This window comes from Lactuca sativa, chromosome 4 (assembly GCF_002870075.4).
Source record: "Lactuca sativa cultivar Salinas chromosome 4, Lsat_Salinas_v11, whole genome shotgun sequence".
Taxonomy (NCBI): Eukaryota; Viridiplantae; Streptophyta; class Magnoliopsida; order Asterales; family Asteraceae; genus Lactuca; species Lactuca sativa.
This window is the reverse complement of record NC_056626.2, coordinates 325,436,701-325,508,789: the sequence shown is the minus strand read 5'-3', so window position 1 is coordinate 325,508,789 and position 72,089 is coordinate 325,436,701. Positions and strand designations below refer to the sequence as shown.

The 72,089-nt window shown below is 36.5% G+C and overlaps 3 protein-coding genes across 3 annotated transcripts; 2 read left to right on the top strand and 1 right to left on the bottom strand.

The window, feature by feature from the left end:
- Positions 1-30,382: 30,382 nt before the first annotated feature.
- On the top strand, positions 30,383-31,720 carry LOC111909164 (GATA transcription factor 19). Its single transcript, XM_023904954.3, has 2 exons — positions 30,383-31,117; positions 31,203-31,720. The coding sequence occupies exons 1-2, from the start codon at positions 30,767-30,769 to the stop codon at positions 31,503-31,505; spliced, it is 654 nt and encodes a 217-aa protein (XP_023760722.1). The 5' UTR covers positions 30,383-30,766; the 3' UTR covers positions 31,506-31,720.
- A 375-nt stretch (positions 31,721-32,095) lies between these two features.
- Positions 32,096-35,642, bottom strand: LOC111909165 (sugar transporter ERD6-like 4). The gene is made up of 17 exons (XM_023904955.3): positions 35,268-35,642; positions 35,117-35,179; positions 34,931-35,020; positions 34,770-34,829; positions 34,605-34,670; positions 34,444-34,509; positions 34,222-34,362; positions 34,046-34,138; positions 33,882-33,962; positions 33,680-33,764; positions 33,520-33,566; positions 33,368-33,430; positions 33,219-33,278; positions 32,829-32,894; positions 32,523-32,582; positions 32,313-32,427; positions 32,096-32,213 (listed from the first exon to the last, which is right to left on the bottom strand). Exons 1-17 carry the CDS (start codon positions 35,490-35,492, stop codon positions 32,101-32,103), a joined length of 1,494 nt encoding a protein of 497 aa, XP_023760723.1. The 5' UTR covers positions 35,493-35,642; the 3' UTR covers positions 32,096-32,100.
- Positions 35,643-41,447: 5,805 nt separating this feature from the next.
- On the top strand, positions 41,448-43,286 carry LOC111909166 (DNA-3-methyladenine glycosylase 1). Its single transcript, XM_023904956.3, has 2 exons — positions 41,448-42,803; positions 43,053-43,286. Exons 1-2 carry the CDS (start codon positions 41,689-41,691, stop codon positions 43,072-43,074), a joined length of 1,137 nt encoding a protein of 378 aa, XP_023760724.1. The 5' UTR covers positions 41,448-41,688; the 3' UTR covers positions 43,075-43,286.
- Positions 43,287-72,089: the final 28,803 nt, after the last annotated feature.

The following is a 72,089-nucleotide window of genomic DNA, read 5'->3' as shown; positions in this document are numbered from 1 at the left end:
GATTATTTTAGATTCTATTTTATGTACCTTGTTTCTATTTTGATATAGTTCTAGTTAAGATTTCATCTTTTGTTGGCAACATTAATAGCGCCCATTACTCATCACGTGTTCGATTCTTCGCTCTACATGGATCTCATTTTGGTTGGAGAACTTATACTTCAAGATGATTGTAGTTTTCCAACCTTTGTAGATACCTCTTTCCTTTCCATTTTTGGCCCGAGTTATCTTTTTATAGGTTTTCTTCCTTAGCATGAGGTGGAAATCATGGGGAGTAAGGAACATTATAACGCCCCATTCCTGGTATGTTGCTTCCGTGGCATTTATTTAGAAGTTTCGAGAGGGACTCGGCGAGTCTATGGCCCGAATCGTCGAGTAGGGACGAGATTTCGAGCACGAGTTAGTCGGCGACTCGGCGAGTCCATATTCGGGACTCGGCGAGTCTGCCTGCCAGGTAGAAACCCTAAATCCCCGGGTTTGCACCCTATTTAAACCACCTTATGAGCCCCAAACTCGTTCCCTTCACCCTAAGAGCATCATTTAGCAAACCCTAATCATTCCCTTGAGTAATTGAGCATTTCTTGCGTGAATCTTGAAGTTTTGAAGAGAAGAAGGAGGCTAGATCCAAAGGAGAAGCAGAAGATCCAAGGTCTTGCACCCATTTCAGAGTTTATTGAGGTATCAGCCGATTCCCTTCTGTTTCTATGATTTATTTCTCTTTCACAAGCATATTTAGCCTCTTTTAGCCATTTCTTAGCTTGTTCTTAGTAGAGAGATCACATTAGATTGATTAGCCTTCGGATCTAGCCATGCTTCAGTTCCAAAATCGTAGATCTATCACCTTTATAGAGCCATTTTGCATGATAGCCCTAGATCTACTCTTCTAAGTGCCTTTTTAGCCTTTATATCCCTTTTCATGCGTATGTACACGTAAAGTTGGAAACTTTACGTGGTAAATCAGCCTTAGAAACTCAGATCTATAATTGTATGCGGTGGTTTTGATTAGAATCGAGTTTTTAGGATCTGCATGCATGTGACTCGGCGAGTCGTTCTTCGAACTCGGCGAGTCAGGTCGCGAGTCCCCGATCTTTACCCTTTGAGTGATTCTGAGTGGAGGCCAGTGAGCAGTAGGATGGACTCAGTGAGTGGGAGGTTAGACTCAGTAATGGAGGGACTCGACGAGTTGTTCATACAACTCGGCGAGTCCAAGACAATCTTCTTAGATCGAAGAACAACTCGTCGAGTTGTTCATATGAATCGACGAGTCGGATGCAGATTGCCTGAGCTTTTGAATCAAGAGGGTACTCGTCGAGTCGATGCCATGCTCGACGAGTAGCCACGAGTAGGGTTGAGAAGTGAGACTAGGGACTCGGCGAGTTGGCAGCCCAACTCGGCGAGTCAGGTCAACTGTAGGTTGACTTTGACTGGGAGAGTTGACTTTGACCAGGGGTAAAAGAGTCATTTAACCAATGCAGTGATTAGCATATGATTGAGTGTGTTTATGGATTTATAGTCGGGGAGATACCGGAGCTACAGCAGTTAGCTTCCAGAGCCATACACATAGCAGCCAGTTCACGAGGTGAGTTTCCTTCCTGTAGGAACGGGTCTAAGGCCACAACACCGGGCCGTTCAGTCAGCAGTAGTCTCTGGACTTCGGTCCAATGCAGTAGTTAGTATGTTTGACGCCTCCGTGGCTCAGACAGGATTTATGTGTTTATGCTAGTTGATATGTTATGCTATGTTGTGTTCAGTTAGTCCGGACTTCGGTCCGATGCAGGGGACGGGGTCCCAGTCAGTTTCGGACTTCGGTCCGATGTAGGGGACGGGGTCCCAGTCAGTTTCGGACTTCGGTCCGATGTAGGGGACGGGGTCCCAGTCAGTTTTCGTACTTCGGTTCGATGCAGGGGACGGGGTCCCAGATAGTTAGTCCGGACTTCGGTCCAATGCAGGGGACGGGGTCCCAGTCAGTGGGCAAGGCCCAGTATGTGCTTTATATGTATTGTATGGTATGTGGTAGTTTGGGGGAGCTCACTAAGCTTCGTGCTTACAGTTTCAGTTTTGGTTTCAGGTACTTCCGCAAGCAAAGGGAAGAGCTCGGGATGATGGCATCGCACACACCACAGCTTCAGTTTTTGTCCTGGGAGTTGATTCAGTTTCTTGATATGTTTGGATACAAATGTGACACAGTTCTTCTCACAGTATTTTATTATGGTTTTCGAAACACGCAACGTATGGTTTTATTATGCAATACTCAGTTTCATGGTTTTTGTTATAATAAAAATTGAAATTTTTGGGTCGTATTTTTGGGTTGTTTCAAACATTCCAACCGAGGAACACTTTCTTATGGCTTTTGGGATATATCGGACCGCGAAAAGATGTCACATAACCCATATTAGTGAAATATGCATGCTCATTTTGTATCTCGTGCAACATGTATCTCTTGCTAGAAGTGTAACAAAGGCTTGTCCCTTGAAGCGATTCTTATCTCTAGAAATGGATTATATGTTTTTTATTTTAAGGGTGTTGTCATGAATGTCTTCCTAGGATGTTCATTCTTTTTTTTTCATTTTAGGTTTGTTCATCCCGAGTTCATTTTAGTCTTGTCTTACTTGAGGACAAGTAATGTTTAATCTTGGGTTGATTTGATAGTTTCATTTTATTTACTTCTTTTTTTAGTTTATTTTAGAATATTTTATTTTATTTTATTAGTTAATCTTCATGATTTTTTCCTTTTCGTTATTTTATATCTATATAAGGTACTTTAGAGTTTTTGAGCTTTATTGCAGATATTTGGATAAATGTAGCAGAGCATGGAAGAAGATTCGGAAGACTAACAAAGTTCGAGCGAGTAATCGGGATTGTTGAAGGTTATCAAATAGAGTTGGATTGAAGATTGATGTCATTGGAGCTTACTTTGAAGATTTTGTAGAAGATACTTGAGCTTGGTGGATTGGAAGATGGAGTCAAATGGGTTTGATCAAGAATAGATGGAAGAAGTTTGGACTTGATTAATTGGGCTAAATGATATGATATTTGGGCTATGGAGTCTTTGGACCTATATTCATTAATTTTAGGTTAAATTATGTGGTATTTGGACTATTATAATCAGTCAAAGCTAGAAGACAAAATTCGACCAAAGAGGAAAAGGGGACAACAAACTTTCCTTGATTAGAATTTCTCACTAGGTTGCATGAGATTTTACTCTGTAGGTCACGAGACCAAGTGGCTCCTGCATGGGTAATTCTGGGTATTTAACTTTATGGCTATTTGAAGGTAGTTTGGTAGGGGCTTTTCATACAACTTTTAGATCTGGTTTTTCTCACTTTCTGTAGAGTTTGGAGCTTGAAGAACACCAAGAGCATTGTGAAGAACATCATCTTTTCACTCTAAAATCTTGCTACATGTTTGGTACAATCTATTTTTATTTTAGTTTCTTGAGTTTAGCTATGCTAGGCTAAACTTCTTTTGGTTGACGTGGATGTAATTTCTTGAATGATTTGGTTATTTTGAAGAACTCCATGAACTTGTGTTGAATATCTATGATTATATTTTCCATGAAAACTTCTTTCATGTTTATATATCTATAGTCATGAATATTGATATGTGAATGTTATTTTTGTTGGTTGAATTCTTGGATAAGTAATGAGTCTTCAATTTAACAAGCAACAATCAGATTAAATTTTTGTTTTCATTTCACTTGAAACGTAATGCTAATTGATTTACACAAAATTACATGCTTCATTAGTTTTGTGACTTTGACTTAGAAAATATGTTATGTGCTTCTCTAGTCATTTTAATAAAAAAGAAGAGTTAAGACAAGTTATGCTTATAAATTACTATAGTCAAGTTAGATTATAAACACAAATATTGCACCTTGGTATTCTAATGATTATTTAACCAACTGTTCAAGTAATGAACGTCCAAAGTCAACCATTTTTCTCTTATTGATTTTACATAAAACTTTGCTTTTGTTGAATTGTGTTTTTTTAAATCTTAGAGTAATTCTAGTTTTCTTTTAAACATCTCAAAAGATCAAAAATCCTCCAATTTTATTTTATTTTAGTTTTACAGGTATTTATATAACAAGATTTTCATAGAAGTAACAAATTGAACCAATCTTCGTGTATACGATCCCTTTACCATTATATACTATTCTAGTATGTAATATTAAGGGTATTTATTACTTCTATGAATAGTGTATAATGGTAAATCATGGATCCTTATCATATGTATGTTATGGTGTGGCTGTTAGCACTTGTATATGGTGTGGCAACGGAAGACCATGACTTGGCTCATGGTTAATAGTGACAATAAGACTATGGTTCATCCAATAGAATTCCCTATCATATGTATGTTATGTTGTATTTTGGGAACTCACTAAACTTTTTGCTTACAGTTTTTTGCTTTAAATATTTTTCAGGTACTTCCAGTTCCAAAAGGAAGGGCCCGACTTGACTACACAACATCCCCTTGTGGCTTTTTCCGCATTGAATATTATTGTTTTACTCTGATGTTTGAAAGATACATTTTACTCTGATCGGTTTGGGAACAAATGTTTTATGGATTTGATGGTTTAAAAATGAAAGTTTTATTGTTGTTTTTGGGATGTTACACTAATAGTTTAGATAAGAACACGCTTATGGCATAATCACCTTGGCCACAATAAGTAAGAATCGCATCACCAAGCTCCAATTGGACCATAATTAGAATTATTTGACTTTGGTTTGGATGATGTATGCAAGTCTTGTTTGTTGGCAAGACGACTTAATCACTATTCACATGAACATGTGAAGAAGATGAAGGATTGTTAGATCTTGTACACATTAATGTGTGTGGATCATCCAGATCCGCCACAAGGGAAGACAAACACTACTATATCTTATTTACTGATAGTTTCAATATATATGATTATGTTTATATGATTAAGCATAAGTCTGACATTTTTCATAGCTCAAGATTATCAAAACAAGTAAGGAATAAATTAGACAAGAAAATAAAAGGTATTCCTATCAAAAAGAAAGAAGAATACCTTAGTATCGATTTCTACGATTATATCTGAGATTGTAGAAGTTTCCATAATTGGCTTCTCTAAGGAGAATATAATGTAACAGTGTTGGCAAAAAGGAGAAACAAATGTTATATGGTTCGATCTATAACGAGTCATGCATTGCTACCAATTACATTTTTGGCGAATATACACTTGAAATAGTAGAGTGTTTTTGAACCTTGTATCTGACTAAGTACGTTTGCAAACACCTCATGAAATGTGGACTTTGAAAGCTCTCTCACATATAGGTATGGTTTTGTGAGGTCTTTCATTAGACAAGAAACCAATAATCAACTCAAATCAAGATCTAAGAAGTGAAGTGTTACGTTGTTGGGTATTCACTATAGACTTTTGATACTTGTTTTAAAGACCCATGAGAATGTGGTGCTTATAGCTCAAAAAGAATGTTCCTTGAGCGAAGAATAGATACATATCAAGAAGTCAATAGGAGTCATATTGACTTTGAAGAAATTCAAGAAATGACCAACAATGAGCTTATAGTCGGCACTAACTCTAAACTTGGAGTTGAAATATCAGCTGAGTCAAATAACATTGTCTTTATGGCCTTTTGTTTGATCATAACCAAACCTATATGTATATATGTACGTGCCATTTCTAAAGATATATGACGTGTTCAACATTAAGTTTTTAATAGCTTTTAAGAAATTTTAGGTAAAACCTCAAATAATAAGACGAACAAAATTCAGTTATAGAAACTTTTAGTTTTTATTTTAAACAAAAACATTTATAATCTAAAAGTTTCTTTAATTAATGTTATATATACACACACACACACACACATATATATATATATATATATATATAGTCAAGATCAAATAAGAAGGAAAATTTTGGTAGGAATGTAAGCAATTTTTTATATGCATATTTTCTTAGCAAAAAAATGAAACGAATCATTAGATGATTTAAAAGTAAAATGATTCACAAGAAAAAATTCCGAAAAAAACACATTTATGATTCATTTTTAGGTAAATCAAGAAAAAAATCACTTTTTTTGAAAATTTTAGTGAATATCAACAAAATCATCATAAAAATTAATCATCGAAATGTTTTTTCGAGATTTTTTTTGGTGAATCATGTTATTATTGATTCATTTAGTGATTCATTTTTTTGTTCGCAAAAAAAATAAGTCGAAAAAAATATTTCTTACCTTCCTACCAAAAACAATTTCTTACCGGATTTATATATATATATATATATATATATATATATATATATATATATATATATATATATATATATATATATATATATATATATATATATATATATATATATATAACGAGTCATGTGAGACCATCATATTTTGTGAGACATGGAGACGCAATTCTAGCCATTCATTTTGGAGATACGAAAATATTTTTAAAATACAAAATAAATAAAAGTATTCGAATTTTTTTAAATATTATTTTCGTCATTTTTTTTATCCAAAAAAAATTACTGCTACTTCAAAAAAAAAATACATGAAAAATTCTAATAAAAAATATTCAAATCGAAATTTTAGAATGTCAGAATATTCTACTAGAATATTAAACTATAAATATTCAAAAAGTTTTAATAGAATATTAGAATATTCTAACAAATCTAAAAATTCAAATAGAATATTATAATATTTTAACATATCCATCAATTTTAGTAGAATAATAGAATAATATTATATTCTAAAATTTTGATTTGATTATTTACAATGTAATATTCTATTAGAATATTTCACTCATATTTCGAAAAAATCATGATTTTTTTATTATTTTATTTATTTATTTTAATTCTTTTTGGATAAACTAAATAATGAAAAAAATATTTTTTAAAAAAAAAGAATTTTTGGATTTTTCCTATTATTTTGCATTTTATAACTTTTTTTATCGTTAGGATCACGTCTCATGTCTCATAAAATTAGTTTGGTCTAAAATCATATATATATATATATATATATATATATATATATATATATATATATATATATATATATATATGTATATATATATATATGTATATATATATATATATATATATATATATATATATATATATATATATATATATATATATATATATATATATATATATATATATATAAGGAAAGGATCAAATGAGAACGCCTAAAAGGTTGAGAACGCGAGAACAAATCTTGTACATTAAATATTTGTAATCTAAGGATGTCATTAATCATTAATTTAAACAAAATATTAAATGAATTTAATTTTTTTTAATTAAAATATATATATAAAAGGGTATTCAAGTAATTTTATGATGGCATCCATTTTGAATATATCAGGTAAGTTTTGAAAATTAAAAGAAACCGTTCCTATGTTTTAGTAATCACAGCTAACTTCTAATCTTTTGGATGATTCGATCGTATCTTGAATGCAAAATATCGTCACAGGTAAACCTTATTACGAGACTCAATTAATATTGTTCATCCGTAAAGTCATATTTTGCATTCAGAAGTCGGTGAAGGGTTGAAGGTGGAGGAATGTCGTCACTGATCAACCGAAGTGGAAGAAGTAAGCTTTCTAATCTTTCTTGAATGTCGATTGACTGGAAAACGAGTGTAGTTGTGTGTGTATTTTTTGATAATGTGTACATTTTAACGATTCTTAAAACCCTAGAAGTTGGGTTTTTCGTTTTTGCTTTATATCATCGATTATGAACTGTTTTGACTCTTCATTGTTGATGATCGTTGATTTAAAAGGTTGTATTTTACAAATAACACGTTGGTGTATGTGAATGTTTAAATGAAATAGGTAATTGTAGATGACTTTCGAAGTTACGGTATTCTGTGATTGAATGTGTTTAAAAATTAATCGTTGATGATTGTCTTTGAAAGTTCTAAGACGCAAATAAATGTGTAGTCGTAGTCGACTACGTTGAACTGAAGTAAGGTTAGGAAAACCCAAAAATTAGGGCTTTTTTTTACTTTTGTTTTAACAGTCGTATTGTTGATCAATGGCAAAAGAAGTACATTATCAGTAGGACAAGATGAGTAATCGATGTTAGTATTCAATTGTGAATGGTGTTTAGTACGAAGATAATAACGAAGGGTATAAATGTCATTCATTACTATTGATTACTTGTAAAATCCGATTGTTTGTGCGATAAAAGTACTTTTCTAGTATTAATCCTTGTTGTTGGTTGTATATTATGTATATTGTTAAAGTCATATTCAGTTGTGAATGGGTACTTTATTGAGTATGTATGTGGTTTTGATCATGTACATGATGTACTAAGTAAAGAATAATGGTGTAGGAGTCCCTACTGTTTTTTGTGAGTAAGTTAATTACACTGTTTGTTTAGTGATGATTATTGTAAACATTACTCTGTTTATGGGTATGTGTTTAATTGTGTTTGTGTTTAGTAGGTATAATTTATGATTATTTGAGTTGTTAATGATTCAATTCTGAGTTATAAATGATTAAGGTATTTTAATTCTAATATCAGGTAGAAAGAAAAGCGAGAGGATAGTACTAAAGACGGCATTCAGCAAATTCACTAACGAAGAATTCAATCCATTGCTTATTGATATTGAAGATGAAGACAATGAAGGAAACAAAATAGTACAACCTCGGATTAGAAGAGAATGACAAAAGAAGGGTTCAACACCTAATAAGAAAACTAAAAAACAAACTAGTGGTGATGATGATTATATTAAATTTAAAATGTTAAATATCAATTGGAATCTATAGTGATTATGGGTCTTATTTTTTGGACAGGTGTGGAGGAACGTGGTAATCGCACACCAGCTCATTCAATGTGAAGGGATCTTAAAGTTGTAGTTTTGAGCTCAGATTCAAGTAATGTACTTATTTAAAAATAAATTTATTTAGAGTTTGATGTTGTAGTTAGTTTTAATAACGTGTGTTTTTTTGTATTTATTAATAGAAAAGAACATGAAACCCAAAGTCAAAGTGAAGAAGTTTGATGGAGGAAATTCAAGGTTTTCAAAATCTAAAAAAAATATATAGAAACAAAGAGGTATCAATGATGATTTCATGTAATGTAAGTTGTATATTAAAGTGTCTTCAGTTATGAATATGTTGTCTTCTTATTGGCAGGTTTGATTGAAAGTTATGACATGACAGAAGATAGTGGAATACATAGGGAAAATGAATTGAGAACAAAAAGACGGTTTGATAGATGTAAAATAAAAGGTGATGAAGTTGTTGTTATAAACTCATGTTCAGGTAGTGGTTTTTTTTAATAAATTTAGTATAGTATTATTTTGGTAATTTATTTATAATCATTTATTGTGTTAAATGTGTCTTAACAGGAAAAGATAATGCTACTGTCAAGAAGCTTGATGAAGATGAAGACTCTGATTTTGAAGATGACAAACCTGTGGTAACAAGGAAAAAGAGAAGGCATTATAATTCATTCAAAAATGATGACAAAGAAAATGTTAAGAAATTTAAAAGACAAAAGAATAAAGAGGGAAATGTAGTGAAGGCAAGAAAACTGCCTAAAGTTGTAGCAAGTGATGCAGAACAAGCAAGGAGAATACAAGTATGGACATCTCCAAATGTTTTGTACAGTTGTATGCATAACCTTAGCAAGGAACAGGAAGCTTATATTTATTCTATTGGTCTGGGGCATTTGTTGAATATGAAAGTGGATGGGTGTGCATCAATTATGGGGCATTATATTGTAAGGAATTTTGATGCAGATAGGATGGTACTCAAACTTCATCATGGAGATATACCAATCAATCGGTAAGTTATTCACGAAATGTTGGGTCTGCCTCTGGGACATGTTACAATAAAGTCCATGCCTTATAGAGAAGTCACAGACGACACGATAACTGTTTGGAGGAAACAGTTCGAAGATGAAGATAATATTAAACCAAGGGCAGTTCAACAAGTTATTATGCAATCAACACGTGCAGATTTAATCTTTAAAGTAAACATCATTGTCCTGCTGTGTAATACACTAGGTCAGTCGATGAGCATGGGAACATGTGACCTGTCCATGTTATCAAAAGTCACGAAAGACCTGGATCTAAATGACATTGATTGGTGTGGATATGTTTTTGATTGCCTTAAGGAGACAAAAAGTGCATGGAATCCAAACAGCAAAAAAGGATTTTATGTTGGGCCAATTATATTACTGCTGGTAAGATTTGTTTTAAATTCAGTTGTCATTCAATATTGGTAGACTTATGTGTGCAGATTCATTAAAGTGTATTAAAGTAATACATTTTTTATTTGTCTTTGTTGTAGTTGCTATACGTAGAAAGTGTTCGATGCGATTCAGTGAAGATTGTACGATGCAGACCAGCAATCTGTTGTCGGAATGTTGATAAACTACGTGAGCGAGAAAGAGTAGAGTGTAGGACAATTGGTGTGGGTATGGGTGAATTGCAAGATCCATTTCAAGTCATCAATGAAGCATCGGGGAATAGTAATGTAGGGCAAGAAAAAGTTCAGGTAATATTTTATTGTATTGAATAATGCATATGAAATTTATTATTTGTTATTTTGGTATAATCTAAATTAATTATATTCATACGTTATTTACAGGGAAATGATGCAGTAGGTGTTAAAAGTAATGGTAGAAGGTGTAAGGTATTAATATAATATAATCATTACTAAATAATAAGTTATTAGTACAACAACTAATATTGTATTAATTTTCGTAGGGAAATCAGGGAGAGGAGATTTTTAGTGGAAGTGTGGAAAGTGTTGAGGTAGTTTACTACCTATTCACATTTGAATAATTAGTTACTATAGTATTAATTAATACTAACTGACATTTTAATGTTTTTATTTGGTTTGTAACGTAATTCTATTGTGGTGACCTAATTAGACAACTATTTCAACAATAAAGGAGATGTACGACATGATATTGCAGCAAAAGAAAGTGTTGGAAGACAAAATAGATGATGTTGTCAAGAAATATCCTGATAACCAGTTGGTCAATGAATGGAAAAACAAAGTAATTGATTTGTTTACAAGATGTTGACAGGCCTTATTCATCATATACAAAAATTCAATAATTATTGTAATACACGATCTGTATTTACAAGATGTTGATATTGTTTTCATTTTTTACCTTCACTCGCATAATCAGATAATTGATTTATTCCGCTGTATTGATCATCCGAATGATAGAAATCGTCGTCTTTTGTATTTACAAGATGTTGATATTCGTTACAGTTGAATGCTTCGTCGCCATATTGATCATCATCTTCTGTATCATCGCTACTGTAATCAAAATAGTCCGACATCGATCTTGATTGGAATCACGAATGGTAAACTGCGTTGTTATCTTCAACCGTAAATGATGAACCATATACAAAAGTCGATTGAATGAAATCCCGAACTGGAAATCGTATCTTCAATTCCATATCTCCTTGAACGATAACTATGGAATATCCCTTAATTATAGGTAAATATTAATGGATAATATATTGATTATTAATTGTATTATATTAATTAAAAATTAGATTAAATACGAATTTACTTAAATACCCTAATAAAATAATTGGCTGATAAGTGTTCTCGCATTCTCAACCTTTTAGGCGTTCTCATTTGATCCTCCTCTTATATATATATATATATATATATATATATATATATATATATATATATATATATATATATATATATATATATATATATATATATATATATATATATATATATATATATATATATATATATATATATATATATATATATATATATATATATATATAAAAGTACCTCGTGATCGGCGAAGAGTAGATCACTGAGAGACTGTTTCCCCTGGTCACGTGCCTCTTTTGACCATTCCCTACCACTCTTACCTTTTTCCCAATTCACTGTGTTAATTTTCATTGTAAATTGTTTAAATATAATTTTCTTTTCTTATGTTATAGAAATACTGCTAGTTGTAAAATGCTTCTAGACTCGTCTTTGCCAAATAGGCATTTAAAATTATTTTGCAGTTTCATTTTGTAAAAACCTGACGCTTCACAAGCTCTCATTCTTCTCTAGAAACTCTTTATTTAGCCATATTAAACTTTATTTCTGGATATTCTCATAAACTGGAATCTTTAGCCAACGTATAGAGTTTTAAAGCTAAGAATATGATATCTAAACTTGAATCATATGCCTCAATTATGGACTTTATTTCTAAATACTACTAAAACAACTTTTAGGACCACTAAAATTTAAAGAAAAAAAAAATTCAAGGCAAAAATATCTCGATCACGCCATGTGGTATAGGGGACATGCACTTTTACGTCAGTTTCCCTCCATCCCACCACCATTTGCTTCCACTCAACACCATCTTCTTCAATGGTATACCTGCAACAAAGAGAGAGGAAGTGAGGTGGAGAGAAAAAGAGAGGAAGAGAAGAAAAGTTGTATCACGACTGTGTCCAAGATGCCACCTAAGCCAAAAACTATACTCCCTTTTTTGCAAAACCAAGATTTGAATGATCTAGATATTATTTTATCATGTTACAAAAAATACAAAATAATATACGTAGATTATATCCGTCGGATACCACACATAAAAAAAAAATCTATATATTGACATCTTTTGCAATCTTGTACTCTCGAAATTTTCTTCAATTTCTATTACTAAAAATGACATCCTTAATTACAAGCTTTTACTTCCACCTATGTTGGTAGTATCGACGTAACCTCAGAAAAGTATACGAATGAAAAGTTCGTCCATGTATTTGAAACCTGACAATTTTATGTAATTTCGAAGTATGCATTATGAATGAATAAGAGAAAGAGAAAGAGCCTTGATAAAAATGTCGTAATTAAGTTTTATAACTTTACTGGATATTGAAAAATCATTTGTGAGCCTGCTTGCGAAATGATCAAAGAAGGTTCTTCCCACCCAATGTGAACGAATATCGGACCATATTTCGGAGTAACCACAAAAAATTGTATGAATGACAATATGGCGGAAGTTTGTCCATATTCTTGAAACCCATACAATTTGATGTAATTTTGATTTGTGTATATCAAAAAAAATGTGGTCAAATTTATGCAGGGAAAATATTTCGGTAGTACGAAAGAAAATACAAAATTTACGAGGCATTTAACATAGCATTCTTAAAATAAATCTGTTCACAACCGGACGTCTGTTTTCCATCATACAACAGTGTCAAGCGGTTCTTCAAGATCGCTCACTAAGCATGGTGTTACATTATTAATAGCAAGAAAATACAGTAGTAGAAGTAGAAGAAGAGCTATTATACAACAAAACCATAATCGACTCTTAGTGACACCATTTATTAAAGAGTCATAACCAACAAAAATATTAGCGATACAACACAAATTGTAACGGATAACAAAATGGAAGATTTTAATATGGTTATTAATCAATTTTAGATACAGATCATTCAACCCATCAACTTTAGTGATTAATTTTATATACATGCCTAGTTTTATATACCCTTACTTTTTTCAACTTCAGTGATTAGTTTTATATATCCTTATTTTTTTCAACAATTCTCTACATGAATGGAAATTGATTTATATATTATCAAGTTACACATATAAAATCCCGTAGTTGAAACAAACATAAATAAGTGTTATCCTTTGATTTTTCATATGATATGCTTCTAAAATTCCAGAAGATACACCTATATTTCATTGTAAAAGAAGAGCATTAAAGAATTCAATATATTCTTATGTTTGTAATCCAACAAATATGCCATTGATATTACTTCCCATTTGTAATTCCATTGAACCTTAGTACTGAAAACTCACCGGTACGAAATAATGATAGAATCATTATTAGCTTTTATAACTTAACTAAGTGTAAGGCCCGTGTAATACACGGGTTTATTAAAAATAAAAATTTAATATCAATATTTAAACATTAAATTTAATATTAATATCAATTTTAGAACTCTCATTAATTATGACATTTATTACATTATAAATATATCAATTCTTTTTCAAGGAAGCATTTATTTCTCTCAATATTATAACCGAAATAAGTTATGATATGTGAACAAATCAGAAAATTACATGTGGAAATAAATAAATTCTAAAAATCTATTAAAATGTCATGTGTCCAAATCAATGAGGACATGACATGTGGCAGAAAATGGGTTTTATTTATTAGTATAGATCAATGGTGTTATGATAAGAGAACATTAAACTATATCTTAAATTTAAAATTTAGAATACTCATCTTAAATTTAAAATTTAGAATACTCCATAGTTTGAAGCCCTAATTTTCCCAATTGAAGCTTCGATTAGATAAGCACTTCCCCAAAATTGGCTGAAGGCGTGATGAGGGCTAGAAAAAGCTCAATTGGAGCTTTCTTCCTTGCATTTGCTATTGTGTTCATCATTACTAAACGTTGAAGGTAATGTTATCCTTTCCTCAATCTCTCTTCTCTCCTTGCTCGCTGATTGCTCAAGGACGACATCCTCTACCTACTTTTCTGGTTCTCGAATCTGTTCTGATTCCTGTTTACAGTCACACACTTACACAAGCACGTATGAACACATAATCAAAAACACATAGAAATACGCAATCACTTATGAATGGAATCGGATTTTCTTTAATTTTGTTGTAAGTTTCCGATTGAGGACTGTGGTGGTGCCGTTTGTTCCCCACTTTTAGTTTTAAGGTTTTATGATCGTTTTGTTGTGTATCTCTGAGGAATGATGGAATTTTTTGTGATTTTCTGTTATTTATCTTCTGAATTCAAGAAATTTTGTTGATTTGATAGAGTGGAGGCGTAGATGTTTCTTAGAGGCTTTGTTTGATTTTCCTTTTGCAATGAATTGATCTAGGATCAATTGCCTTAAGTATATGTGTTTGATTGGTTGACCAGAGGATTCCCTCTTTGGTTACACTTCATTCCTAGAATCCAATTCCCGACCACAAATGGCCTTACCAGTTACTCCATTACTACACACAATGCTAATTATAGTTTCATAATGTTTTTCATCCTATACATTTTAAGTGTCTTTTAGTAACTAAATGGCATCAATCAAATCTATACAAGTATTTAGGACTTAACAGACCTAAATGAATAAATGTTCACTTTTTAAGTTCTATCTCTCTTGTGCATGTGAGAATACGAAAGATTAACTTTTTTCAAGTATATTTCTCATTGTGTTGTCATATATAACAGGTTAAGAATGAATATGGAGATGCTTTAATACAACTGTTCCTTGGGTGATGCGCAAACAAAGTGATGCACCTGATCTAATTATAAGTAAAATTACCTCAACTTATAATCAGGAATCTGTATCTATGTCAATTATGAACACATACAAACTACTAAATTGAAAGCTTTACAGTAGATCAAGTTTCTGCCTATTTGATACTCAATTAAATGCTCCATTTGTGTGTTGAATCTTATATTAGTTTCACTGTTTCTTCTTCAATCGGTTCTATAGCATGGAATGTGTCACACCCCAAAACCGGAACGGCGGAAACGTTCTGGGGTGGATGACGTCATGTCAAGTATCACAACACATGCATATAGTAATCAAAGTACAACAAAACATTGCATTAATAGTGATAATTTTACATGGTTACATTACATAGTATCGAAGTAATACAAGCAAAATATATTAAGTGCAGCAAGGTACTAAGCCATCTTCATCAGCAGCTCCGGGGATGTACCTGACTAATTGCTGACCTGAGATTACAAGTTATTTGAAAAGCGAGTATCAGCATTTTTACAAATGTTGGTGAGTTCATAAGTATTTAGTGTCATCTAGTCAAATAGCTTTAATAAGTAGTCTAAGTGTTTTCAGTGCATCAGTGTTCTTTCCAGAAAATCCTATATTTTCTTTAAATAAGCAGCCTTCTACCAAGACTGTTCAATGTAATGTGGTAAATGGTAGTTTCCCCTTAATTGCTATTATTATCAAAATACTGAATTTGATTATTAAAGAAAGCAAGAGACATCAGGGAATAGCAAATGCCTCAGCAGTGAGGACTGCTGACTAAGGCAAAGAATCATAGACCCCAGGAGAGTGTCGAACTAACGACACGCCTGTTTCAGTCTAACAAAGGGGAGACATAGACCCCAGAAGGTACCAAATGAAAGGTACAGCTGGTAAAGTCTAAAACAGTAAATATAGACCGAAGACGATGCCAAACGAAAGGTACATCTCACACGGTCAAAACAAAGACTACAGACCGCAGATAGTATCAAATGGAAGATACATCTAGCAAGGTCAAAACAGAGACTACATACCGCAGACAGTATCAGATGAAAGATACATCTAGCAAGGTCAAAATAGTGTGACTCTGAAAAGTGACATCAGCATACAGTGTAAATTGCTGACGAAATACCGTTACCTTAAAGCCATGAATTATAAGGCAACCCAGGATACTAGTAACCATACTGACTAGAGTTCCAGACGCCCTACAAGCATCTATATAATGTGACATTTGTCACCCCTTGGCTTGGTGGACCGTGGACTGTAGCTAGCAGTCAGGGTGCGGGGTTGTCAATCCCGTATAGATCTATACACACAATGTCCGCTCTCCCTACAGGAGACTCTGGTTACCAACTAGACGACGGAGAATGTCGCGTCCCGAAGATGCATCCCAAATAGAGGGTAGTGTATTTCTAGAGGGGAGTGAGTTTCTAATGCAAGTGACATACTAGAGGTAGAGACTTCCAAACAGTGGGTAGTGTGTTTCTAAAGTAAGTGTAGAATAGAGGTAGAGACTCTTAACTAAACTGACTAGAGAATTCCTATATGTCCATTCTCATTTACATAATATATATATATATATATATATATATATATATATATATATATATATATATATATATATATATATATATATATATATATATATATATATAACTAATGAGTCGAACGACCTTTGGACGGCCATCCAATCCCACCAGACCACATCTCAACGAAGAAAAGGAAATAGGGCAGACGAGCCTTCCTAAGTCTTTCAATCATTACTTATATATACCTATATAAGCCCGAACATACATCTAACTATGACTGAGTGCGTTTCAAGTAGAAGTGATCCTTGTGAAGTAGAAGTGTCTAATCAAGTGAAGTAGAAGCGGTCGCAAGTGAAGTAGAAGTGTCGAACAAGTATAAGCGTATCATGAAGTAGAGGCGACAATAAGTGAAGCAAAAGCGTATCAAGTATAAGTGAAGTAGAGTTGTTATCAAGTATAAGTGAAGAATAGTCGTATCATTAAGTAAGAGCGTGAATAAGTATAAGTGTCATCAGGTATAAGCGTCTGCCAGTATAAATGGAAGCGCTACCGAGTAGGAATATGAAATAAGTATAAGCGAATCAGCAATAACTTCAAGTAAAATATACGTAAAAAGGAATCTTAATGAGAAGCCTTCACGAACAGAAAATTTCACACATTGTATTCTTTTGTAAAATATGTTTGAAAATCTTGGAAAATCTTTCACAAACCAGTTTAGAATGAATTTAGTTTAAAAGGTATAAGTAAGAGTTTTAAAACAATTGAAAAGCGTTATAGCATCCTACTTGGTAAAAACAATGTACAGTGGCAAAATCTTATGCATGCGGGTTATCAATCACATGTGATTGATATGATAACTGGCATGTTTAACTTGTAATCCCCCCCTATAAAACATTTAAAAACATTTAAAAGGTTCATTCAGGGGTATGAACTCACCTGGTGTAAGTAGGTCTGACGGAGGTGTCGTTTGGGCGTTCGGTGTCACGCAAGGACTTGAACACACACAATGACCTATTTTTATCATATGATAACATATGTTTGATGGGTTTTGAGCATTCTAACACTTCCTAAGTGTACATGCAACCCTAATAACCTTGGATCTATGTTTGTCTAATTATCATGCTAAGTTGAATTCCAAGGCTATATTCCTATCTAGCATACATGGGGAACAATTTTAACTTGAATAATAGATAGAATAACTTACCTTGTTGTTGCTTGTGTTCCTTGAAACCTTGTGAGCCTAGCACCCCAAGTGTGATGCCTCAAATGCTTCACACAACACCAAATGCTCTTGGAAAAACTTATGAGAGAACACACACTTCTTGAAATCGGCCAAGCCCTCTTGTTTTCTTAGTCTCGCCGATTTTGGAGGAGAATATGATTCTTATATAGTGTTGACACATCTAGGGTTACACCATGTAAACCCTAATGTGTCATGACTCTTCATTTCCATGACCCATGGGTTTGTAACTCCCATGGAGCATCCTATGGGTAGAACCCAACTTGATAATCCATGGAGCCTCTTAGCCCACTATACAAGATATGGATGATTTACATAATCAACCCATATATTTAATTAGTTCTCTTTTGACCACTTAATTAATTCTAAATTAATTATTGATCAAACTAATCAAATAATATTATTAATATATTAGAACTTATAATATATTAATAATCTCCAAGTGTTATTTCTCTCATTTAGTCTATCCAATTGCATGGTGCCATGCAACCCAAATGGACCATGCCGGGTCGGGTCAAGTACATACCAGAAATAGTTATGGACTTAGACACCTTATCCAACAGTCTCCCACTTGGATAAGTCTAATAATTATTACTGCAAGTATGACTTCAGGAACCGATCGGCAATTGTAGCTCTTTTCAAGGTTTCTCGGAACTGAGAAGAAGATGGTACGCCATTTAAGATAAGTGGTCATATAATCCTCAGTTCTAGATATCAGCCGGACAAATACATGGAACATTGTCTTGCTTATTGTCCAGCATTTGTTTCCCAATTTCCGATTTGTTTGACATAGAACTTAATTGAACACGTCAACTTAGTTCTGATCGGTCCCGGTACATGGGTCAAAACAAAATCATCGAGGGGCCCAGATATCAGCTTCTAATCCAAGAAGGAACAGATAAACTTCGACTCATATGTTTGTTCTACCACTCATTGAATTACACACAAGAGCACGATTTATAACATCGAGTTACCAATGCGTTTTCGTACAATCAATGCATAACCAACTTGTAAGTAACAAATCATATCTCTAGGTTTGAAGACTTATACGAGATTACCGTCTCACGATCACTCGAGATAGAATTCCATGAAGTGATTCCAGTGAGCGTGGGTTGAGTCCAATGCTCAGAACTTATGAGCACTCATGATTGCTGTAGCCTTGTCCAAGACCTCTACAACCAAACATGACAGTCTTGATTCATACCTACTTCCGACATATGACTGACTGTGGAGGTTTGAATAATATGTTATACCAAACAAAAATTATTCTGGAAGTCAAAACATGCAAAAGAAATATAGTAAACGATCGACAAGAGATAGCAACACCTTACTCATAAATAAAACCTTTTTTATTCATCATCAAATGTCAATTACACTTTACAAATTTCGAGGTTATCTAACTACTAAATCTAATATCATCCTTCAGCCCTATGCTCCGAGCATGCTGAAGATGCTTAACCCGAGTCAGTCCCTTTGTGAGGGGATTGGCTGGGTTCTCATCCGATGATACCCTCTTTGCCACGAGGAGTCCTTCTTCGATTCGATGTCTGATGAAATGGTATTTTTTGTCGATGTGTCTGGATCTCCCGTGATCCCTTGGTTCCTTGGCTAAGGCAACAGCACTTTCACTATCACAGAAAATTTCCATTGGCTCTTTAATAGCTGGTACAACTCCAAGGTCTCCAATGAAGTTCTTCAGCCATATCGCCTCCTTTGCTGCCTCGCTAGCTGCAATATACTCTGATTCACAAGTAGAATCTGCCACTGTCTCTTGCTTGGAACTCTTCCAAGAAATTGCTCCTCCGTTTAGGGTAAAGACCCAGCCTGACTGAGAGCGGAAATTATCCCTATCAGTCTGGAAGCTAGCATCACTATACCCTACTACTCTCAAGTCATTACTCCCACCGAGGGTAAGGACCCAGTCCTTAGTCCTTCGTAGGTACTTGAGAATATTCTTTACCGCAGTCCAGTGTGCCTTGCCAGGGTTCCCCTGAAACCTGCTAACCATGCTCAAGGCAAAGGCTACATCAGGACGAGTACACGTCATAGCATACATGATCGAACCCACTGCCGAAGCATAAGGTACTAGACTCATTTCTGCTATCTCAGCCTCAGTGCTAGGGCTTTGTGTCTTACTCAATTTGGCATTACTCTGGATGGGCAACTCTCCTTTCTTGGAGTCCTGCATGCTGAATCTCTTCAGCACCTTATCCAAGTAGGTACTCTGACTAAGTCCAATTAGTCTTTTACTCCGATCTCTCAAGATTCTTATCCCTAGAATATAGGCAGCTTCACCAAGGTCCTTCATAGCAAAACACTTACCAAGCCAGGACTTTACTTCCTGCAGGGTTGGAATGTCGTTTCCTATGAGTAGTATGTCATCCACATACAATACCAAAAAGCTAACTATACTCCCACTAGCCTTGACATACACACAAGATTCATCTTCACTCCTAGTAAAGCCAAATTCCTTGACCTTCTCATCAAAGCAAAGATTCCATCTGCGAGGTGCTTGCTTTAATCCATAGATGGATTTCTCAAGCTTACACACTCTATTAGGGTACTTGTTGCTGACAAAACCTTCTGGCTGACTCATGTAAACATCTTCAGCCAACTTTCCATTAAGGAAAGCGGTTTTGACATCCATCTGCCATATTTCATAGTCATGAAATGCAGCTATGGTTAACAGAACCCGAATAGACTTAATCTTGGCTACCGGAGAAAAGGTCTCATCATAATCCACTCCAGGAATTTGAGAGAAGCCCTTTGCAACCAGTCTAGCCTTATAAGTGTGTACTTTACCATCCATGTCGGTCTTCTTCTTGAAGACCCATTTGCACCCTACTGTCTTACGACCTGGTACATTTTCAACCAAGTTCCAAACTTGATTTTCATACATGGATTGTATCTCGCTATCCATAGCCTCTTTCCATTTAGCAGACTCGGGGCCTACCATGGCTTCCTCGTAGCTGTTAGGGTCATCTTGACTTACTAGTGTCTCATCACTAATAAGTGTCTCACCTTCTGCAGTAATATGGAATCCATAGTAATGCTCAGGTGCACTCCTAATTCTCGTGGAAAGCCTCAGAGGTATAGATTTGTCAATTGGCTCAACAGGAGTTTCCTCCTCAAGTTGAGGGCTAGAGTTTGAAGTTCCTTCACCACTTGGTTCTTGAATTTCTTCAAGATCAATTTGCCTCCCACTGTCTCCTTGGCTTATAAACTCTCTTTCTCGAAAGACTCCTCGTCTTGCTACAAAGACCACATTGTCACTAAGTCTGTAAAAGAGGTAACCAAAGGATTGCTGTGGGTAGCCGATGAAAATACACCTCTCGCTTCGAGGTTCGAGCTTATCATGAGTCTCGCGTCTCATGAAAGCCTCGCAACCCCAAATCTTGATGTGGTCTAGTTTAGGTACTTTACCAGTCCACATCTCGTGAGGAGTTTTGGCAACTTTCTTTGTAGGGACTAGATTAAGAATATGGGCGGCAGTCTCTAAGGCATACCCCCAGAATGAGATTGGTAGCGAAGCTCGACTCATCATGGAACGAACCATGTCTAACAAGGTTCGATTACGCCTCTCAGCCACACCATTCAACTGCGGTGTCCTGGGAGGTGTCAATTGTGAGACAATCCCACATTCCCTAAGATAGTCGAGGAACTCTGAACTAAGATACTCACCTCCTCGATCGGATCGAAGCATCTTAATGTTCCTGCCCAATTGATTCTCGACTTCCTGTTTAAATTCCTTAAACCTCTCGAAAGTCTCTGACTTATGCTTGATCAAGTAGACATATCCATATCTACTATAATCATCAGTAAAAGTCAAATAATAACGATTAGCATCCCTTGTGGCATGTTTGAATGGTCCACACACATCCGTGTGTATAAGGTCCAACAAACCTTCACCCCTTTTACACGAGCCTGTGAAGGGTGACTTTGTCATTTTTCCAAGTAAGCATGATTCGCAACTATCATCTGACTTTAGGTCAAACGACTCCAAGACTCCATCCTTTTGGAGTTGGCCTATGCGTTTCTTGCTTATATGTCCAAGACGACAATGCCATAATGATGCTTTATCCAAGTTATTATTAGTAGTAGAATCAATACACAAAACATTATTTCCCAAGTTATCTACAACAGATACAGCTTCATACAGACCATCACAAGGTAATGCTTTAAAATAAAAAACATTATTATAGAAAACATCTATAGAACCAACTTCATTATTAAACGAAAAGGTAAACCCTTGTTTGTACAAAGCATGAAAGGAAATAATATTTCTTGCCATTCCTGGCGAGTAACAACATTTATTCAAATCTAAGCTAAACCCACTACTTAGCGATAAAGTATAAACTCCAATCTTGGTGACAGGTGAAGCTTTCCTATTCCCCATGATCAAGTTTATTCTTCCTTGCTCCATATCCTCACTTCTTCTTAGTCCCTGCAAGTCACAACAAATATGAATACCACAACCGGTATCAAGGACCCAAGATTTAGAATGGGGTGAGTTATTAGAAATGATAGTGTAAATACCTGCATGGTTGGGTTTGACTTTCCCATCCTTCACATCCTGCTGGTATTTTGGGCAGTTCCGCTTCCAATGAGCCTTTTCATAGCAATAGAAGCATTCAGCCTCTTTTGGGTCAGAAGAAGGAGTGATGAAACCTTTCTTGGTTCCACTTGAAGAAGAGCCATCAAGGGTCCGAGCCTTAGTACCCTTCGAGGATCTCTTTCTCTTCCTCCCTCGATTTTTCCCAATTGCCAAAACCGGAGTTGAGTTTGGAGTAGGAGTGATAGCAACCGACTTCCCCTTAAGACCTGTTTCTGCGGTCTTGAGAAGTCCCTGAAGTTTGCTGAGGGTGACTTCTTCCTTGTTCATGTGATATGTCATGCGGAATTGATCATAGCACGATGGTAAAGAGTGCAAATGATATCTATTGCAAGCTCCTCAGGGAAGTTCACATTAAGCTTCAGCAAACGATCCACATACCTTTGCATTTTCTGCATGTGGCTCGTGACGGATTTTCCGTCCTTCATCATGGTTGTTATCATGGAGCAGATGATTTCATACCTCTCTTGTCTTGCACTTTGATGCTATCTTTCCATCAAATCTTGGTGCATTTCATAAGGGTAGAAATCCTCATAAGACTTTTGGAGTTCCGCTGTCATCGTGGCCATCATGATGCAAGCCACTTTCGTAGCATCCCTTTCATGTGCCCGAAAGTCAGCGATCTCCTGAGGAGTTGCAATGGTCTCATCAATCTCCTTAAGCTCCTTGTCAAGGACATATTCTTTGTCCTCGTAGCGGGTAATCATTCTGATGTTTCTGATCCACTCATTGAAGTTGGATCCATCAAAGGTGACTTTCCCACACAAGTTCATAAGGGTAAAGGAGCCATTAGGATTAGAGCCAGAAGCAACATTGTTTGAAGACATCTGAAAGAAAAGGACAAGATTAGTTTAGATATAAGAGAGTCCTTAATAAAACACCCAAATGTAATATTAAGGCTAGGATCCAATCACAATATAATATAACTTAGAAGAGGTATGCCGTAATCTAAGCTATACCATATTTGAAAGGTAGGTGAATGACGATTCACCAATTTCCACCACGAAAACCGCAATATTTAAGTATTAGGTTTTTGAATGGTTCTTAGAAATTCCTAGATTCTTTGAGATTCAATGAACTTTTCAAAGGCATGTTTCAATCTCGAGTGTGCCCTCCAGGTTTTGTGACTGGGATGCCGAGGATCACAAAACGAGGTGTGAAGTAACCATGCAAATCACTTGGTACCCTTAAAGTTTTATCACTCAATCGATGTGCCAGTAAACCACACACGCTCCATCGATACTATAATAAACCCTAAGTCACCCTTTACCTACCTTGTTAAGTCCAAGTTAGTGTGCCGGTTAACCACACACGCTCCACCAACGACTTAATCAAAGTGTAAAGTGTAATTTCATGGATTAGCACCTTATTCACATTTTTCCTAAAGTAACTAAGATTGGGAATTTAATAAAAAAACATTTAGTTACTTTATAATATTCATCATACTTTGAATGAGAATTTGTAAGTCCTTGTCTTACCCGTTCGGCTAACGACCCTCCACCGGTCAAGCAAGCGGTGGGTGAGAGTGGACACCCATTAAGTCACCATTTTATAGGCAACAACCTTATACCCACCTTATAGACCGGCTTCGTGAATGAGGCGTACTAGCGGTAAGACGACTTTGTTCTTATACATATATATATATATAATTATTAAATCCTAATAATATAAGTATAAGGGTTGAATTTTAACTCTTAAAATTCTAAGGGTTGGAACTAAAGTTTTAACTTAACTTTACTTGTTCCAAAACTTGAGGGCAAGTTTTGTAAACTTTCAAAACTTTTCATTTCTTGTAACTTATGAGTTTAATAGAGTAATAAAATGAGGACTTTTCATTTTTCCTAACTCTTGTGTTCTTTTAATGGTTTTTAATCCAAGAGACTTTTGATTTTCCATAACTTGAGGACAAGTTATGGACTCCATTAAAACACATTATGATCAAGAATTAAACTATCACATAGGTTACAAATAATTCCTATGATATCTAAACATCATAAGATCAAGAACATGAACATAAGCACTTTCATGAATCAAAACTACACTTAAAACTTTGTAATTTTGATAACTAGTTGTTGTAAATGAATTAGCAAGACATTACACCATCTAAAACAAGTTTTTCAAGTACCAAAACAGTTTAGGGTAATGTTTCTAACCCATTTCCAGCAACTAAAGTCGAAAATCTGCACTCTGTCGACCCTACTCGTCGAGTGCATGAACCTACTCGACGAGTGGGTTGAAGATACAAGTGAACTCGACGAGTCCCCCCATGGACTTGACGAGTCCAGCAGTCAGACAACAAGTTTTTCGACTTTCTTCAACTTTTAAGCACAAATAACAAACAAACAAGCCTAGGCTCTGATACCACTGATGGGTTTTGAGCATTCTAACACTTTCTAAGTGTACATGCAACCCTAATAACCTTGGATCTATGTTTGTCTAATTATCATGCTAAGTTGAATTCCAAGGCTATATTCCTATCTAGCATACATGGGGAACAATTTTAACTTGAATAATAGATAGAATAACTTACCTTGTTGTTGCTTGTGTTCCTTGAAACCTTGTGAGCCTAGCACCCCAAGTGTGATGCCTCAAATGCTTCACACAACACCAAATGCTCTTGGAAAAACTTATGAGAGAACACACACTTCTTGAAATCGGCCAAGCCCTCTTGTTTTCTTAGTCTCGCCGATTTTGGAGGAGAATATGATTCTTATATAGTGTTGACACATCTAGGGTTACACCATATAAACCCTAATGTGTCATGACTCTTCATTTCCATGACCCATGGGTTTGTAACTCCCACGGAGCATCCTATGGGTAGAACCCAACTTGATAATCCATGGAGCCTCTTAGCCCACTATACAAGATATGGATGATTTACATAATCAACCCATATATTTAATTAGTTCTCTTTTGACCACTTAATTAATTCTAAATTAATTATTGATCAAACTAATCAAATAATATTATTAATATATTAGAACTTATAATATATTAATAATCTCCAAGTGTTATTTCTCTCATTTAGTCTATCCAATTGCATGGTGCCATGCAACCCAAATGGACCATGCCGGGTCGGGTCAAGTACATACCAGAAATAGTTATGGACTTAGACACCTTGTCCAACAATGTTCACATACAATTAGTATATTTAATACTAATTAAACAATTATACACGCTCAAAGGAGCGGAAAACACTTTTGGTTGAGTGTTTGGGGTCCCGGGTAGCGTTTAAGGGTGCTAAGGGCCTCCTATCAGTTGTGGAACTTTGCTAAACTCAAATATCAAGTGTATGAATGGATTTAAAGCATTAATATGGACCAAACTTGGAGTTTACGGCCCAACCTAAGGAGTTTACGGTCGTAAACTCCCAAGGGTACATTCTTGGGTGTTTTATGCTTCTAGCTTGCTTATTGATTTATTCTAAGCACTTTTCCCAAAAGGCATGAGTGGGTTTGAGGCCTCTAAGGGCATGTTCTTTGAGTTTACAGCCAAGGGACCACTCCTAAAGGAGTTTACGGCCGTAAACTCTAATCCTTAGAGTTTTGGGAAGTTTAAAGCCCCTATTGCCTTTCTAGTGATTTCTAATGAAGTGTGATGCTATTTTGGAGGATTAAAACCAACATTTGAGTGGGTTATGGGGAGTTTACGGCCTAGATAATTGCTTGGGCCATAAACTCCAAGTCATCCCTCAATTCCTTGTGTTTAAGCCCTTAAATCCCCTCCTAGTATTTTATGGTAAGTGTATAAGGCCATTTGGGGAACAAAACAATTATTTTGGGCATGTTTAAGTGTGTTTACGGCCTTGACCCTTGTCTGGCCGTAAACTCCCTTTAATAAATCATTTTGGAGTGTTCCAAGGGTCTAAACTCAAGAGGATAAGTTCCTAAATTATGTATGAAGCCCTAGGATGAGTTTGGAGTGCATTTGGGACCATGACTTGTGGAGTTTACGGCCTAAGCATGTGCTTGGGCCGTAAACTCTTCTTTGAGTCCTAAATCCATGCATTTTGGTGTTTAAACACCCCTAGGCTATATCCCCTAATAGTTTCTAAGCTTATGGTCAAGTTTAAAGGCATGATTGGCACCATTTTAGGGGTTTACGGCCCTAGAATGTTCCTGGGCCGTAAACTCCTTATACCATGCCTTCTTGGATATTTTTGGGCTATAAACATAATTCCATACGTTTAGAATAAGCTAGGGTAAGCGGACTTACAATTTGGAAGCGTTTGGTTGCGGATTCGGGACGAAAACGGGTCTAGAGAGAGAGTTTAGAGAGAGTGTGTAAAAAGTCTCCAATGGACTCCACTCACCCTTATATAGGGTTTTGAGTCGGGGCTCAGTGGAATTCTACCCATTACTGCCGTTAAACGGGGCTTTTGGTCGCACCCGATCTAGTGGTCGTAATAATAAAACTTGACATTTTCCAATTCAATGGAAATATGTGTCATGTGTTTTTATTCCCTTATATCACGACTTAACGGCATATAAATTATAAACAAATGGGATGTTTATTAAATTGACTCCTTCTAATTAACGGAACTTTTATACAGTGGAATATTCCGTTAACGGTAACGGGGAAAATGTAACGGGAACACTTGGGTTGTCACAGAATGAAGTTTTTTTAATTGGTTTCTAACATAATGGCACACCAAATTGTTGATAACTTCATCATACATTGCCTTACATTGCCTAGAATGAAATGCAAGAACAAATTATCTTATTGGAATTGCAAAGACTCAACTAAGCTATTGTCTATAATCTTTGAACTTACATATTTTACTATTTCTACCCATTATATGAACCTTTCTCAAATTATTACATTGTTGATAATTGAATATTGCAGGAGTGTATACATGGTATGCCAGAAAAAATATGTTGGGGATGTTGATGATGAAAGACTAAAATTAGGGTTTCAACTTGTTACTTTTCAATTTTAGAATTGATACTATTTGTGGCCATTAGAATTTTATAAATCATCTTTCCAGAAAATCATCTTCTGCCAAGGTTGTTCACTTATTCACTGACCCAAAAATATGAAGAACTCTACCAAGAGAATGGAGGTTCTCCCTCTTATTCCCCACCAACACATGCTTAAATCTTTTGTTGACATCATATTTAATTTGTAGGGTGACTCTATAAAAACCTTGGAATCTGGGCCTTATGGAGATGTCATTGGTGTTAAACTTCAAAAATGGATCTACCATCGAAGCAAATTTTCCCTTAATTAGATGAAAGGTAAAAATGTGTGTGTTCCATTTTCCCTTAAGTGCATTAAAGGTTCTGCAAGGGTAGTTTCTAGCACATTAGTTGGAGTCACGTGTATATACCCTGTTTTATACAAAAAAAAATGTGTTTTGAAGCTTATAAAATATACTCTTGTGAAAAGTAATTGCTATGATACATTGATACACATTTGTTTTTTTTTTTTTTCACATTCAGGTTAAGTGATGGGGGCTTCGTGGTGAGATTAGAGAGGATGGAAATTAAAAGGATGCGATTGTATGGCTACATGTAATATCTGTATGGTTTTTTCTTAAATAAATATTAAACAAAAAGATATTAATATTTGGCTATTTTGTAGATGTTCAAGCGTCATGGATGGTGTTATGTCTGAGTTCCATAGAGGGGTTAAAAGTTTCCAAATTGATGATGACCAAAATATTGGTGATGAAGGAGAAAAGATTTCACTGATACTAGAAAAACCTGCATTTCCAGAAGTTATAATGGCTGAAATGATTTCAGAACAACTCACTTTATTTGCATCTTATCAAGCAAAAATAGAGATAACACCCACCCTCACTCTTTCATGTGCAAAAGACAAGAATGTCCTTCACTTTAAATGAATAAACTTAAATGATCGATGTCATTGTTTTGCAGGCATGTATGAAATTAGAGATGCAAAAGTCAGTTAAAAGGGCCTAAGAAGAAGCTAGTCAAAGTTGTTGGTTTGACTAGTAAAATAACTCACATTCTTTTGTAACAACTATTATTTGTGTACAGTTTTATAAAATGAGTAAGCTAGTTAGATATGGAATACTTACTGTTTTTGGAAATTTGTTTAGGTGGTTGTTGTCTTAATTTTGTTCTAAGGTGAATATATGATGTTTTTAGCCATTTCAGCATTGTAGATTTGTAGGTTTCTTTAAAGTTACTTAAATGGGTTAAATAATAGAAATAGTAACAAAAATCAGTAATTTGGATAAACTAGTGACGACTTTCTGTGGTCACCAAGTGGATAAACCAGTGACGACTTTTTATAGTCACTAATTGGATAAGACAGTGACGACTTTTTATAGTCACTCATTGGATAAAACAGTGACGACTTATTATGGTCACTAATTGGATAAAACAGTGACGACTTTCCTTGATTAGTGACAACATTTAGTGGCGAAACGGGTCGTCATAGATTTAGTGACCAGTATATGTTAGTCACTAATTAGTGACCATTTTTATATTTTTGTCACTAATCAGTTTTTGTGACTGACATATAGTGACGACCAAAAATTTGGTCACTAATTCATTTATTGACGACTCTTTCTATTGTTAGTGACCATTTCGTTTCGTCACTAATTGACATATTTTTGTAGTGTAATGACTTAATAAAATAATATATTTCTCACTTTGTACACATTTAGTCCTTCATATTTTTATTGTTGCAAAATAAGTTATTTTTATTTTTTGTACTTGTTCACTACTTATGAATGATTTTGTTATGTTTTTTTTCACTGACATACGTGGTACAATCATTAATGAGGTGTTTGGGGCTTTTGATGCTTATGTTCGTCGCGATCTCAACTATTTGGTTGTTTAGGTCATGTGTTCTGAACGTCATAACTTCTTCATACGATCTCGGATTTAGCGATCTTTATATCCACGCGTTCGTATTTTAGTCTACTACAAATTTCGTTTAGATTACTCCTGTTAAAAAGTAATATATTTTTACTTATGATTTTTATATCCATATGTGTTTTATGAATGCATATACATAATTTTTTTTATAAAATCGTAAGTAAAAATATATATTACATTTTAACGGGAGTGATCTTAACGAAAGTTGTAGTAGACTCAAAAAACGAACATGTAGATATAAAGATCGTTAAAATTTGAGATCGTGTGAAGAAGTTATGGCGTTCAAAACACAAGACCTAAGTCAAACCACAAGACCTACGCAACCAAACAGTCGAGGTCGCAGTGGATATAAACATCAACAACCTCAAACACCTCATCAATGATTATCCTACGTAAGATGTTGTGAGAAACCCTAAAAGAATCATTCATAAGTACAAATACCGAATGAGTACAAAAAAAAAAAAACCTCATTTTGAAACAAAAAATATTAAGGACTAAATGTGTACAAAAATATTAAAGACTAAATGTTTACAAAATAAGAAATATATTACCTATTAAATCATTTTTCCCAAATAACCTAGAATAACCGATCATAATGATTGAATACGTACGGTTTAACAAGTTGAAGGGGTAAATATAAACAGAAAAAAAAAAACTTAGTGACTAAATATATAGAATTGAAAAAATATATTACTCATTCAAGTCATTATTCCTTAGTAGTTGATTCATGAGTCGTGACATATGAGCAACATGAAGAAACTTATTTCATGAAAAACGTTACTCCATGGAATTTGCTCCCTGGACCCTGAATGTCGAGCTACATTACTCTCTTGTTTTCTTTTACCCTTTAACGTTCTCAACACCCATGTTTTGAAACAGATCACACTCACGCTAAAAAAAAATAAAAAACAATAATAATAACTGAAACTACACATTGTTTCATGCATGTAAAAGGAAGTATTTATTTGCATAGAGTTGTGTATCACATGTGATGATGAGAAAGAGTACAAGCATAGATTTCTTTCCCCAAAATTGGGGTGTTTTTTGAGTTGGTGGATCCCACTCACTGTCAACCTCTGTGCTATAAATGCAAGTAAAACGTACACCTTTTAAGTAAACCCTTTCACCACAACGTGCTACACTGCCAACTGCTTGACTCTTATTTCATCTTCTTACTACCCACCCCATCCTTATATATCCCCAACTCTTCCTTTCTTTTCAAACTCTTCCATCATTACATTTTCGTACACCCCTTTGCATCCTCCTTATAAACAAACAAACAAAAACATATTTCAACGAGAAAGTATCTACATATATACACACATACAACCCTAATATGTATATGTGTGGTGGTTCTAATAATGCCATGGTGTTTTCCTTGCCATACGATGGAGAGTCACCTACTTCCTCCGCCGTTGATTGCACGCTTTCTTTGGGTACGCCGGCCACCCGTTTAGCCGGAGATTACGAGAGGAACACTCACCATGAGAGAAGACCCTCTTGGTCCGCTAGTTTCTGTTGGGATATTTTACAAAACACGACGGCGGTGGTACCTTCACAGAAAGCTAACCTTGGAGGTGGTAATGGCGGAGCATCCGCCGCCGGTGACCCTTTACTTGCTAGGCGATGCGCTAACTGTGACACCACTTCCACCCCACTTTGGAGGAATGGCCCCCGCGGCCCTAAGGTAGGTTAATTAATTTTTCTGGCGACTCGATTCCATGAAAGGTTTTTTTAACCGTTTTGAAATTTTTATCAATTTCAATCTGCAGTCGCTGTGTAATGCATGTGGAATCAGATTCAAGAAGGAAGAGAGGAGAGCCAACGCGGCGGCGACTAGTGGAGGCGATATGGCGGAGATACAACATTACCAACCGGTGATGAACGGGAACCCGTGGCTTCACCACCCTCAATCTACCCATAAACTATCGTCATACTATTCTCCGGCGGCGGCGGCGGCGAAAGGGAACGAGTTTAGGTTCATTGATGACGTGGACGACAGAGATTCTCCGTTTCTATCATGGCGTCTCAACGTTACTGACAGACCAGGTCTCGTCCACGGGTTTACGAGATGAAGTGGGCCCGTATTAGTTACATGATGACGTAGACTCTAATTTGATTTATTATATTTCCAGAGTAAAATAGTTTTAGTCCAGAGCATTACTTTGGTGATTACTAGTACTTTGTGCATTGGTACTCGTACATCGGTTGTCGATTTCTGCTTTGGAAAAGGACCCGCTTTATTTATTTAGTTTAATTAATAGTGTCCTTTTTTGTTTATTCGGTCAAACGTATATGTTTCGGTCTCAAGAAATAACTTTTTCCCAAATGTATCTCATGAGTGAATTTCGTTTTATATTATTAAACTTCCTTTAATAATTTATAATTTTCATATTCCGTATTTTGCTTCGAATTACAATTCAATGCATAATGATAGGATTCATGAGTAGCTAAAAAATCATTTAATTGCTTGTCAAATCCTCATATTAACTATCAAAACGACTCTTTTATCCAAAAATGTATATAGGCAATAACGAAATTCTTGAATCCACAAGTCGTTGTTTCTGTATTAAATATTTAACGAAGTTTTTTACTTCCCTGCCAAGTAAAAGAAACAATCATGTTTATTAAATAAGTCAAAAAGAAACACTGATATATAGCTTACCAGTGTCATCTGAAGGACCATTGTATTTCTTCCAACGTTTTTCCTTTGGTTTCAGGAACCCATAGTTTCACAAAAACTAGAGTAAAAGTTGACACAGCAGCATAGATGATGAAAGTTCCTGTAAAAAAAAAAAAAAAAAAAAAAAAACTGTTCACTTCAATAACTTTTTGTCACAAATTTACACACAGTGACACACACACACAGAAATATATAATACCTCCACTGCTCCAGGTCAAGAGTAGGGGTGCTGTCATTGTAATAATCGATGCAGCCAACCAATTAAAAAGTGTTGCAACACTGCCAGCAAGGCTCTTAATATTTACAGGAAGTATCTGAAACGATCAAAACATTAAGGATTTAAATGTCTTATTATTTAAATTAACAAGAAAAATAATTCATTATTTTTGTTTCCAAATCAACTATATACCTCGGACATTATAACCCAAGGAATTGGTCCAAGTCCTAGAGAGAAGCCGGTCACCATAATCTGGATGGTCAAAATAAAAGAGTTATTGTTCCAGCAACTCATGAGCTAACTCACACTGTCTGTCCCAAAAGCATTATGTGAGATGCAAATCAAGTATAAATGGCTTATGTCAGAGTGTAGTTTGAAAAAGTAGCCCAATCGGCATTGGAATTGAAACTCTCACACTGCAGCTGCTGAGACTCAAATCTTTGCTTGTTCTGCAAAGATACCAGTCTGAAAACAACTCGAAGATTTAAGAAAGCATACCACTAGTCCAACGAGTGACAATATTCCCAAGAACCCATAAAGGGACGAATCTTTAGCAACAAGTTGCTGAAATTCAACATAAGTGTTAATATGTATAGTTGAGGGACTGTTTTTGTCATTTATGTATAGTTGAGGGACTACTTTTTCCATTTATGTATACTTCCTATCCTTTTTCTTCCCCTTGGTTTTTGGCTAAAGTCAGTTTCTTACATGCAGCCTTTTATTAGCCAAAAAACTTTAAGGGGTATAGAAAATACAAAGTATAAATATAGCTATCAACTACACATAAATGACAAAATGGTCCCTCAACTATACATATTAACAATAGTGAAGTAAAGTAAATAAGTATTTGAAATAGCAAAACATTAAAAAGTAAAAAAAGTAACTAGCCTTCAAAAAGAAACTCATTGAAACAAGAAGGTTGCTTGCAACCATTAGAATTGAAGACAACTGCATCATGAAAAAATGGTTTTTTTTTGTCAGTTTAAACTTTAAATCTGTCATAAAAAGTTTGAGCAAAGTTTTTAGCTATTGATTACCATTAAAAGAACTCTTCGACCACTTTTGTCCACCAAGGATGTTGTAACTGCAGTAGCAACAACCTAAATATATGCCAAATGCTGACCAAATTGATAAGTGTTTTTGCATTAAAAACTTTGAAAAAAAATAGTATTTAGTAAAAGTGAAATACCTGAATTGCACCAAGTCCAAATGTTGCAGCTTTGCTGGATGAAATTCCTGTTCACAATAAAGTTGACTGGTCAATCTCAAAAGGATTATTCTTCCAGCAACCTCTTAAATCAGATACACAGTGGGCCCACTAGGTGACAGTATGTAAAGTGTAAACTAACCAGCTGATTTGAAAATGTCACTAGAGTAGAATAGAACACCATTTATACCACTGAGTTGTTGAAGAAGAAGCAACCCTATTCCTACCTGTATGACATAGTTTAACAATAAAAAAAAAAAAAAAAAAAAACAGAAAACTTTTAAATGTTTTTAAAGTTTAAAGAAAGTTAAATTTAAATGTAGAAAAACTGGTGAATTATATACCATTAAAGGATACCAATATCTTCTTCTCTTAAGTTCAGAAAATCGAATTGTAGCTCGTTTTCCTGAGTTTGCTACAGATCTCTGTTGGAATTGCATTATAGATATCAAGTAAATGGGAATTTAGGATAATTTTTAGAAATGTGAAATTGATACTAATTACATACCTTGATCTCATTAAACTCAGAGGAAATGTCTGAATCGAATCCTCGCAAAACTTGCAAAGATGTTTCACAATCTTCAATAAACCCCATCTTGGCCTAAATAAAAGAAAAATATAGGTCAAATTACATGAAGTTAAGGTAGTTAATTAATTGATTAAGCTCAAATTTATGAATCTTACCAACCAACGAGGAGATTCAGGAATGAAAAAAAGACCAGGTATCAGAAAGATGCATGGCAAAGTACCAAAAGCTGCCAATACTCTCCATGGAAGAAAAAGCCCCAAAAGGTATGCCAATAGTATTCCAATAGTAACAGAAAGCTAAAAATAGGAGAATACATGGTAAATTACATTATGTATTTATAATGAAGAAAGAAAAAGAATCATAACTGAGTAACTAACCTGGTTAACAGATCCTAAGCTACCTCTCATGTTTTGAGGTGAGATCTCAGCAATGTATACAGGAACCTATAGATCATATGTGAATTGGAAACTTAATCTTAGTTGAGTTTTATAGCAGATGGAAAAAAGAAAGGTCAAAGTAGAAGAAGCCTAAGATTCACCGCATAAGATATTACACCAACACCAAAGCCTTCCAATAATCTTCCCATATACAAGAATGAGTAATCCTATGAACAGATTACACAGAAATTATGAATATTGATTACAAAAAGTGATATAAGATGATTGATTTCAAGGCTAGAAATGAGGTTAAAATGGTCGCTTACTTTGGAAAATGAAATAGCAAGCCATCCAAGTATGTTGGGAATAGCAGCAATCATCAATGACTGCAACAAATTTACACCATTGATGAGGTTTAATCGTTTTACAGCATCATGAGCAATATAGATGGAGATTAAATAATACCAAATTGATAAGATTATCTTACCCCTTTTCGTCCAATGTATTCTGCAATTTGACCACTAGCTATTGCACCCACCATAGCACCCACATTTGCTAAAGAACCAAACACGGAGAACTGTTCATCAACAAAACTTTACGTTTAAAAAAGCAACTCAAGTTTCACAGGTAAAAGTATTAGAATGGTGGTAGTGGATTTTTTTTAAGATCAAACCTCCGAAATTTTAAGTTTAAGATCGGTTATGATGTCTGCCTGCGTAGGATTTGAATACCCACACTGTGTAAGAGAAAACAAACACTCGTAAGTCTGAGCACATACACATTTTCAATTTCTGATTATACATCGAAAGAGCGGGAGAGATTACAGTGAACCCAAACTGAATGGGGCCTAAGGCGACGATGAAAACGCAGAGGAAAATGGAGACTGATTCACGAAGGATTTGAGCGGAAGAGGCAAACATGCTAGACTGCCTGGAGCTCATACCAGCCATGCGGTACCAACTTCCGGTGTGGAGGAGCGGCTTCTTGAGGCTGCCGCCTCCGCCTCCACCTCCGCCCCCTTCTTCGATCTCCGGATCTCGTGACGCCATCGGAAAGATAATAGCTAGAGAGTGTAAGAGAGAAGGAATGTAATGAGTACATAGGGTATATGGTGTTATGAGCTCTTTCTGTTCGACGAAATGCGAAAGTGACGGACAAGCTGAGAAGAGGCCGGAAGACAAAGTCTGTTGCGGACAGGGGTATACGAGTACGATTTTCGCGGGACTTTTCTTGAATACTACAATACATATAGTGAACTACTTGTACCAATTATGGAATAATTTTTGATTGGTCACCGTGGTTTGATAAAAGTGACACATTTAGTCCATACTATTTATTTCTAAGCACTTTTTGACCTTATTTTGTAGTTTGGCTGTACCTTCGGCCCCTCACACTAACTGCCATTAGTGTGGAACCGTTAAGACCCACCATGTGCCATACACATGAGGGTATTCTAGTTTTTTCACATAACACCGCTACAAATGTTCAGCATAATTAGTTGATAACTCATTGGATCTTAAAAAGGAATCATGGTATTGGTAGCATGACGAGTTTGTACATCATGGATCATGCTATTCTTATCGGCCTTATGGATTATGGTGTACTCAAAGGGCTAGAGTGTGATTATGTTTACATCGACAAGTCGTTTATAAACGTTAATGATCTCTAACATTGTGTAGACCAAAGCACAAATATATCTGGTATTTGTGTTTGCTTATGATACTGAAGGTTTAGGGAGAATCACACATGTAAATGGAATGTTGAAAAGCTTTGAATGGTGAATCTGCAAAGTGTTTATTTATCTAAACTACAAATCATGTATTTACCTAAGACCATTTACAATCTTTTAACATACAATGGCTAGTCACTAAGAAATGTTGTCATTTGAAAAGCTTACGTCTTGAGAAGCTTGAACGCCTATCTCATTTTACATAATGTTGCAAAAATGACTAGGTGGTCCCAGGTTGGTTGACTAGCGAGTAATAAGTGCTCGGCCTAGGTGGGAAGTACTTGATGAGTACTTGGATAAGATATATTATAAAGCGATTAATTTTCAAAATGATAAGCAAGATCAATGATGAACTATACTCAAGGGAGTAAACCAATGAACTTTTTATCCATAATGATTTTTGACACCAAATTTCACAGGAACATTGTGTTGGATTAAGGTGTCTAAGCTAGTAAATAAATTGGAATATTCTTGTAATTAGAAGTGCCGATACAAAAAGTTACCCTCTTTTAGCTAAGGAACCGCAGTTTGGATTATCGATGCTACCGTAGAAGAAGTTGACTACCAAAGTTGGAGAAGATCTTATGTGAACCACAACCGTAACCGCAACAGCTACCACAGAGATGAATGATGAATGAAGACTTTCATGTTACTTTACTAACTTAGCGTGTTTGCTTTGTTTTGTCCAGTGAACCTTGCATGGTCACTGAAGTCTGTAGAATAGTATTTGTTTGTTTCCAATGTAACTTTTCGGGACTCTAAAAATAGAGACTCCCTCTTCATGTATTAAACACACCTTCACGATCTTTCTGAATTATTTTTGCAATACATAGATCATTCATCTCTATCTATTATCTTTCGATAAACCGAGTTCCTCTTCACCTTAAGTTGTTCGCATTTACTAACTTGTATTTGAATGCAAACCTCGCTATGAATCAACTTGGTGTATACTTGATATAACTTGTTGTCATTTATATTTCCTTTACATTTCCACATCTAACAATCTAACATTTCTAACTTATTATTGTTGAGCTAACAAGATCCTTGAGATTAACTTATTCCGCAACTTATTATCTTGTTCTAATGTTTGTTCAAGTGTTCTTTAAAGTTTTTGTAACAGCCCAAAATCTCAAAAAAAAAAATTCATTTTAAATAACGAAATCCACTTTCATAAGTTATAAAATCCCAATCACAATTGTTTTCAAATCTAAAACATCGGATACATTATTCATAAAATCAGAGTGTCCCCAAACCAAAACGCCAGAGAGTGCATGTCATGCCATCATGTCGGGCCCTTGCCCTTAGATCCTGAAGTATCAGAAACAACAAAAAACTATAATCTAATGCTTAGTGAGTTCCTCAAAGCATACCCCACATAATCCACATAACCATACAAACCATATCAATCACATAAGCCATGCATATAAACATATAAGGATGTCATGGGCTCCCCCCAGGGTCTTATACCTATGTGTCATGGGCTCCCCCCATGGTCTTTACCTGGAAAGTCATGGGCTCCCCCGCATGGTCTTTCATCCAAGTTTCATAGGCTCCCCCATGGTCTTTACCTGGAATGTCATGGACTCCGCCACATAGTCTGATATCCAAGTGCCACGGGCTCCCCCGGGGTCTTCCATCCAAGTATCACAAAGACAACTAGCATATCACATATTCAATCACATAAACAACCAACATACCACATGTCACATGCACAACTAACTGAATGGGTCGGCCTTGGTGCCTTCGACCCACTGGTATGGTGAGGAGACTCACCTTAGTCTGCTGAACCCGAAAGCTGCTAGTCTAACAGTCCGAAACCACCCACACTGAAAAATAATACCATTAACCTTAAATTAGGGTTAAACACAATCTAATTGTAGAATCCAATTACCTAAGTCCCAGTCCTTTCCCAATGGCCCAAAAGTCTCCCCTTGCTAATGGGCCCAAAGCCCAAGACCAAAACTGTGAATGGGAAATATGACCCATTAAGGCCCAACCAAACACCCATGGCCCAAAACATATTAATTGGACCACCAACCCAAAATATGACCATGCCCAAAACTGAAGAATGCCCAAAGGGTTTATAAGCCCATACGAAGCCCAAGACCCACTGGGGTGCGTACGCCCGACGTACCACTCCAGTACGCTCAACGTACTATCGTATTAGCCAGTATGTGATGCATACATGCTGCTACGCGCAGCGTACTAGTCTGGCATGCAAAAATGACCATTAAGTGCTTAATGCTTGGGAATTTAACGTCCAATTTTAGATCTGAGTCTGTTAAGTCGTCCTAAGGCATAAAGTTGGTAACTTTATGCCTTTGCATGTGCCATATGTTCCCAAAAACCCATTAAGGCCTTTCTAAGAGTCTTAATCCATGCATAAGGTCAAAACACCCATCAAGTGTAACATCCCAATTTTCAAGGCCAAAAATTACATTTTTTATTTACAAGATTCATAACACATTTTACCAAACATTGCCAATGTCATATCCATTTCAAAAAAGAAAAAGCCAGAACAACATGTCTGAAAACCATATCATCAAAAGTAATAAAAATCAGAGTACAATCTTAGAAATCTTCATGCGGAAACCATGTGTGTGTGATGCGTTGCTACACCGCCGACTCCTTCCCCTTAGACAAAGAGGTACTTGAAACCAAAACTGAAACTGTAAGCAAAAATCTTAGTGAGTTCCCCCATCATACCCATACCAAATAATGCATAATCGTCGGTATCTTTCAACCGGTAACTGGGAACTACCCTCCCCTTCGGTATCTTTCAACCAGTAACCGGGAACTACCCTCCCCTTCGGTATCTTTCAACCAGTAACCGGGAGCTAACCTCCCCTTCGTTATCTTTCAACCGATATCTAAGGACTATTCCACCCCATGCTATTACATATCAAGCACAGTAATCATATCGCACATCAATCCTAGATGATTATCACAAAGACAACCATCCACGCAACGCCTTTACTGGTGGGTCGGCATTGTGGTCGTAGCCCCCTACTAAAAGGAAACTCACCTCCATGTCGTGTAGTGTCTGTACTGTTCTCGGTGTGAAAATCGGCTCTCCTCAACTCCTTAATCCCTACACGATAATCTGTGACAACCCAAAATTTTATATCTTGTACACTTGTTCAAATCTATCAAAGATAGCCTCGTTTTGCTAACTTTTAGCACTGTTTGGGGTCTATTTGAGTGTTCTAAACTTAGTACAATTAAGGTAGGAGCCTAGAAATGGGGTAGCACGATGCATATCAAGCGAAATCAGGCCAAACACTCCAACACATGGAGTGTGAGGCCGCACACCCATCCCAGCAACACACTCTTGCCTATATATGTCATCCTTAATCATTTTGAACACTTTTCCCACTTCTTCAAAGCTGGAGCACGTTTTTCTCTCAAGTATCATCCAAGTCTTCATCTTGATCTTCATAAAAGTAAGTAATCCCTCCTGTGATTTGTTGATTCTTGAACTTAACTAGCCTTCTTCCCCACTTAGATCCATGAAAACACGTTTTTTGGGTTAGACCTTCAAGAACACCAAGAACACACACTAATTTTTGGACCCTAATCACCTGTTTCGAGCCTCTATAACGTGTATATACTTATTATACTTGGTTATATGTTAAGAACACTTGATGGTATGCTTGAAAAACTCGAGTTTATCATCTTCATAAAGGGTGTGCGGCCGCACACCTTCATAGTGGCCGCACACATCCTTTTTAGGTCCTAAAATGGCAATAAACTTCATATAAGGCTAGAACATGAAATGAGAAACCTTCCTATATGGGTACTAAGGCCTTAAAATACGTTTTGGCACACTTCATGAGGAGTGTGCGGCCGCACACACACCTATATGGTGTATTTTGACCATACACTCCCTTGTATAGCCATACACCCCTTATATACAATCATATATGATTGTAACACTACAATATAAGTGTTTACTAGTCCCTAAGGTGGTCCCAATTCAATAATTAGCTGTTACAGACACTAATTGTATACATACATATGTCATGATATGGTTAATAGGATTCGTTGGTGCTCAAGTCCACAATTGACACTCAACCTCCTAAACTGATCCTACCATCGCATCACTCACTAACAGGTGAGTTCATACCCCTTAATTAACCTTTTAAATGTTTTTAAATGCTTTTATGGGGGGGAATACAAGTTGAATCATGATAGTTATTATATCAATCACATGTGATTAATAACTATCAAACTATAGATTTACTATACTTTTAGTTGTTTTACTCAGTATACTACTTCAAAATGATTTCTCAAAACATCTTTACATACTAAATTCTTTATCAAATTGTATTACATACTATGTCTTTCCTTTCAAACTCTGTTACAATTGTGTTTCGAACAAAGGATTGCTTATACTTTAAACTGTTCTTATCAAACAAACTGCTTTCAAATCGTTTTATAAACTGACATCAAGTCATCAATTCTTATTCATTAAACTTTTCAAGGTTTTACAAAACTTCTTTTATACTTTTATTTTGTCAAATGCATGCCTATATATGTAGAGTTATATAAGTAATGTTTAAAGGACTTAGGACTGCTAGCTCGCTTTAATTCCTTTTCCTTGTTTGGATGTGGCCTTAGGGTATCATGCTGCTTTTATAGACACATCACCATAATATTGTACATATTGATGTTGTATCTTATCCCATGAGTTCGATCTTAAAGCTAAGTAAACTCAAAAATCATAGCACTTGTGATTCCACTCGTTTGTAGACTTGTCTAGAATCCATGATACAATAAATCATTTGATTGGAAATATAAATGTAGTCATGAAATGCTCCTGTTTAGTCAAGATTCCCTTAATAAATATTCAATTGCATTACAAAGTTGTACATGTATGAATAATGTCCTTTCGTAGGTTATGTTTTGAAGAGAAGCAAGAATGAATCTCATAAAGTCATTAATATCAGTAGGAGATGAAGTGAGATTTGTTGTAAATGAATAAAGGAAAAATGAATCAAGAGGGTAACCAACTGTTGCGTTTGTTCTTATTTGGTCCCTTTCCTTTTTTTTTGTACTCAATATACCATCGAACTTGTTGTTTGTGTTCACCATAACCCTTTGACCGGCTATCACCGGTCAAAAGGGTTATGGTAAACACCAATAACAAGTTCGATGGTATATTGAATACAAAAAAAGAAAAGGAACCAAATGAATACAAACGTAAAAGTTAATTACCCTGAAGAGTCATTTTCTCTTAAAATATACTAACAATTCCTCCCGTAACCAATATTTTTTCACTTGACCAAAGACAAACGGTTTTTAGAAACTTCATCACAGCACGTGATTTCATCACCGTTTCTCACATTCCTATGAACCAGGAACTATCAGCAACAGGAACACACCTCTCCATCGGTCTCTTTCCCATTCCGCCGCCGCCGTCGCGCCGTTACCACCATTAACGTATAACCAACCCTAGAAAACTTCAAATCAGGATCCATATCTAACATTGCTGTATACACAAGACGATTCCCCACATGGAGGAACAAACATTCCACTCCGAAGAACCCCATCCCCAATTCAAACCGGAATCCTCATCGCCACAATCTTCCGTTCAATCCCAACCGCCGCAACCACGACCACCAACAGAGGAGTTTTCTTCTGCTTCTGATATTTCCCATATTGTTACTTCCAACCCTTCCAAAATCCCCATTCGTCCACAGAAAATCCGAAAACTCTCGCCGTCCACCGCAACGGAAAATATTCACCCTCAAACAACGATCGCAGAAGCCGACGCATCCAAAGCCATTGTCCTTTCGGCCACCACAACACCTGTCGCAACAAAAAACCGTCGTCGAAACCCATCGCGATCAGCGATAGATTTACAAAAAGTGATAAAACCCTTATCTGCACAGGGCGAGATCACCGCCGCTCTCCGCCATCTCAGATCCGCTGACCCTCTCCTAGCTAATTTAATCGACAATCACCCTCCGCCGGCGTTCGACTCACATCAACCACCGTTTTTAGCCCTAACCAAAAGCATTCTCTATCAACAACTAGCGTACAAGGCAGGAACATCGATATACACTCGCTTCGTCAACCTCTGCGGCGGCGAAGACAGCGTCGTTCCGGAAACTGTCCTTTCCCTCACTCACCAGCAGCTTAAGCAAATTGGGGTTTCTGGGCGTAAGGCAAGTTACCTCTACGACCTAGCTAATAAGTACAACAATGGGATTCTCTCTGACGAATCAGTTGTAAAAATGGACGATAGGTCTCTTTTTACAATGCTTTCAATGGTGAAAGGAATCGGGTCATGGTCTGTTCACATGTTCATGATATTTTCGCTACATAGACCTGATGTTTTGCCTGTTAGCGATTTGGGAGTTAGGAAAGGAGTGCAACTGTTGTATATGTTGGATGAGTTGCCTAGGCCATCGCAAATGGAGCAGCTCTGTGAGAAATGGCGACCTTACAGATCAGTTGGTGCCTGGTATATGTGGCGGTTTGTTGAAGGTAAGGGCACTCCGGCTGTTGCTGCTTTAGTGAATATCGGGCAGGGGCAGCAACAATTAGGGCAGTCTGAACAGGTACAACAACAGCAACAACTCCAGTTGCAGCTTTTGGAACCCATCAATAGCATTGGAAATCTCGGGTAGTTTTCTTGTTACTTTTCTTCTCTACTCTTCTTGTGCTTTATCATATAGTATATCATTATGCATGTGAAATATCAATATCCTTATGGTGTTTAGATTGAAATTTGCATCTTAATAGGGCCACAAATTTTGTTCTATTAGTGTATTTTTCATAACTACTTTAATCTTCTACTTCATCTGCATCTTCATAATTAATATGATTTCCAAGAAACTGCTGACAGAATTCCATTGGTGCATTCTTTTTCTAGGGCTTGCATTTGGGGGCAATGATTGAAGAACTTATGAAGATCATTGACTCATTGTGAAATTGATTATTTGCACTGTGATTTGGTATTGTAAATGGATTTTCCTCAGAATAACAATACGATTTTCCACGTATTTGAGTTGTTCAGCTATTTTTTCAAAGTGTTTAATTGCTTATAACTCGGCCCTTTATGTCAGAGTGGTGGTAAATTGGTAATTTTACACACGTTTTAGCTTCACGTTAGTTAGCCTTGAATCAGTATTACTTGATTGATATAGTTCTTTCCTTTATGTTTGACAAATCTTGAACAGAGTTGTCATATAGGTCAATGATATTTTGTACTGTGTTTGTGTTTGAGAGACTGATATATCAATGACACAAATTGCATCTTCTTGTCCCACTTAACAATAGTGGAAACACTCACTTTTGATCCATTGTTTGTACAAAAAGACGGGAATGCCATCTTCTTCCCAAAATACCCCTAGAAATGACACAAAACATGGTCAACCATTAGATGGGGATGATTATCATCATCCTATGGTTGTAGATTTGTGAATGGGTGGAAACATTGTCGTAAAATTCGACTAATTCAGGAACTTGGTCAAATGGTCAAAATTGATTGTCAAAATTAGGGGTGAGCATTTGGACCGGTGGACCGGACCGGACCGAACCTTTTTTTGGACCCCCGGGCCGGTTCTCGGTTCTAAGATTTCTCGCCGGTCCGGTCCAGTTTTTTTCCCGGTCCGATCCGGTTTTTTTCCCGGTCCGGTCCGGCTTTTACCGAGTTTAGAACTTGGACATGATTAAGATTTTTGTGACGTTTTTTAAACGCACATAACTCATTCGTTTTAAGTCGGATTGACCTGTGGTTTTTTCCAACATTTAGTTTACAGTTTGTACATGAATTTAGACTATAATTTTGTTTATTTTGGTATTATATTCACCGTGTTACAATCCTTCAAAATAGAGCTATCAAAGCTGAAAAAATTCAGCTTTTCAGCAACATTTTGTAAGCTGTGACGTTTTTTAAACGCACATAACTCATTCGTTTTAAGTCGGATTGACCTCCGATTTTTTCCAACATTTAGTTTACATTTTGTAGATGACTTTAGACTATAATTTTGTTTATTTTGGTATTATATTCACTGAGCTAAAATCCTTTAAAGTAGAGCTATCAAAGTTGAAAAAATTCAGCTTTTTAGCAAGATTTTATAATCTATGACGTTTTTTAAACACCCATAACTCATTCGTTTTAAGTCGGATTGACCTACGGTTTTTTCCAACATTTAGTTTACAATTTGTAGATGAATTTAGACTATAATTTTGTTTATTTTGGTATTATATTCATTGAGTTACAATCCTTCAAAGTAAAGCTATCAAAGCTGAAACATTTCAGCTTTTTAGTATTATTTTATACTATAATTCCGAGTCCGCGTTTAGCACTTGTGGTAGAGTTGTAAGTGAGTACCAAACTAGTTTATCGACATTGATAGTTGAAGTTTTGTTATGCACCCAAGATTGGGTGATAAAGTTTACAAATCCGATAGTTGACAACGTTCGTGACATCTTGAACGATGATGATATAGCTTTGGGTAAAAAAATTACAATCTTTATTCTTTTTTTATACAATTATTACTTTTTATTAAATACTAACAACATTTTCATTTGTGTTTATGTAGAGATTGCACAAGCTTTAAATATGTTACATATGGACGACAATGATATGGGGAAGAGACCAATGAAAGATTAGATTATGAGTTTATGAAATTTGTTAGTTTGATTGATTTTAAAGTTTAAACTATGATTTTTGTTGTTACGGTAATACTTTTGTATGTTTGTCTTAAAATTGTTTAACTTTTGTTGGTGAACTTGATTTATATATTAGTTGCTTTTATTTGGAAAATTAATTTTTGCAAATTGCAAGTTATAATATTATACATCAATGTAGATTAGTTAGAAATGAAACGGAAACATATTAATTTTGCAAGTTATAATATTATACATCAATGTAGATTACTTATTATACTCTATGCAATTAAAGTTGTACCGATCCAAACGGGTCCAAAAACCGAAAAACTCGGACCTGGACCCGGACACGGACACGAACACGGACACGACTCATCCGGTCCGGTTCATGGTCCACAAAATTCTTCATAACCGGTCCGGTCCAAGAGCCGGTCCGGTCCGGTTCGGTCCGGGCCGGTCCAAATGCTCACCCCTAGTCAAAATTGATTGAATTAAATAGTAGAAAAATTATAAATTTCAAGTTTAATGTCTTTTATTTTTTTTATTTTTTTATTTTTTTTATCTAACATTTTAACACCAAAATTTTCTTTCTCTAACACTTGTCTTTAAGATTTTTCAGAGAATGTTAAAGATTTAAAAGTTTATTATTCAAAGACAAAATTGCAAAAATGGTCCAAACTCTTTTTGAGGTTTTAGTCCAAACTCTGACTTTTTTGGATTAGTGTTTTTTTTTTGAGTTAGTTTCGTTGCGGATTTGATCCCTTGGTAAACTAAAATGACTGTTTTTTCTATTTAATTTAAATAAAAAAGAAAATAATTAATTAATTTGGGTCTCTCTCTCTCTTTCTCACCAGCCACACCTTTCAATGAAGCTACCACCAAACACCATCATCGGTTTCTATTATTCATCTTATCATATCTAGATCTGATGAACACCCAAAAACAAAAATTGTATCCAGATCTGATGAACCCAAAGCAAAAATCATGTCAATTTTCATTTTGTTCTTGAAGAGAAGAAAGAGAGTTCGATTTCACACACCCACACATAACTACGATTTCATTTGAAGAGAGAGAAAAGAGCTCAAGAACATACTAGCATATCTGCAACCACAAGTTCATATTTGCTTAAGTTTTTAGATTCAAGTTCCTATTTGATTTCGAGGTTTATTCTTGAGAGTTAAAAGTAAGAAAACCCAACCCCACATATCTACAACTATCGATTTGTGTGTGTGTGTGCGAGTTCGTTTATGAACAAAAAAACCATGATTCACCTGAAGAAGAAGAAAATATGGTGATACAGGTGTGAGTTCTTTGAAGACGAAGATGGAATCAAGGTGGTTTTTTATTTTTTTATTTTTTTTATATCTGTTGAGAGATGAGAAGGAGGGGATGAGTGGTGATTTTTCTATGTTTCTTATCTGTTACAATGTGAGATACATAGGTATGTGTGAACATTCATGTGACCAACCTAGCATTTAAACAAATACGAGATGAACAAATTTGAGAAGGGTTTTTCAGATCTATAAATGGGGAGGGAGAGTCTTCAGATCTGGCGATGGATGTGAAGTGGTAGAAAAAATTTAGGTGGAAATGGAAGTAGCAGACGGTGGTGGTGGTAGCGAAAGATGTTCTTGAGTTCATAAAGATTCTTGACGTGATGAAGATGTTCTTGGGTGATTATGAGAGAGAGAGAGAGGTAGGCCCTCCATTATTTTTTAAATGTTAAAATAAATAAATAAATATTAAATTTAAAAAAAATGAAAGAAAAATGAAAAATAATTACCCCAAGGGTATTATAGTCATTTCAATTTTCGAAAGAGACTATTTTCACATACAAACTAATCCAAAAGGACCACTAAATCAAAAAAGTCGTGGTTTGGACTAATACCCAAAAAAAATGCATACCATAGGAATCATTTCTGCAGTTTTGTCTTATTTAAACTACTTTAACATTTAAACGTATAAATATTAATTGTTGTTCATCTATATCGTTATGAACTTACCCATGTTGTTATAGTTTTCACATATAAAATTTTCTTAAAATTAGTTGTTTTACAATTTATCATAGCCAAATACTCCTCATCCCTACCGAACATTCTCTACTTCTTAATCAACCGACTTAATAGCATTTGACGAGTTCCTAACATTGGTTGGAAGACATTATTATTATTATTATTATTATTATTATTATTATTATTATTATTATTATTTTGTCTTTTAACATACCATAAACATAAAGGGTTGCAAAAACTAAAAGGCCCAATATATCTTGTCTTGTACCTTGCATTGGCTTATGATCGAGGGTATATGTGTCGAAAGATGATTAAAAGTGGGCATAGGCTCAAAAGCAAAGAAAATGGCCTCATGCTCAATCAAATCAAATGTGAAGCCTCCACCGGTCTGATTGGAGTGACCTTCCATTTCCATTGTGTTATCCACTTGATCGGTCTGTCTAGACATCTATTGGGTCGGAAAATGTACGGATTAAGTCTTTAATTTTTTTTTTTAAAGTAATAAATAATAAAAATATTAAATAACATCATTTCTATTTTCTTTAATACTGTTAAAAAACAAATAATTTTATTGGGGTGTCTATTTAGGAAAATGAGGTGTCTTTTTATGTTATGAGACTTGTCCCCACATTGGTAGTAAGAAGAGACTTAGTTAGTAGAAATTACCCAGACTTGTCCCGCATTAGTAAGAAGAAATTTGAATTTTCTTAGACTATCTTTAACTTATTTCCATTTTTTCGGTAAAAAATAAAGTAAAAAATAGGATAAATAGCGTTTCATTTCCAACCCTATTCTATTTTTTACCTTATTTTTACCCCCAAAAAAAATATTCCATTCTTCTAACTTATATAAATTAGCAAACACCCCTTCTATTAATTTGGTTTAACAAATATATAATCTATATTTTTTTTCATTACAATAATATTAAATAAATAAGATTATATTTATAACACTTAATTATAAGCTTTTGTAAAATACGTTATCGTGTTTTAAAATTTCAATATGTATTTAAATTTTAATATGAATTTGATAAACAAAAACAAACTTTATATTTATAATTAATTAATATAATTTAATATATAACACAATATTATAAGTATTAAATATTACATTTAAATTATAATTAGTAAATAAAAAACGAAACATGTATAAATATATAAAAAGAAGGACTAAAATCAACAATTCAAAGTTCATCCCCATTTTCGGGGAAATGAATAATATAACACCAAATGAATAATATAACACAAAATATGGGTTATACTATTCATTTCCCCCAAAATAGGGAAATAAATGAGGTAGGGTTGGAGAGGAATGGGGGAAATAATGGAAAATGAGAGTTCGTTGGAGATGCTCTTATAAATCTTTATCCTAGTAATTTATTAATATGATTAAAGCTAAAGGGAACTAGGCTCAATTTGATGATTAGGCCAATCAAAATTAGTCAAATATACCTGGATTAATATATATATTTGATGGTCAAAAGATAGTCAGATAGACTTGGATTAATATATATTGATGATTGCAGCAAGTATTGTTATATTTATTTGTTAAATACCAAAGATAAAGCCTTGAATTCTTTAAGAATTATAAGGCTGAAGTTGAAAATCAACTTAATAAAAAGATCAAAATTCTAAGGTCTGATCGAGGAGGAGAATATGCGTTAAAAGACTTTGCTGAATTTCGTTCTTTAAATGATATTATACATCAAACAACCGCTCTATATACCCCCCAACAAAATGGAATGGTTGAAATGAAGAATAAAACATTGAAAAGCATGATTAATTCAATGTTAATTACTTGTGGAGCACCACATAATTTGTAGGGAGAAGCATGTCTTGTAGCAAATTCAATACTTAATAAGATTCCTCATAAAAGGAGTGATAAATCACCCTATCATCCATGGAAAGGGAAATTACTCTCTTACAAAAGGAGTAAAGTATGGGATTGCCTTTCTAAGATACAAGTACCTCTTCACAAGAGGACTAATCTTGGACCAAAAACCATAGATTGCATCTATCTTGGCCCTGTCATGAACAATGCAACATATACGTTTCTTGTGTATAAATCACATGTTGATGATATCCATAATCATACCATCATGGAATCAACAAAGGCTGAATTCTTTGAAAATATATTTCTTTTTAAGGATAAAGGGAAAGAGGTTTCCTGCTCTAGGAAAAGACCTTTAGATGATGGACTGAATGAAACCATTCTTGAAAAAAGTTTACAATCAAATGAAGAGAGTTCTTCAAAGGTTCAAGAAGAGAACTTAGAACCTAGAAGAAGCAAACGGGGGCAAACTAGCCAAATACTTTGGACCTGATTATATGCTCTTATGTAGTGAATAAAGAACCCCAAACTTATAAGGATGCTATGGATTATTCTAAAGCTCCTTATTGGAAAAAAGGCAATCAAAAGTGAGATTGATTCCATTGTGCAGAATAACACATGGAAATTGTTAGATTTGCCACATGGGCAAAAACCAATTGGATAGAAATGGATATTCAAGAATAAGTTTAGACTTATGTTACCATTAAGAAGTGTAAAGCTCGTTTAGTAGCTAAAGGGTATCGTCAAAAGGAAGGTCAAGACTTCCTTGACACCTATTCACCTGTTACAAGAATAACATCAATTCATACACTGGTAGCAATTACAACCATTCATAATTTAGAAACACACTAAATGGATGTGAAAACTACTTTCTTGTATGGTGAACTAGATGAAGAGATATATATGAATCAACCTGAAGGGTTTGTGGTTAAAGGTCAAGAAAACAAAGTCTGTAAATTGGTTAGATCACTTTATGGACTAAAACAGGCACCAAAGCAATAGCATGAGAAGTTTGACAATACATTACTTTCTAATGAATTTAGAATTAATGAATGTGATAAATGTGTTTATGTCAAACAATACAAGAATTCCTATGTCATCATATGATTGTATGTAGATGATATGCTTATAAGAGGTACTAGTTTGAATGTGATCCGTAACACCCGAAATCTAGAAGGTTATTAAATCAAAGTGGAGTTGAAATCGACGAGTTGGAGGAGCCAACTCGGCGTGTTGAGGATGAATAATCGTGGGATTTAATGGGTCTGCTTGACGAGTTAAGGAGCCTCAAATCGACGAGTAGAAGTTTGCTTGACCGTGAAGTTTAATGAGGCAACTCAATGAGTTGGCCACTCAGAAGGAAACCCTAATTTTAGGGTATTGCACCCTATTTATACACCTTAAGTCCCAGGTGTTGACCGCATTTCCAGCCTCTATAGCTCCTAACCCTAATCTCGAAACCCTAGAGTCTCCTTGAGTGTTGTGAGCTCATTGTGGGTGTGTTTTGGTGTGTTTGAAGATCATTGAAGGAAGAAAAGCTTGGTGCAAAGTGGTGGTTGGTGTAGGAGCTTTTAGATCTGGGTTCTTTGCTCCATTTCCAGTACATTTCGGGTATAAAGTCCTAACCTTGCTTAATATTTGATTAGATCTCCTTATTTTGGGTTTTGTGGTGTTTTGGCCTCTTTTTGGGGATGATGATGGAGTAAAGTAATTTTAGGGGTTGTTGTTCAAGATTTGGGTTGGTTTTGGTACCCTTGAGCTTAAAGCTGCAAGATTTATGAGGATTTTGGTGTCATACATGCATTAAGTCAATTATTAAGTCCATTCCAAGCTTAAGAGCTTCATTTAGACATACATGAACGTAAAGTTGGCAACTTTATGTGGTTTTCCAACTCAAGGAAGTTAGATATGTGTTTTGGAGTCATGTCCTTATGGATTAAGTGCTTAATGGAGTCATGTCCTTATGAATATGTAACTTAACATATTTGTTTACTAGTTAGTTAGAGATAACTAGAACTCCTAAAAGCATAAAGCACGCAACATTCGAGCATTGAGTAAACATAATCAAACATATCCTACTCAGGCTATCATATCACTCGCTAATCAGTACTAGCATGCAGTTCATAAAGCTCATACACATATAACAGGCACATACGACATCCTTCCTAGATCCTTAGCCCTAATCTAGCATGCAGTTCTCATAATCAATTCATAACATAAACTTGTATGGGTAATTTTGGAGTACTTACTTGAGCTTGGTTGACTGCATGCACCACACCCTTTTTCTCTTTTCGAATCCTTTTTGTAAAAATGATTTTTCTTTTAAAAATTTTATACCAAGTCCTTAGTTTGAGTTTAGACACACCCGAGAGTATGCCCAAATCCCTCAAACCAAGGCTCTGATACCAACTTGAAACATCCCAAAAATACAATCCAAAAATTTCATTTTAAATCATTTAGAAAACCATAGTTATCAAACATCATATAAAAATCATAAGTCGTGTATCTAAAAATATCATAAACATATTTAAAATATATTAGAGTCTAAACATCCCAAGCTAAACAAATGGTGTGTCCACTACAATCATCCCGAGCTCTTCCCCTTGCTACAGGAAGTACCTGAAACCAAAAATGAAAACTGTAAGAACAAAGCTTAGTGATTCTCGCTAAACTAACACATACCATACACATAATCATGCTACTAGGAGATACGGGCCTCGCCTACACTCGACTAACTAGGAGATACGGGCCCCACTCACACTTTGCTGACTACGAGATACTGGCCCTGTCCATACTCGGCTAACTACGAGATATGGGTCCCGCCCACACTTCGCTAACTATGAGATATGAGCCCCACCCACACTCAGCTACTAAGCATACATACTAGTATCACACAGACAACAAGTATAATCAAATCTATCAATCAGTCCTATATCCATATTCAAATAATTCTATAAGATATGGGCCTCGCCCACACTCAACTATCTATGAGATACGGGCCTCGCCCACACTCAACTACTAATCAAAACATATACCGGCCGACGGCCTTGGTGCCTTCGACGTGTTCAAACCAGGAGGAAACTCACCTCACAAAGCTGACTGTGGAATCTCTCGTTAAGAAATCTCTATCGGCTGCTGCAACGACTCCCCGACTATCATTGTCACAACAACACTTAGTCAAAATACCGTAATCCTTCTTAGGGTAGAATGACCATTTTACCCCTGGTCTTATTTGGACCATAACCTAGGCCCAATTCCATCTAATCTTTCCAAGCCCACGAATGGCCCACTAATGGCCCAATTTTCTAAATTGGGCCCAGCTCCTCAAATTGGCTTTCCCATATGCCCAAACATGTCCTTAGACCATTAACTGACTTACAACGGCCCATTAAGGCCCAATAGCTGATAAGTCCAAAGATTGGCCCGATCCGAGGTCCAAAAGACGTAAAGCCTAAAAGTGGCGAGTACGCTTTGCGTACTCCTCTATATGCTAAGCGTACAACTTGCATGGCTTGTAAGCTACACGTACTGGCTTGTACGCCCAACATACTACCTTGTTAAGCCATATTCTCCAAAATTGCTTAATCCTTTAAGACCTTAAGCCCAAATTACAAATCTGAGTCCATTAACATGTCTTAACTCATAAAGTCGATTACTCGGTGGCTTGCAGCCCACCAAATGGACCCAAACTTGGAATATAGAAACTAACATCCATGGAAATGAATATAACTAATGCATTGTCACAAAAGTGCCTTAAAGGTCGGAACTGACATAGGGATACATTTAGCACTGTGTAACGCCCGCGTTTCCAGGCTAGGCATTATCCTTGATGTAATAGTCTAGGTTAACCCTTGTAACTCTTTTTGGAGTATTAATGATGAAATATTTGAGTATTATGTGAATTATGTGTTTATTTTCTTAATTATTATAATTAAATGAATTAAGACTAAAATCAGCGTCAAATTTGAAGTGTGGGATAAGCCCAATATCTTTGCATAAAGATGTAGCAGTCGAAACAAGGATTCCGAAGATATAAAGAATGCCGAAATCCGAGTTATAACGAAGAAGTTATGACCTGTCGAAGTTTCGCGACAGAACCGACAACGATGAATGACGTAAAAAGTGAAATTTACGTTAGAGCGATATTTAGCCTTAGTAATCTAAACGAAATTCGTATAGTTCGTTAAATCGAGAGCGTGCATAAAAAGAACGCCCAAATCTGACTTCGTATGAGGAAGTTATGATTTTTCGAAGTTTCGACTTAGCAGTATGCAGCCCGAATACTCGATTTGAGATCGAGCGGTTTTTAGCCGAAACAATCTAAACGAGAATTGAAGATCTCGTTAATTTTAGTGAAACGATGAAAAGATAGGCGAAAACGGAGTTCAGATGAAAGAGTCATGAATTTCGAACAAAGTTTTCTTGTCCCGGCCTACTAAAAATACTATATAAGTAATATACTTATAATATATTAAAAATCAATTCAAAATTAGCCAATGGAGTCTAAACGAGAGTTGTAGAGCATAATCTCACCTTCGCGTCGATATAAAGAACGTCGAAAACGGAGTTCGTATGCGAAAGTTATGAGTTTCTGAATTTCAGGGCGCGAACCCCAAAGCTGTGTCAGAGACCACGACGTGGCGAGCAGTGACACGATGTGGCAAGTCTTCTGACACCTCCGGGAGTCCCCCATATGCAACTTGCGATGACGTATGCAGTGACGACCAAGCCCACGACGTGGAAAAAGGGTGCCACGACGTGGCAAGGGCCAAATTCGCCCTATATATAGATTTGAAGGGCCAGCCGTTTAGGGTTGCTATTTTCTCTCATCTCTCTCCCGTTTTACCTTGATTTACGTGCAAGAAATATCCTGAAGCAAGTCCCGAAGCCCCGAAGATCCCGAGAAGTGCAATTCCCCAGCCGAAGCTCTGCCCGCAAGGAGTCCGGTTTTTTGTGAAGATCTTCCAGATCTACCGAAGAATACTACTTCTACAAGCCGTAGTGCTGTCCGATCATCTTCTGATCAAGTGAGTGTGTAATTATTTTCTTCCAATACAATATTATGAAGTATTTTATATAAAATACGTGTTATGTGTATATATTTTGTTGTTATATGTGTGAATGTATATTCACTCTCTTCTATCTCATAGATCTTATTTATTCTCTATGAAATACGTGTTATGTGTGTGTGCCTCATCTGTTATGTGGAATATGTATTGATTAAAGCATGCTATACAGGTTTTTAAACTATGTATAAAAATGTATATTTTTATTTACTAATATGTTGGGTAGAACATGGGTAGATAGTTGGTGTCTAATAAACAGATGAGAGGCCTCGATGTTGTTTTGATTCAGTTATCTAGCGGAGTTTAGATGACGACCACAGACTTTTTTAGACAATCCTGTGGAACGCTAGCAGGTTCGCCACTTGTAGGTGTTAATGAACTTGGGTGTTCATTCGCTGTACTCCACCCCCCCCCCCCTCATGGTTGCCTTATTTGACTTATATTGCTGAGGAACCCCCGAAGCATGTGTTGTCGCCCCGATGAAATATTCTTAGACTAGGTCCCTTATGTTAGTTGTCTTAGGGATGTAAAGTGAGAATAACGGGAATGGGTAATTGGGTTATTGTTGGTTGGTGGAATTAAATATAATTATTTATTGTGGGTTGAAAACCCTATATGCTCACCAGGCTCCCAAGCCTGACCCACTCAGTTTCTTTGTATTACAGGTAGTGGCGCCAGAGCATAAGTTGGATGACTTGTCAAGTTATTTTTGGATTATAAACCTGTTGTTGTAAATAACTGTTGTAAGGTCTGTATTGAAATGTTTATGCTTTTGGTCTGTTTATCAGAACATGACATCCCGAGTATTGTAATATAATGAAAAATACATTTCTTTAAGAAATGCTTTGGTAAATCTTATTTTATCATATTTTGTTTTGGGACGAATTCCGCAACTCTTTTAATCAAAGGATTACTCTTAATATACTTTAAAAGCATAAATTAAACCGGTCTTTTCTGGCCGTGATTTTGGGGATGTCACAGTTGGTATCAGAGCATTAGTTTAAGCGAACTAGGAATTTGTAGGATTTCTAGACTTAAACTTAGAATGCTAAGTGAAATTTTGAGATGTGTGTCTGTGATATTTTAGACACAAGCACTATTTTATTTTAGGAAAGTTGCCTAAAATTCTTTTACGTGCTAAATGTTATATGTTGCCATATATGATATTATTTGTTCGGATCTATGGTCTGTTGCCGACCGGATCTGGAAACCTTATGTGTGTAGGATTCTAAGCATACGTCTACGATATTAGAACTAGCATGTAAACGTTTCGGAGTGATAAGGATGATTTGAATATCTATCGTGAATGAGGATCTAATTTCACCTTATTCGGTATATAGATCAGAAATGGTGAGAACAAGAAGTGGAGTTGGAAATGCTGATGAAAACATGAATCAACCACCAGTGATTGAGCAAATACCTATCGTAGCAGCAGCACCCGAGCCGATAACAATGGCTGGTGTACAAATGATGATTCAAACAATGTTGGATCGTCAAATGGAGGAAACTAGGCGGTTGCTTCAACATAATCGTGAAGAACTGTCAATTCGTGTGGAAGAGCCCGAATTAAATGAAGGGCACTCGGAAGGTGGAAACTTCAGTGGGTCTGTTGGTCAAGACAACCCGCCGATAGTTAGGCAAAACAATTAGGATGGAAGAAATGATGGAATGGGATGCAAGTACAAGGACTTTCTGACTTGCAAACCATCGACCTTCACTGGAAAGGAGGATCCGATCGGAGTTATGGATTGGATCTCGGAGATGGAATTGGCCTTTATGACTTGTGGCTACAGAGGCAAGTTGCAGACCACGTAGGCAGTGCGTCAGTTCCGAGGTGGAGCCGTTCGTTGGTGGAACACTCTAGGGAAGACTTTAAGCCCTAATGAGCCACTACAGTTGACCTGGACAGAGTTCTTGGCGCAGTTCAAGCACAAGTTCTGCTCGGCTCAAAATCTGTTGGAATTGGAGAACAAGTTTTTGGCATTGACGAAAGGCAGCATGTCAGTTGATGAATACACTAATAACTTCACCGATAAGATTGAGTTTGCTTTGCACATCGTTCCAGATGAGCTGAAAAAGGTAGACCGGTATGCGAAGGGACTCCCATGGGAATATGAGGTGCCAGTACGTCAGACACATACTCTAGAGACAACTATATGGGCTGCCAAGTCTGTTGAGAACATGATTAAGGGGAGAACCACCAACAAGGTTGAGGTTGGTGAGAAGAGAAAGTTTGAGGGAACATCTGGTTCCGGTAAGAAAAGCAAATTTTCGAAATCTGATTCGAAAAAGTTTGGTGGAGGAAAAGGAGGCGAAGCGAAATGGTGTGATAAGTGTAAGAAAAAGCACTTTGGAAAATGTAGTGAGGATGTAACCTGCTACAAGTGCGGAAAAATTGGGCATTTTGCCAACGAGTGTCCGAACAACAAAAGGATGTGTTTTGGTTGTAATGAAGAGGGGCACATTTTGAAAGACTGTCCGAAGAAGAAGGAGGCAGCAAAGCCCAACATTCCACCAAAGCCGAAGGCGAGAGCCTTCCAGATGACACTTGAGGTTGCAAAAGATGAAGCTGATGTTGCTTCAGGTACCTTTCTCGTAAACGAATTACCTGCTCAAATTTTGTTTGATTCTGTAGCCAACTACTCCTTTATTTCGCATGAGTTTGGTAGAAAACTAGCTTTGCCTATTGATAGACTAGATAGTGCTTTATTAGTCGAAGTTGCTAGTGGCAAGTTTGTACCTGTTAGCCATCGTATGAAAAACATCTTAATCGACCTTAATGGGAATAAGTTTCACGAGGAATTATTGCCTATCGAACTTAATGGTTTCGACATTGTTCTGGGAATGGATTGGCTTAGCGCCAATGATGCCGAAATTTTATGCAAGAAGAAGATAGTTAAAGTAAACCCGCATGGGAAAGAGTCATTTATGGTGTACGGGGACAAACGCCGGGTAAATTCTGGAATCATTTCCCTAATGAAAGCCAAAAAGTGTTTGACCAAGGGATGTACATCATATTTAGCATTCGTGATTGATGCTAAGAAGGAAAAGAAGGTGATGCAGAGTATTCCAGTGGTGTGTGATTATCCGGAAGTATTTCCAGAAGATCTTCCTGGATTACTACCTGATAGACAAGTGGAGTTCAGAATAGACTTGTTACCAGGGACCACGCCAATAGCAAAAGCACCTTATCAATTAGAACCGAAGGAGATGAAGGAGCCGATGATGCAACTTCAGGAGTTATTGGACAAAGGTTTCATTAGACCTAGTTCATCACCCTGGGGAGCTCCGGTGTTATTCGTGAAGAAGAAAGATGGAAGTATGAGAATGTGCATCGATTACAGAGAGTTGAACAAGGCAACAATAAAGAATAGATACCCGTTGCCAAGGATTGATGACTTGTTTGATCAATTGCAAGGTTCGAGCTATTTCTCGAAGATCGATCTTAGGTCAGGATATCATCAGCTAAAAGTAAGAGAGCAAGATATCGAGAAAACTGCATTCAGAACTAGATATGGACACTACGAGTTCTTGGTTATGTCGTTTGGACTAACCAATGCTCCAACAACGTTCATGGATTTGATGAATAGGGTTTGTAATCCGTTCCTTGATAAATCTGTGATAGTGTTCATAGACGACATTCTGATTTACTCGAAAAGCCAAGAGGAGCATGGCAGACACTTGCGAGAAGTGTTGGAATTCTTGAAGAAGGAGAAGTTGTATGCGAAGTTCTCCAAATGTGATTTTTGGATTCGAGAAGTCCAATTCTTGGGTCACATGGTCAACCAAGAAGGGATAATGGTTGATCCAGCAAAGATTGAAGCTGTGATGAAGTGGGAACAACCGAAAAGTCCCACGGAGATCCGAAGCTTTTTAGGATTAGCCGGATATTACCGAAGATTTATCCAAGGCTTTTCTTCGATCGCTAGTCCATTAATAGCTTTGACCCACAAATGAGATACTTATGCTTGGAGTGATAAGCATAAAGAAGCATTCGAGAAGCTAAAGAAGAAGCTATGCGAGGCACCGATACTTTCTTTACCCGATGGAGTTGAAGACTTCGCTGTTTATAGCGATGCGTCTGGGGTTGGATTGGGTTGTGTTTTGACCCAAAGAGATGAGGTGATCGCGTATGCGTCTCGACAGTTGAAAGAGCATGAAAAGAATTACCCGACTCATGATTTAGAGCTGGTAGCGGTAGTTTTCGCTCTGAAAATATGGAGGCATTACCTCTATGGCACGAAGTGTAAACTTTTCACTGATCATAAGAGTCTCCAATATCTCTTTAATCAGAAAGAGTTAAATATGAGGCAACGACGCTGGCTGGAGTTACTCAAGGACTACGACTGTGAGATACTTTACCACCCCGGTAAAGCTAATGTTGTTGTTGATGCTCTCAGTCGGAAAGTCAGTGTTGAGAGAAAAAGGCCAAGAGCGTTGAGAATAGAAGTTGTCTCGACAATTGTGGAGAGTATAAAGAAAGCTCAAGAAGAAGCTTCTGAAAAGAATGACCGGAAGGAAGAACGTTTGGGCAAAACGTTGGTGTTCGGTATAAACAGTCATGGACTGAAGGTATTCCAAGATCGGATTTGGATACCTAAGACAGGAGGAGTCAGAGATCTTCTAATGGAAGAAGCTCACAAGACCATGTACTCGATTCATCCCGGTAGCACTAAAATGTATAGGTACCTGAAACCCTACTACTAGTGGCCGACGATGAAGCTTGATGTTGCAAAGTATGTGGCTGAGTGTGTGACTTGTGCGAGAGTCAAGACACAACATCAGAAACCATATGGGAGTTTAGAACCTTTACCTGTGCCTATGGGTAAATGGGAAGACATTGCGATGGATTTTTTCACTAAACTACCCAGAACAAAAAGTGGTCACGACATGATTTGGGTGGTCGTTGATCGATTCACTAAGAGTGCGCATTTCATAGCAGCCAATGAGAAATTGTCTATGGAAAAGCTTGCGAATTCTTACGTGAAGGAAATTGTGAGGCTTCACGGTGTTCCGTTAACGATTGTATCGGATCGTGATAGCCGTTTCACCTCAAGGTTTTGGAAAAGTCTACAAGAGGAATTGGGTACCAAGTTGTGTTTAAGTACAGCTTACCATCCGCAGACTGATGGTCAGAGTGAAAGAACAATACAAACACTTGAAGATATGATGAGAGCATGTACCCTGGAATTCCTAGGTAACTGGGATGAACATTTACCTTTGGTAGAATTTTCCTACAATAATAGTTTCCACTCGAGCATAAAGATGGCACCTTATCAAGATTTGTACGGACAGAAGTGTCGTACGCCGTCGTGTTGGCTTGAGGCTGGAGAAAAGCAGTTTATGGGACCCGAGATGGTCCATCAGACTGCTGAGAAGTTGAAAGTGATCAGGGAAAGAATGTTAGCAGCTCAAGATCGTCAAAAGAGCTATGCTGACAAGAAGCGAAGACCGATGACTTTTGAAGTTGGAGATTCGGTTTTGCTTAAAGTCTCGCCGTGGAAGGGACTTATAAGATTTGGTAAAAGGGGAAAGTTGAGTCCAAGGTTTATTGGACCGTTTAAAGTTTTTCAGAGGATTGGAAACCAAGCTTACAAGCTCGAATTACCCGAAGAACTGAATGGAATTCACAACACTTTTCATGTGTGTTATTTGAGGAAGTTCACAGGAGAAGTTCCCGATATAATTCCAATTTCCGAATTGAGAATTGATGAAAACAAGAGGTTAATTGAAGAACCAGAGGCAATTGTTGACCGAAAGATTAAGAAGCTTCGTCGCAAGATGGTCGAATTAGTGTTTGTTCATTGGAAACATTCGAATGGGCCAAATCTCACCTGGGAAACAGAGAGTGAAATGTTAAGTCGCTATCCGCATTTGTTTGTTGATGTGTGATTCCGGGGACGTAATCATCCTAAGGGGGAGAGAATTGTAACGCCCGCGTTTCTAGGCTAGGCATTATCCTTGATGTAATAGTCTAGGTTAACCCTTATAATTCTTTTCGGAGTATTAATGATGAAATATTTGAGTATTATGTGAATAATGTGAATTATTTTCTTAATTATTATAATTAAATGAATTAAGACTAAAATAAGCGTCAAATTTGAAGTGTGGGATAAGCCCGATATCTTTGCATAAAGATTTAGTGGTCGAAACAAGGATTCCGAAGATATAAAGAATGCCGAAATCCGAGTTATAACGAAGAAGTTATGACCTGTCGAAGTTTCGCGACAGAACCGGCAACGCTGAATGACGTAAAAAGTGAAATTTAAGTTAGAGCGATATTTAGCCTTAGTAATATAAATGAAAGTTGTAGAGTTCGTTAAACCGAGAGCGTGCATAAAAAGAACGCCCAAATCTGACTTCGTATGAGGAAGTTATGATTTTTTGAAGTTTCGACTTAGCAGTATGCAGCCCGAATACTCGATTTGAGATCGAGCGGTTTTTAGCCGAAACAATCTAAACGATAATTGAAGATCTCGTTAATTTTAGTGAAACGATGAAAAGATAGGCGAAAACGGAGTTCAGATGAAGGAGTTATGAATTTCGAACAGAGTTTTCTTGTCCCGGCCTACTAAAAATACTATATAAGTAATATACTTATAATATATTAAAAATAAATTCAAAATTAGCCAATGGAGTCTAAACGAGAGTTGTAGAGCATAATCTCACCTTCGCGTCGATATAAAGAACGTCGAAAACAGAGTTCGTATACGAAAGTTATGAATTTCTGAAGTTCGGGGTGCGAACCCCAAAGCTGTGTCAGAGACCACGACGTGGCAAGCAGTGCCACGATGTGGCAAGTCTTCTGACACCTCCGGGAGTCCCCCAGATGCAAATTGTGATGACGTATGCAGTGACGACCAAGCCCACGACGTGGAAAAAGGGTGCCACGACGTGTCAAGGGCCAAATTTGCCCTATATATAGATTTGAAGGGCCAACCGTTTAGGGTTGATATTTTCTCTCCTCTCTCTCCCGTTTTACCTCGATTTACGTGCAAGAAATATCCCAAAGCAAGTCCCGAAGCCCCGAACATCCCGAGAAGTTCAATTCCCGAGCCGAAGCTCTGCCCGCGAGGAGTCCGGTTTTTTGTGAAGATCTTCCAGATCTACCGAAGAATACTACTTCTACAAGCCGTAGTGCTGTCCGATCATCTTCTGATCAAGTGAGTGTGTAGTTATTTTCTTCCAATACAATATTATGAAGTATTCTATATAAAATACGTGCTATGTGTATATATATTTTGTTGTTATATGTGTGAATGTATATTCACTCTCTTCTATCTCATAGATCTGATTTATTCTCTATGAAATACGTGTTACATGTGTGTGCCTCATCTGTTATGTGGAATATGTATTGATTAAAGCATGCTATACAGGTTTTTAAACTTTGTATAAAAATGTATATTTTTATCTACTAATATGTTGGGTAGAACATGGGTAGATATTGGTGTGTAATAAACAAATGAGAGGCCTCGATGTTGTTTTGATTCAGTCATCTAGCGGAGTTTAGATGATGACCACAGACTTTTCTAGATAGTCCTGTGGAACGCTAGCAGGTTCGCCATCTGTAGGTGTTGATGAACTTGGGTGTTCATTCGCTGTACTCCATCTGTGACATCCCCAAAATCTCGGCCAGAAAAGACCGATTTCATTTATGCTTTTTAAAACATTTTCAGAGTAAATCCATTTGATTTTTAAAAGAGATGCGGAATTTGTTCCCAAAAACAAAACATGATAAGATAGATATTTATCAAAACATTTCATATAGAAATATGATTTCATTTCATAATCAAAAGTCGGGGTGTCATGTTCCGATACAGATCACAAAGCATAAACGATTACATTACAAGTCATTCAAGAAATATATACATATGCAGACTTGTAAACAAAAATGACTTGATGATTCGCCCATCTTAAGCTCTTGCGCCACTTCCTGTAATACAGTTGAACTGAGTGGGTCAGGCTTGGGAGCCTGGTGAGCATATAGGGTTTTCAACCCACAATAATTATATTTTAATTACAACATTCAACAATAAACCCGATTACCTATTCCCGTTATGCTCACCTTACGTTCCTAAAAATAACGTCTATTATAAGGAACTTATTTCAGGATTTTCATCGGGACGGACATTACTGCAGAGGGGCTTCCTCAACAATAAGTGCCCTAAAGGCAACCATGTGGGGGATAGAGTACACCGGTGAACACGTCGTTCACAACACCTACAGGTAATGAGCCTGCTAGTGTTCCACAGGACAGTCTAGAATAGTCCGTGGTCGTCATCCATACTCTGCTGAATGACTAGAATAACACCAATAACACCGAGGCCTCTCATCTGTTTATTACACACCAATTATCTACCCATGTTCTACCCAACATATTAGTAGATAAAAACATACATTTTTATACGCTGTTTAAAAACCTGTATAGCATGCTTTAATCAATACATATTCCACATAACAGATGAGGCATACACACATAACACGTATTTCATAGAGAATATACATTCACACATATAACCACAAAATATATACACGTAGCACGTATTTTATATTAAATACTTCATAATATTGCGTATTGAAAAGGGACTATACACTCACTTGATCAGAAGATGATATGACAACACTACGGCTTATAGAAGTAGCGTCTCTCCGTAGATCTGGAAGATCTTCACAAAAAACCGGCTCCTCGCGGGCAGGGCTTCGGCTCGGGAATAACGCTCTTCGGGATTCTCGGGGCTTCTGATCTCGCTTCGGGGCTCGGGAATATTACCGGGGCTTCGGGGTGCAAACGACACGCAAAACGAGGCAAAGGGCTAGAGAGAATGAGGGAATTGTGTGTGAAGAATGAGCTGCCTTCGGACCCCTTTTATAGGCTGTCCCTCGCACGTACGCGGGGCGTAACTTCGGGGGTTACGCGGGGCGTAATGCCTCGCAGATCGTCAGCGCTTACGTCATCGGTCCCCTTACGTCACTGCATACGACTTCGGACTACTCGAGTGCCCCTCGCTGTACGCGGGGCGTACAGCAGTACGCGCTGCGTACTTCGGATAGACCGCCTCTCCTTTCTTCGGATAATATCGGAGTAAAATAAAAATAAATATTAAATATTTTATTAAACTTCAGAAATTCATATCTTCTTCATACGGACTCCGATTTCAACGTTCTTTATATCCACGCGAAGGTGAGACTACGCTCTACAACTTTCGTTTAGACTCCGTCGACTAATTTTGACTTTCATTTTTATTAATTATTTTTAGAAGGCTCGGACAGGAAAACTTCGTTATAAAATCATAACTTCTTCGTCCGACGTCCGTTCTCGCCTATCTTTTCATCGCTTCGCTACTAACAACGAGATCTTCGATTCTCATTTAGATTGTTTCGGCTAAAACCGCTCGATCTCAAATCGAGTATTCGGGCTGCATACTGCCAAGTCGAAACTTAGAAAAATCATAACTTCCTCATACGAAGTCAGATTTGGGCGTTCTTTTTATGCACGCTCTCGGTTTAACGAAATCTACGACTTTCGTTTAGATTGATAAGGCTAAATATCGCTCTAACTTAAATTCATATTTTACGTCACTCGGCGTCGTGCCGGTTCCGTCGCGAAACTTCGACAGGTCATAACTTCTTCGTTATAACTCGGATTTTGGCATTCCTTATATCTCCGGAATCCTTGTTTCAACCACTACAACTTTATGCAAAGATATCGGACTTATCTTACACTTTAATTTTTGACGCTTATTATATTCTTAATTTAATTATATCACATAATTAAGCAAATAAACACATAACTCACATAATACGCAAATTCACAAATAATACATTTTATTATTTCAAATTGGGGTTACAATGGTTAACCTAGACTATTACATTGCTAAAAATGGCAAGCCCAGAAACACGGGCGTTACACCATCCCCCTCATGGTTGCCTTATTTGACTTATATTGCTGAGGAACCCCCGAAGCATGTGTTGTCGCCCCGATGAAATATTCTTAGACTAGGTCCCTTATGTTAGTTGTCTTAGTGATGTAAAGTGAGAATAACGGGAATGGGTAATTGGGTTATTGTTGGTTGGTGGAATTAAATATAATTATTTATTGTGGGTTGAAAACCCTATATGCTCACCAGGCTCCCAAGCCTGACCCACTCAGTTTCTTTGTATTACAGGTAGTGGCGCCAGAGCATAAGTTGGATGACTTGTCAAGTTATTTTTGGATTATAGACCTGTTGTTGTAAATAACTGTTGTAAGGTCTGTATTGAAATGTTTATGCTCTTGGTCTGTTTATCAGAACATGACATCCCGAGTATTGTAATATAATGAAAAATACATTTCTTTAAGAAATGCTTTGGTAAATCTTATTTTATCATATTTTGTTTTGGGACGAATTCCGCAACTCTTTTAATCAAAGGATTACTCTTAATATACTTTAAAAGCATAAATTAAACCGGTCTTTTCTGGCCGTGATTTTGGGGATGTCACAGTTGGTATCAGAGCATTAGTTTAAGCGAACTAGGAATTTGTAGGATTTTTAGACTTAAACTTAGAATGCTAAGTGAAATTTTGAGATGTGTGTCTGTGATATTTTAGACACGAGCACTAGTTTATTTTAGGAAAGTTGCCTAAAATGCTTTTACGTGCTAAATGTTATATGTTGCCATATATGATATTATTTGTTCGGATCTATGGTCTGTTGCCGACCGGATCTGGAAACCTTATGTGTGTAGGATTCTAAGCGTACGTCTACGATATTAGAACTAGCATGTAAACGTTTCGGAGTGATAAGGATGATTTGAATATCTATCGTGAATGAGGATCTAATTTCACCTTATTCGGTGTATAGATCAGAAATGGTGAGAACAAGAAGTGGAGTTGGAAATACTGATGAAAACATGAATCAACCACCAGTGATTGAGCAAATACCTGTCGTAGCAGCAGCACCTGAGCCGATAACAATGGCTGGTGTACAAATGATGATTCAAACAATGTTGGATCGTCAAATGGAGGAAACTAGGCGGTTGCTTCAACAGAATCGTGAAGAACTGTCAATTCGTGTGGAAGAGCCCGAATTAAATGAAGGGCACTCGGAAGGTGGAAACTTCAGTGGGTCTGTTGGTCAAGCCAACCCACTGATAGTTAGGCAAAACAATCAGGATGGAAGAAATGATGGAATGGGTTGCAAGTACAAGGACTTTCTGACTTGCAAACCATCGACCTTCACTGGAAAGGAGGATCCAATCGGAGTTATGGATTGGATCTCAGAGATGGAATTGGCCTTTATGACTTGTGGCTGCAGAGGCAAGTTGCAGACCACGTAGGCAGTGCGTCAGTTTCGAGGTGGAGTCGTTCGTTGGTGGAACACTCTAGGGAAGACTTTAAGCCCTAATGAGCCACTGCAGTTGACCTGGACAGAGTTCTTGGCACAGTTCAAGCGCAAGCGGATGACTTCCCTTGTTTTGTTTTCCACACTCACAAGCTGGACACCTATATGATAATAAGTATTTAAAATAAATAATACCTCAAGTGATGGATTTTACAAGAGGATGACTTCCCTTGTTTTGTTTTCCATACTCACAAGCTGGACACAATGTATCGTTGCTATACTTTAAGATTGGGAGACCACATACTAGTTCGTCGGTAACTAGGTTGTTGATGTATCTGAAGTTGAAATGAGCTAGTTTGCGATGCCATAACCAGCTTACTTCGGATACTGCTTTTGATAGGAAACACAACTGCGGTTTGGCAGTGATCAGTGAGACATCGAAAGGATACATTGTCCCTTCGGCTTTGGATTTGATCAAGCAGCTATTTCTATCATTTGTCATTATGTAGCAATATTCACTATCAAATTCAAATTGATGACCAGCTTTGCATAGTTGGCATACGCTCATCAAGTTATGCTTAAGGCCTTCTATGTAAGTGACCTTTTGAATTGAGAACCTTCCCTTGGTCAACACACGGTAACCCCTAATGATTCCATTTTCTTTGTTTCCGAAAGTAACATGTCCACCATTTGTAGATTGGCCTGAAATCGCGAAGGTATTCTAACCTTCCGGTCATGTGCAAGGAGCATGAACTATCAATTAACCACACCTCTTCTTGTTCCTCCTTGCACATTGCCTGAAACTTAATAGGTTAGTTTGGGCACCCAAACAAGTTTGGAGCCCGGTGACACATGAGAAACTTTCTTAATGGATGCATGCATGTGGGTTTTAGGAGCAGGTTGCTTTTCTGTTTTTAAACCTAGTCCTGGGTGCTTTACAACTTTTGGAATTTTATGAGGTTGGATTGGACGAGATGTTTTTTGTAGATAAAATCCAAAGGAGAGACTTTTCTCATTTATCCAGACATGGTACTTGGTCAACGATCCGGAGGATGTGGTTGGAGTCTTGTGACTGGTCCATGGGTGGGATTTGGCTGTAGTGCCCTTGGGACTCAAAAAAGTTTTGGCACATGAACTACTCCTAGGTTTTGACCTGATGACATATTGATGTGATTTTGAAGGTTCATTAGTTGTTCTTTTGTTCTTTTTTTTTTATTAATCATTATTCATATTTGAGTGTATCCGATCGATACAAACCTTCAGAAAGTACCAAAAAGAATTAGAAAAATAAACATATACAATAAAATAATTTTGCTGAAATATGAAATATATAGATACCAACGACGACGTCGGGTGCTGCTCTAGCCTCCTTCGTAGTCAACTGAAAAGATCGACCCCTGGCCTTCTGGACCTCCACCTTACCCTGTCACCCATCAATAATACACATGGTCGCAGGAGCATAATCCTGAACTTACTTCATTGCAAGAAGTGAACATTCGACCTTCATATGTCCTAACTGGTTGCAAATGAAACAAACCCGCAAACCTTTCGGGAACTCCTTCTCAAAGTAACCGCCATTGCCACATAAGTAGCATAGTGATTTCGATTGACAGGTACCCTCGTGACACTTTTTACGCTTATTGCAAGTGCGACTCCTCTAAACTCCTGCTCTTGAATCAGCGGGATTTGCCTGCTTAGCTACTGACTACGGCTGTACTGGCCTCCTATCTCTCATTTTTGTATTCACATCGACCTCTCTTGCCATCAGATCCACCTTAATCTCCCTCTTCCTGCAATTGGTCTGTAGCTCAGCCAATGTCTAGTACTGAGAGTTTGTCACGAACTCTCTAATATCTTTCTTGAGCATAGTCAAGTATCGGGCCATCCATGCCTTCTTAGTAGATGCATACTTTGGAAAAACATAGCTCTCTCAAGGAACATCCGAGTGATCTTGATCACCATCTCAGTCATCTGCTGGAGCGATAGGTATTCCTAAGTACATCGCTACCTCTCCACCAAAGGAATATACTCCTCTCAAAATATCTCAACAAACCGATCCCAAGTAACTACGGCTTTTTCCATAGGTGATAAATCACTCGTCATGAACTTCCACCAGTCTTTCGCTCCCAAGCGAAGTAGGTTCAATGCAAAGCGAACCCTTAAATCATCCGAACAAGAGCATGTATAAAAACACCCCTCAACATCAGTAATCCAACTCAAAGCAGTAATCGGATCATGGACTCCTTAAAACTTCAGGGGCTTTGTGTTGTTGAACTCCCAATACCACATTAAATCACCCCTGTGAGACCTCACAACAATGACAACTACGGTCGCTGCACAACAATAGTCTTGGTAACCACATCGTTGCGATGATCAGAAATATCGATCATAGTGGTCTTGATAGACCCTAATACCTCCGGGATAGCCACCCCAACAGCTGCGACTACTTCAGCAACAATGATCCTACAGATCTCATCATCACTGATACCCTGTCTCACCGAACCGCTGGAGCATGAAACTCGAGTATACTAACTTCCACACCTATTTGTAGTTGATTTAGATCCATGCTCAAAGTCCCGAATCACAACCGTCTAAGTGCTCAAATATCTATATATAAAACCCCAAGACATACAACTAAGGTCCATACTTAGCTACCGCTCCGCTTCGCAAGAATTCTCCGCTAACCTTGTCAATGGCTTTATGTAAACCAATTGTACATAATATGGACTCAATAGAAATTCAAATAAGTTAACACCAAATCCACAACCAAACAAGGAATAGGAAGTAAGGATAAATTAAGCATTCTAAGGCTATAAAATCCTAACTATGTACAACCATGTAATTTACACAAAGTAATTCACAATTTTAGTTTCAACCCTAGAAGTGCATCCACAAGTAATCTCATAGGCTATAAGGAATCACGAAATCAGGCAATCCTATCTTGCAACTCCTGAGGGATCCTTATCCTACCAACTATCATGCATTTCTATTATCTCAATAATAGTAAACACTACAACATATAACACAGTTATAGATATTTTGGGAGATCACTGCCTCGGGCTCCAGCTGATTGTACACTCTGCTTCTTTCATTCCTTTTGTGACATTCATTTTTTTTTTGTAAAAAGGTTTATAAAACTTTCAGATCCTTAGTTTGAGTTTGGAATCCCACTAACGTTTATCCAATTCTCTCAAACCAGGGTTTTGAAACCAACTTGTAGCAACTCAAAATTTTCAAAAAAAATTTCATTTTTTTTAGCAAAAACCTCCAAGTACTATAAAAACCAAAACAAAAAAGACCAGGTGTATCAATACAATCATCCCAAATAGGAGTATCAAAATGTGGAAATCATAAAAAGATCTCCAATATGGAGCGTACAGTCACACCTTCGCCTTCCCGCGATCATCTTAGGTACCTGAATCACATTTAATCCACAACTATAAGCATAAAGTTTAGTGATTCTTCCAAAAATATCCATACAACACGTCATAATAAATAACTATGGGTTGTCAGCAACCTTGGGGATTATTAGCAACCCCATTGGACTAACAGCACGTCGTGTGCATTAACAACACGTTTTAGGTGTAGTCACCAACCTTAGGGGTTCTTAGCAATCCCAATTTATCAACAATTCAATTAAGATAAAACAACAATCAGGAATAAAGACCAAACTGGTCATAGACATACTACCACACATGTATAAGCAATGGGAACACTCACCTCTTAAATAGCAGGTAGAAATACAACTCTCATACACAGGGTAGACAGGAGCAATGAGACACCTAACATCAATAAAGTCATTCCCTATCAGCCTACATCCTTAAAACTATAGTTTGACCAAAAAAGTCAACCATGGTCAACTGCCAGCTAACAGTCATGCTGTGACCGTCCATAGGTTACGTTGTGACTAGAAAAGTACAAAATAGTAGCGAACATCACATCTCACAACTTGACATGCTATTTCTCACGTCGTGAGATCTGTTCAGGCAGCTTTGAGCATTAAGATCTTAATCCCTTAACCACTCCTTGAGACTTTCCATACGGTCTTCCCTAACCCTACATACCAAAAAATCATGGCTTTTTAGTCATGCATTTCCAATGCATGACTTGGACACTAACTAGGTCAATAAGAAGATAATGTGATCAAGACTCATGCTTAGAGTCTAAAACCAACACCAGGCATCAAATTTGAACTCATATAAAAAGTAAATGCCTCAATGATCCATAAAGTTGCTAACTTTATAGATCCCATGCATGCTACCTAACCCATCCATGAAAAGGAAAGCATAAATATTAGATCTAGCATGTATTAGAGATAAAGGAAGGAGCTTTATGACTTACAAAGGTCCAAAAACACTACATGATGATAAGGTACGAGGCTGATTTCCAAAAGGAGACACCCACATAGTCTTCTTCTTAAAAGAGCCAAACACCACCAAAAAAGCTCTTTGAGGTCAACAATGGAGGCTAAGAACATATTAGGCAAGAAGGAAGTGATGGAGGTTGAGGGTATGCAAACACATATGTGTTCATGTCATGAAAATGGCCAAGCGTCTCCAACGAATGACACGTCGTGAGACATTATCTCTCATATCGTCACCCTCTTAAATTTTTTGGTTTTTCATTCTTAATTAATTCAAACCTTGAAAGATCAAATACCTACAATAGACGCTACAACATAATTATAGCCGAGCAACTTAATATTATTGAATGGGTTATCACAAAACTAACTTATATTCTCTGGTTCTCTTTCATCTCCCACAGTTTATGTCTAGGTATGGACATACCAAACCCCATTCACTTAAACTGTTGTTCTGATATGAATTGTAATAACCCAGACTTTTCTAATAAAAGTATTCTAGGGATTATCATAGTTTCTATTAAAAAATGTGGAATTCTATTACTTAAAAAAACCACATTACATCCTAGTCAATATTCAGGTTTACAATAAAACTATAAACATAAATTTAAACAACAAGGAAAATAAAACTAATATAAAATTATTCTTCTATTCTAAGTCCTTGTGCTCCTACTTCTTCTCGTACAATGGCTAACACATGAACCTCTAAAACATGTAAATATCTACATACATCATACCATATATCTGGTAAGTTATATTCTATCTATTTTTCAAGGTATCAAAATCTTATATCTTTTCTTTCCTTCTTTCTTTCTTTCTTTCTCTACATGCTCTACCTTTCTTTTCTTTTCTTATAATACTCTATAAATATAATCTATTCTTTCTCTTACCTTACTCAACTATTATTTCTCTTTACATACTCTTTTATTCTACTACTTCTTTATCATCTCCTACTCTTTCCGAGCCTCTTCTCAGGCTCGTCTCACACTCCACAGTACTCTATCATCACATCTTTTCATCCCATCTTGTGTACTTCACATTATTGATTCTTCTTTATCTTTACCTCTTTTATAATCTTCTCACTTCATCACTTTTCATATTCCTTACTCTTATCTCATCTCATCTATTTGCTATTTTCACACCCTACTCATAATCTTCTCGTAGCTCTTACTCTTAGCATGCTTTCTCGTACTATTCTTACACTTACCTCTTTATACTCAACTTCTCAAGCCTTAACATTCTATTCTCAGCTAGACCCAACAGTCCACTTTTATACATTAGTCTTACGTATCATCTAAGGGGAACAACATCCCACTAACGTTATTGGGTACACTCATTTGTACTTAATCCCTTTCCTTGATCTCATTTTGATACTTAACCATTCTTCTTCTCTTGAGTCCCTCATAGATTCCTCACTCGTAATCCCTTACAGATTATATCTATGTTCTATTTAATAACTCTCTTATCTTTTTCCACTCATGGAACTCCACATCTTCTAACCACTACAATCTCATTCCCACATGAATCATCTATCATCATTCCAAAAGGAATCATAATCTTATTCCCGAAGAAAATAATCATATTTCTTTTTTCAAAATCTTCTTTACACATACTCTAGTCTCACCATAATCTTACATAACATTTTCCCCATGGACATTTTATCTCTTTATCTAATCAATATATCTTCTACTACTCATCTAGTACTTAACTCATTATGTACTTAATCCCTATATTTATATCATACACACATATATACTATGCAATACTATTACCATCTTCTCAAACATACTCTATCTTCAACTCCACATACATAATCTAATTATACGTAGATGCTCAAATACATGGTTTTAGCCGTATTATCTCATACATACTTTAAATGTACATACATTCTTATATACATGTTTTAAACGTATGTTCATAATGTATCTCTATCTAACAATAAACGTAGCACTTGAATTTGTGTATGTTCCTTTTTAGCCTCTTTGTAATTAATTATTTCATTTTGGTCCATGGAGCAAGTACGCGGGGCGTACCATATGGTACGCTTAGCGTACTGAGTGGAGTTGATCGTGGGACCGAGGCCTCGTACACTGGCCGTACAAGGATTACACGGGGTGTACACAGAATTAATGAAAACCCTATTTTGGGGTGTTTCATCCTATATAAGGTCCTTAAGTCCCTAGGTTTTCCCTCTTTACCAGCGTCCGTTTCCCTAAAACCCTAATCTCGAACCCTAATAGCCTCTTTGAGTGTTCTTGAGCCTTGGTCTTGATTTTAGTGGTTTATGCTCCTTGAAGTGAAAGAAGAAGAAGTTGGTGGACTCATTCACTGGAAGGAAGCTTAGAGATCCATATTTAGCTCCATCTCTTGGATACTTTTGAGGTATAAAGTCCCAACCTTGATCCTTGTATGATTAGATCTCTTTATGTCTTGGTTTTTATGCTTTTGGTCCCCTTTTGGGTTAGTTTGGTAAGTTAAGTCATTTGTGGGGCTTATCCTTTTAGATCTAGGAATATTATGAGTTTCATAAGCTTACAGGTGCAAAATTTGTGGTGTTTAAGGTCTCATGCATGCATTAAGTCATTTATTAAGTCCTTTTAAGCTTAATAGATTCATTAAGCCATGCATGCACGTAAAGTTGGCAACTTTGTGTGGTCAATCAACCCACAGAAGTCAGATCTAAGTTTTGGAGTGTTGTCCTAATCG

Excerpts from the sequence above, each read along its gene's own strand:
- LOC111909164 (XM_023904954.3), top strand. The coding sequence starts at position 30,767 with ATGTATATGTGTGGTGGTTCTAATAATGCCATGGTGTTTTCCTTGCCA. Across the intron at positions 31,118-31,202 it reads ATGGCCCCCGCGGCCCTAAG|TCGCTGTGTAATGCATGTGG; the intron begins GTAGGTTAATTA and ends TTCAATCTGCAG.
- LOC111909165 (XM_023904955.3), bottom strand. The coding sequence starts at position 35,492 with ATGGCGTCACGAGATCCGGAGATCGAAGAAGGGGGCGGAGGTGGAGGC. Across the intron at positions 34,671-34,769 it reads TTGCTATTTCATTTTCCAAA|GATTACTCATTCTTGTATAT; the intron begins GTAAGCGACCAT and ends ATCTGTTCATAG. Across the intron at positions 33,279-33,367 it reads GTCGAAGAGTTCTTTTAATG|TTGTCTTCAATTCTAATGGT; the intron begins GTAATCAATAGC and ends TTCATGATGCAG.
- LOC111909166 (XM_023904956.3), top strand. The coding sequence starts at position 41,689 with ATGGAGGAACAAACATTCCACTCCGAAGAACCCCATCCCCAATTCAAA. Across the intron at positions 42,804-43,052 it reads AATAGCATTGGAAATCTCGG|GGCTTGCATTTGGGGGCAAT; the intron begins GTAGTTTTCTTG and ends TTCTTTTTCTAG.